At 49.0% G+C, this 69085-nt stretch overlaps 1 protein-coding gene and 1 long non-coding RNA gene across 2 annotated transcripts; one reads left to right on the top strand and one right to left on the bottom strand.

The window, feature by feature from the left end:
• Positions 1-8681: 8681 nt before the first annotated feature.
• ATCAY (ATCAY kinesin light chain interacting caytaxin) lies at positions 8682-29168 on the bottom strand. The gene is made up of 10 exons (XM_067558118.1): positions 28847-29168; positions 26692-26821; positions 19100-19164; positions 16986-17207; positions 14696-14881; positions 13228-13330; positions 12417-12548; positions 10232-10318; positions 9173-9271; positions 8682-8780 (listed from the first exon to the last, which is right to left on the bottom strand). Exons 2-10 carry the CDS (start codon positions 26766-26768, stop codon positions 8741-8743), a joined length of 1011 nt encoding a protein of 336 aa, XP_067414219.1. The 5' UTR covers positions 26769-26821; positions 28847-29168; the 3' UTR covers positions 8682-8740.
• A 4531-nt stretch (positions 29169-33699) lies between these two features.
• LOC137157208 (uncharacterized) lies at positions 33700-37226 on the top strand. Its single transcript, XR_010921034.1, has 3 exons — positions 33700-33806; positions 35225-35558; positions 37068-37226. It is a non-coding gene; the product is annotated as an uncharacterized lncRNA (long non-coding RNA).
• The last annotated feature ends 31859 nt before the right edge of the window (positions 37227-69085 follow it).

The following is a 69085-nucleotide window of genomic DNA, read 5'->3' as shown; positions in this document are numbered from 1 at the left end:
GTTCTCATGTCCACATCGCTTCAGAGCTGAGCCCGCCTGAATTCACATACTATTTCCTGTCTTCAGATTTGCTTGCACCATTCCCAGCCTGGGTTTATGCTGGTCACTCTGCAGTCCACCCTCACTCAGACAAGACTCTCAACATTTCAAACATTTAGCAGCTTGCTTCTGCAATAGAAGGTATAAATAGTGGATGATTGTCCGGTGTCATGAAATCTATATAAAGAAGAGGTGTGAAAAACTTTCCAGTCCATAAGGCGCCGTCATAAGAATAGATCTTTTTTGTGCCATGCTACGAGAAGGTACTTATAGAAGGATTCTGTGTACGCTGGCATCCAAGATATAGGAGCCTTCTTTCGGAGAATAGTATTTTATCAGAGAGAGCCTTATGAAGAGGGACAGGACAAATGAAACTCACTCACAGGTAAGTTTCATGTGCGTCAGCTGACCAGCTGGACCAGCGAGGCTATCCTGAAGGGCGAGAGGCAGGGATAGGGGAAATGTGTAGGCTGAAGGCTTGGTGGACACCCAACATCTACTGGAAGAAACATACACTGTATCTGAAAGGGAGGAAAACTCCCTTTTCCCAATTCCCGTGTTAGCTAATGTTGGGCCTTGGCCATCATGATACCTACGTGGAGGAAACGGATGTGCAATTGAAAGCAAAATCTCCTGGTGCCGGCCAGCAGCAAGTTAGGGAAGGGGCTTATAAATTTAAAAAAAAAAAATCTCTTTTCTTTTGGGCTGGTGGCTGTAATGGACGATGGGGTGATGTTTACTTGCTAAGAGGAAGTACCATATACATTTGCACTACTTGCATCTCTCCACAGACCATTGTCAAAACGGGTTGGAGCCTGTCCTAGAACGTGCTATTATAGGATTATCCTTTTTTTAAATAAAATGTTTCCAGAAGCTTTAAAGGACTTTGGATCTCTGAGACGGGGGAGGCAGTTTCCTTGATCCAACAGGATTTGGAATGAGAAGATGACAAGATCTTATACCAGGAGGGGCATTTACAGTGGGTGACTGCCAGGCTGCGTCATTCTTCAGTTCTATTCGTTCCTCGTTATTTCAATTCATGACATACTAGGAGGGGAGAGAAAGACAGGGTCATTTTTAGAAGGCAAATTGTAATAAATCTTATGCCTTGAGAGCCAAATAACTAAGCATCCAAAAGAGAATGGGTACCGATGAGTTTAATCCTCCACAAAATTCTGCAAGACAAACCCATGGACTGAGGGTCTAAAACTACGATGTTTTCCTTACTGAAAGTAGTGCTTATTCATGCATGTAGTCCCATTAAAACAAACAAAAGGAAGTATTTCTTCATACAACACACGGTCAACCAGTGGAACTCCTTGCCAGAGGATGTTCTGAAAGCCAAGATTACAACGGGGTTCAAAAAAGAACTCGATAAGTTCATGGAGGATAGGTCCATCAATGGCTATTAGCCAGGATAGGCAGGGGCTGATGTTTGCCAGAGGCTGGGAATGGCCACTGGGATAGATCACTTGATGATTACCCAGTCTGTTCATTCCCTCTGAAGCACCTGGTATTGGCACTGTGGGAAGACAGGACACTGGGCTAGATGGACCATTACTTGAGTAAGTGTGGCAAGGTTATTGTTAATGTGGCCCATAGGGACTCTGCGTATTCCCTGTGCTGTGATCTACACATTCCCTTCATGCGCTGTAAATTACAGCTACTGCACTTTTCAAACATTACACGTGTTTTCCACTAGACTTTTAGGGGTGGCCGTTTGTTTCAGTTGTCTTATCCCAGGTGCTAATGAGCATTTCTAACTGGTTACAACAGTTCCTGGTGACCAGCCCTTAAATGTAATCAATGCACGTAACTTCTTGGGGCTCCACAGACTTGCAGCTCACTGACTGGCCCAGCCCCACTCTCTGATATGGGGCAGGAGAGGATAAAAAGCTCCCTAGCTCATCCCTCTTCGCATCTCTTAACATATATTGTCCTGCAGCGAGAGAGAATTCAAAGCCCAGTTTCTCCACCCAGCAGCTCAGGGACTCGCTAACCCTAAGCCCAGCCCTCCCCTTCCTCATGGACCACGTGTTTCACTGCTATTAAACTCGATCAGCAAGATGCTTGTGTCTCCGGCAGGTGTTTCTGTTCTTGGGGCTAGTGGGAGCATTAAGGAAAAGCGATTCAGGCTTGTCTACACTCGAAACGCTCCAGTGACACCACTGTCACACGTCTGTGTAAACACTCATTACAGTGAGGAGAGGAGTTCTCCCACTGTCTTAGTGAATCCATCTGCCCAAGAGGCAGCAGTCGGGCTGACAAAAGAACTCTTCTGTCGCCCTAGTGTTGCTATGGCGGGGGCTAGGTCGGCTTAACTGTGTTGCTTAGAGGGGTGGATTTGTCACATTCCTGGGGCAACATAGCTGGGTCTACTTCACTTTTGAGTGTCGACGTGGGCCCAGTAATGCGTGGTGAATATCAGCTTCATCCCAGTAGGACAGCTAGAACCGGACTAGAGCCAAGATCATTGTATTCCAACTAATGTCAGAATTAAGGGCCACACAAATTTTGGAAGGGATGTTACGCCTTGTACGTCAGGGTTTAAGCCAATCTCTATTACAGAACAGGCTGAGCCTGGTGTGGAGGGCAGATTAGCCCATATCTGTCTAGTGCAGGTTCTTCCACCTTCTTTTGAAGCATTGGGCATTGGCCGCTGTCAGAGACAAGATACCAGGCTAGAAGGGCCTGGGATCGGATCCAACCCGACAATTCCTATGTTCCTATAAGTAGCACAGTTACAGCATGTGATGGCAGGAATGTAAAGAAATATCATTGCAGTGCAGAAAGAATGAAAAAAAAAAAGTAAATTCTGAATTAGAAATAGAGTTCATTCCAACCTGGTTTCCTGGTCCTCTCTCGGCTGCCCAGGCCTGCTTGGGAGACAAAGATCGCAGTGAATAAGCATATATGCACCTCACACCAGTCATCCTCAACTTATGGCCCTAGATTCTTTGGAGTGACACAAGCAGCTCCATGGGAGTCTCACGGGTTTGATCTTACTCTGGGGAGGGAATTGCAAACAGCCAGGGGGAGGGAGTAGAAAGGAGAGACCGTGTTAAACACAGTCAGAGCCAAACCAGTCAAATAACCATGGCATGACACTGCAGCCCCACATTTGCCATTGCTTTGCATTCATATAAGACAACGGAGGGTCATATTCTGCTTATAGCTGCACCCATGAGTTCAAAGGAGTTGCCCAGCTTTATCTGGCAGCAGAATTTGGCCCTTACCATTGCAGTGATGCAAAATCAGATGCAAACATCACAACGCAATATCAGGAGACCATACTGGGTGACACTGTGGTTCTCTGGCTCCAGTCCCTGATCCAGGGGTGATTCCAGCTCCATAAAGTTGAAGAGCACTGCCAGGAATCCATTCAGACAGATGCAAACCAATAACAGAGCAAGATCAAGCTAATCCATATATTCTCTTTGCAGTCACAGTACAGAAAATATTGCAATCTCTGGAACAGGAGCTGGGCTTAACCGAGCTGGAGCACGGGTGACACAATGAGGCCTGGTGGTAGGCTAGAGAGTTTGCTAACTTGGATGATTCCCAAATGCCTGAGAACCACCCAGCTGTGTTTTAATGTCATTCCCCAAAGGGCCATCTGATAGTTTCAGGGGGTGGCACTTCAGACAGAACTACCAATCAGCTGCACCATTCTGAAAATTCCTATTTCCAGGAGACTGTAGAAGCACCTATCTCTATTAAGATTTTGACCTACACACTTGCGTGGGTTTTTTTCCAGGTGTAAATGGGAGGGAGAAACTGGCAAAGGCAAAGTCCCAGGCTGACATAAGGAATTAAATCTTACCCAAAACGGGCTTTCTGGCTGCGATGCAAAAAAGCTTTGTAAAGTTCTCTTCCCTTTATTCATTGGCTCAGAGTAAGGTAGAATCAACTTCCTGCCTGATCTATCCCCACTCAGGGCTTGCAAGGGGATGGACCCCGCTTCTTTTCATCTAGCGCGGCAGGTTCAATATCAAGCCAATGCGATCTCTGGCGTTAACCAAAACGCCGCACCTCGCTCTCATTTCCCTCCTGGGAGATCATGGATTCCGAACGTCTCTTTTCCTTTCTCACTGAGTCTCCTCTGGGTTCCTGAGAACAGCGCTCTCTGCCTCTGGTTTCACATCCTTTGGTCTGAGAGTCCCGGGATGAGTCACATGATTGTCTAGGGCAGAGCTCCCTTGCTTCCAGTGACTCAGGTGGTATTTGGATTTTAACGTGCTGCATTTTCACCTGGTCCATGAGCACAGCTGACTGAGCAATCACATGCACTGGAGCATGGGAGGGATGGCAGCAATTAATCTTGTGACCTGCTACACAATATGGTCATTGGGTATGCTAACAGCAGACTGGTCTTCAGTAGGGTTAAAATCTACTTGAAGCATGCAGGAGCTAAGTTACACGGCAAAGTGTATTCACTTCCTTTTCCTTCTGAAGCTCTTGCTGATTTGCTAGCTAGATTTTTCCCATAGCTTTTATCAAGGTATTTGCAACCACTATTGGTAACTTTACAACTGTTTTCAACGGAACAGAGCGGAGGACACTTAACAATGTAGGAGCTGAAGGCCAGAGTCGTTTTGTAAGTGCATGCAGCTCGCTGACAACTGTGGGATATTTACCTTTCATTCTCTGCCATGTCTTGTTTCTCTTCTGCCCTGGAATGATAAAATGGATTTGAACTCTACTGAGTAGGAGCAGCCAACATGAAAGGGACATGCTGGAGTCTCCATCACATGCAGCTTTTAAATCAAGACTCTTTCCAAAAGAGGTGCTGTACCTCAATGCAACCTATTTGACTTGGTGCAGAAAAACAGAGGAGGGGTTCTTTGACCTGTGTTCTGCAGGAGGTCAAACTAGATTATCATAATGATTCCTTCTGGCTTTAAATCTATTCATCTTTTAAAATGCTCAGATTCAGACCTTTCCATTTCTGCCTGCATATTACAGCTTAATCTTGCGTTCGTGCTTTGTATAGCGTTCTGAAGATGTCAAGAGCTATACGCCCATATTGCTCATTACGGTCCTGATCTTGCAGCCTTTACTTGAGTGAGTTCTCTCTTCTCCTGTGACTGGCCATTTGAGACTATTGGTTGTTCGAATTTTCTGCTAGGGGATGTTCTTGAGCCTACAGATGATCTTATGTTTTTCATTTGATCAGCTTGAGAAATTTAAAGGACTACTGCACTGATTACGTCTAATAACTTGGGGCTAGAGTCTGTCAACCTTACTTCTGTGGAATAGCATCTTACTCCAGGGGTGGAACCGTGACCCTAATGAGAGTTTTGCCATTGACTTCAACGGAGCTAGGACTTCACCCCATGAACCAATGCAGAGAAATGCAGGCTGGCAGAATCTGACATTTAGGCCTGGTCTATATGCAGGTTTTGCTCTGGTATAACTATTTCGGTTAGAGGGGTGATTTTTTTTTTACCAAAATAGTTAAATTAAATAGTTAAATTTATCCTAGTGTGGATGCAGTTATCCTGGTTATAAATCTGCTTTGTATTGGTGTGGCTTATTCCACTTCGTATATCGGAATAAGCTGATATAATCACTTTTTATACTGGTCTAACTGCATCCACACTAGAGGGGGTTGTACTGATTTAACTGTACACTTAAAGCGGTACAAGTTTAGTGGATAAGCAAGCCTGGAGAGCTTTTACAAACATGTGTCAGTTTTTCAGTAGCTCCTTAAACATGAGAGGTCCATGGAAGAGGGTAGCCCGTCCCTTAAGAGCTGGAGGGCTGAGGCTAGCCAGTCCTGGTTATTGAAGAGGTACTTCTGGGCGGGATCAGGGGATCCCTTATCAAGAGCAGCAGGGTGTGGCTGTCAGGGGAAGGAAGCCAGGATTAGAGCTAGAGCCAGAAAAAGCCAGACTGATGGTTCTGGGTGCAGTAGAATGGGAGAGAGGAATAGCTCCATGTGTGGCAAAAAAACCAGGGCTGTGAGTGAACTTTTGGGTTATGGTGATGGACTTTGTTTTGGGGCCTCTCCGAGGATTGTTTGGGCCATTTTTTGTTATTAAGGACCCTGAGGATTGTTGGAACCTTTTCTGCTATTAAACCAGCCACCCGATGGCGGTGCTGTTATCCACAAGGGAGACTATGTGCAGTTCTTAATGGGCCTGCAAGGGGGGGCTAATAGGGGCAGGGTTCCTGCAAAGTGACCCCTGGCTATGAGAGAGGCACTTCACAGTCCATCTGCTCTCATTGACAATGGACAATAGCAGGTACCCATGGTTCCCTCTCAAGGGGCATTGAAAAAATGTGGCTGCTCATACAGATGGACCACAAGCAGAGGAGAAGCTGGGGCAACCGAATGCTAACAGCCATTCGCAACAGCAATTATTAGTCTTACAAGTACTTATAGGGTGCCCATCATTTGGGGTCTGGGCACATTGTTAGATAAGTGAGCCAGGTCTACGACTGGGGTCAGCAGATGGAAATGCACCAGCTCATGCTAGCTGTGACGGTGTTCTAGTGATTATAAAATGGGTATTTTACATTCCCTACATAACTCGGGGGTAGAGGTCATGGCTGAAAATAGCTTGCCAGCTGATGACAATTCATCTCTGCCAGTTGTAGCAGGAATCTTTTGGATTTTGGTCATGGAGCAGGGCAAAAATATGGTGATATCCTGCTGAGCTGACGAATTTCACTTTTCTCCCCCTATTCCGTGAATAGGTTAAGATTTCTCAAATGTATTCATTATTCAAAACTACTAGCCAGGCTTTTGTGAGACTTCAAAACCTCAGCTGTTTTGATTGTACTCATAGGTTTCATTGTATATTTCTGGTCCATGATCAGATGGATGCAACATTTCCGATCAGATTTCCAGGTAAATCTGTGCAATTTCAAATCTGAAAGGTACTTTTTGCTCTGGGCTGGACATTTTCTGTAAAATTTGCTTAAAATCATAGAGTCATAGAAAAGTAGGACTGGAAGGGACCTCGATAGAGCATCTAGTCCAATCCCCTGCACTGAGGCAGGACTAAGTATTATATTATTACTATTATTTTATTATAAGACCATCCCTGACAGGTATTTGTCTAATGTATCCTTAAAAGCTTCCAAAGACACAGACTCCATAACCTCACTAGGTAATTCGTTTCAGTGCTTAATTACCCTGACAGTTAGAAAGTTTTTCCTAAATCTCTCTTGTTGCAATTGAAGCCCATTATGTTTTGTCTTGTCCTCAGTGGTTAAGGAGAATAATTTATCACCCTCTTCTTTATGTATTTGAAGACTGTTATCATGTCCTCCCCCGCCCCCAGGCTTCTCTTCTCCAGACTAAACAAATCCATTTTTTTTCAATTTTTTTATTTTTGTTGCTCTCCTTTGGATTTTTTTCCCATTTTGTCCACATCTTTCCTGAAGTGAGGTGCTGAGAACTGAACACAGTGCTCCAGTAGAGACCTTAACTGTGCTAAAGTGGAAGAATTGCTTCTCGTGTCTTGCTTACAACACTCCTGCTGATACATCCCTGAATGACGTTTGCTTTTGTTGCAAGTGTTACATTGTTGACTCATATTTAGTCTGTGATCCATTTTAAACCCCTGATCCTTTTCTGCAGTTTGCCTTCCTAGGCAGTCATTTCCAATTCTGTATTTGTGCAATTTCGATTATCCCTTTCTAAATGTAGTACTTTGCATTTGTCCATATTGAATTTCATCCTACTTATTTCAGACCGTTTCTGCAATTTATCAAGATCATTTTGAATTCTAATCCCTTCCTCCAAAGTGCTTGTAACCCCTCCCAACTTGGTATCGTCCCAAACTTTGTAAGTGTGCTCTCTATGCCATAATCCAAATAATTCATGAAGATATTGAATCAAACTGAACCCAGGACAGATCCATGTGGGACCCCACTTGATATGCCCTTCCAACTCGACTGTGAACCATTAATAACTACTCTCTGAGCACAGTTTTCCAAGCAGTTGTGCACCCACCTTATAGTAGGTTTGTCTAGGTTATATTTCTCTAGTTTGTTTATGAGAAGGTCATGTGAGACAGTATTATAAGGCCCGAATCTCATTGATAGCAAGGCCCCTTTATATCTTTTTGGCCTTAAAGAGAGTGTAAATTACACTTCCTGTCACTTTGCAACACCATGGCATGGTAAAGCAGTCTTACAGGGGCTCTAGGGCTGGTCTGGACATGGAGTGGTTCCTGATTAACTCCATGTGTGCTATTTCAGAATAAGAGTATCCACACATGGAGTTAATCAGGGACAGTTAATCAGGACCAACGCCATGTGTAGACAAGCCCTGTGCCTAAATGAGAAGCAGGCCCAGTAACTCCCTTGCAGCTTTATTCTGGGGCACTGTTCCTGTGCAGTGTTGATGTGTTAGTTAGTGGGACAGGTTCTTCCTATGGATGGAAGTTGCGGGTTGAATTTACCACAGGGAGCATCTTCACAAGGGAAAAAGGTACACGGTTAAGTTAGGTAAAATCCTAGTGCAGACAAGGCAGTTGGCTGGTTTCCCACAAGTCAGCAAGTTGAATTAAAACCCATGGGGAAGTCTGGGGTTTAAACAGCTCCTCACTTTGCATCGTTTATCTGCTCTGAACCAATATCAGTAAAAATCAAAAACAGACCAAACAAGTTGCCTAGGTTACAAGTTATAACACCCATAGGAGAAAGCTTGGGACAATATGAGCCCCATTCTCCAAAAGGCTGGTTTTTACCTTTCTTTCCTTGCTTTGGTTCTCTCGTCTTCATACCTGCAACAAACGAGGTATTTCTTTAAATGTCGCTATCAGGACAATGCAGCCTTCCGCTCTGAAGGCAAAAGAGCCTGGGGCAAGCGATGGCTACAGAAGACAAAGAGTTAATGTGTTCTCTCTCTCGCATTTCCTGTCTGCAGGAATGGAGAAATTTGGGTCACAGAGAGCGGATGATTTGCCCAAGACCAAGTAAGGAGTCTGTGGCAGAACTCAGACTAGAACACAGCCAGGCCTCCTGAATACCAAGCCTCTGCCTTGAACACAGGACCATCCTTCCTCTCCAAAGGCACTGAACTGCCAAAAACTGCCCCGGTGAGGTGCTAAGGGACTGTGGCAAAAGTGCACCAGGGTTTCCACGTTTTCAAGTGAGAGGTCCCTGTGATACTTACTGTAGGATGCAGTCGGGAATCTGGACGTGCTCCATCGGAATAATCTGCTCCAGTTCTTCCAGACTGTGAACATACTGGATCTTATTGATAAACTTCACACTGACGGAGAAAGAGAGCATACACCTTTTAAGAGCTTTATTGTGACTTTCACCTTCATAGAACGGTGACTAGATGGGTTATACAGCCAGATCCTATTGAAGCCTATGGGTGTTTTGCTGTTGATTTCAATGCAGCTGGGATGTGACCCAAAATAACTATCAGTGCTGGAAAACGAAGGCTTCTCTTTCGCCAGAGGCTGTGAACTGTTCAGACAGCTAGAGTGGAGTTCCCCTGCTCACAAGGAGACCATTGTTACAGTAACTTTTGCTAGGAGATGGTGGCTGTGGGGTGAGCTCTGAGCACCTCCCCTGTTAGTTTTTACATCAATCTCTACAGCGACCCCACCTGGGAGGGGCTGGGGCTAAGGTATCTGGGACTTCTCAATGAACCAGAGCTCTTGCATCGTGTCTTGCACTAACTCCTCCGGGGAGAGAATTTGGCCTAGCGTCATCCATGCTAGGAGCACCCAGACACCAAGTCTGGAGTTGACCAAGTCAGTCATTCCTTTAGGTGTTATAAGAACTTGACAAAAACAAAGAACCTCAGTAACATCTGGACACCTTCCCCCTCCACCCGTCAGTAAATGTCCTGTCACGAAAATACAAATGGACAAATAACCCTGCTTGCAATTTAGAAGTGAAATAATGTTTTGAAAGTTAAGAAACAAAATCTCTAATCCCGAAGCAGCTTCCCTTTCTGGTTGCACCACTAGGTTCGCAGGAACGGCCAGGATCAGTCAGATCTGAGGTCCACTGAGCTCAGTATCCTCTCTCTGACCATAGCCAGTACCAGGCGCTCCAGAGGAAGGTGTGAGAACCCTGCACTAGACACATGGGATAATCTGCCCCTCGCATAGCCCTCACCCTGTTCTCTCACACTCAGAGATTGGCTTAACCTTGGAAGCACAAGGTTTAATAACCTTTCCAAAAACCACTTGCATGGGGAGGGTTCTTCGTTCACCTGATGAAGGGCCTGGATATAGCCAGCACTGTCCGGATGAACCACGAAGGGTGCACGATTATCAAAGCTTTCAGGTTTTTCCGTAGCCTGTGGAAAGGCCAGATGTGACAATGGGTTAGATACAAACTCGTGTATGCCCCTGTGGGGTGCCGTGGATTTCAGTGATTTACTCTGGTGTCGGGTCAGAATTGGGCCTGCAGGATCATGTAAATAAGAGATGGAAAAGACCTGCTAGGTCACAGCTCTGCCATCTTTAGCTGTTATAGGATGTTCCCTACTGTGTATCCATCAGCACCTTACCCCATCCTTGCCTTATACTCTCTAAATGACAGGGCTTCCACCACGTCCTTTGGAAGAGGAAAGAGAAAATCAATTCTGTTCCTAAAACAGCACAGTGCTAGTCACACAAAGGATCTTAGGTGGGCAGTGTTCAGTGTCACCTAATTTTTAGGTGCCTAGAAAATTACCAGGATTCACTGACTTCGGTGCCTGGGCTCCCTGTACAATGAATGGGGAGAGACGGGCGCCTCAGAGTGGGGTTCACAAAAGCCAGCGTGCTAGGTGGCTCCTTGTCTAAGCTAGCCAGAGGGAGGTGCCCCGCCTTGCCCTGCTCACGCAGATAGGTGCCTTCTTCTGTCTGGGATCCTCAGCTGTAAGCCCTTCTCTTGGCAAGCTGCGGAAGGGGGAGAGACCCCTGGTTCAAATGCCCCGTTCACTGGAGGAGGAGAAGGGATTTGTACAGGGATCTGCCACCTCTCAGGGGAGCCCCCTAACCACGGGGCTGCAGGATAGTCTGATGTGGGGGAATCCCTCAGTCTCTCCTGTTGAAGCTGTTCCGTTGTGAATACATTTAAAAAGTCATTGGAGCAGGGGGCTTGGATCTGCCGCCCCCTAGGGAGAGTGGGCTGGCCACCAGGCGACAGAGTCATTCTCAGGCGGCTTGTTCTCTCTGGCTCAATGATTCGTTCAGGATTTATACACGATGGAGACCCAAAATGAGGCACCCCAAATGATCGGCTCTCTGCCAGACCCCCAAACCTGAAATCAATGGACCTATGCCGGTCTACACCAGCAGAGGATCTGGCGTCTGCAACCTAGATTAAAATAGCGTCACTGAGAAATTCTCTTTTAACTTGCTGCTACCCCAGGATGTGCGTATTCTTATTATTTGGATAATGCTCTAAGAACCCCAGTCATAGAACAGGGCCCCTTTGCGCCGTTCAGACACAGAGTTTCCAATCTAAGTTTGAGACAAAAGACATCGGGGGGATACAAACAGAGAGAGATGGGGAGCACAAGGAAACGTTACTTGTTATAGTTCAACACAGCTTTAGTACAATACGCTTTGTTTCATTGACTCTTTAAGCTTCATGCATTAAATTGATGCTGGCTTGGATGCAGGGGGGCAGGACCGATTCTATAGTGGGGGTGCTGAGAGCCATTGAGCCTGACTGTAAACCCAGGATATGATGGAAGTTGCGTCGAGCCAGAGTGTGCTTCAGCCCCCCTAGTTCAAGCACCTATGCTCAGGTCTGTCTTTTTCTCTGTTACTCTAGTTAGACGTGCTTGTATTTAATATTCCCATGAAATATAATCCACAGAAGGGATGACACAGCATCAAAGTCTGTCAGAATGATCCTGTATTTTCTTGTTTAGGGACCCTAGTCTGTATATGCTGCATCTTTATCTTTATACGTAACAACTTGGGGCACGTGTTGAAGTATGAACACGGTCACCGGGAATGAACGACAAGTGAGTGTGAGGAGGAAGCAGTCCTAACAGCTCCTCCTGCTGGTACCATTCCACACTGCAGGCTGTCTTTCCCAGTCTATCACTGGTGCTGGTACCTCGTGGGAGATGTGGAATGATACCAGGTGAGAAACAATTCTGCCGATTTTGTCCCCTTTTTGCTAGAAGGGATGGATCTGTACTGAGAGGAGCTGTGGCGCTCAGCAGTTCATCTGCTGCTGCTGCTGCTGTTTGATCTGCACTGGAAGGGAGGTGGGGGTCCCAGTCCTAACATACCTTATATGGATCCAGAAGAGCCAAAATCAACTTTAAAGCTGTGGGGCTGAGTTTCATTTACATGAAGGCTCCTTTGCATTGTTTTGGCCATGCCTTAAGCTGGGGCTATATTGCAATGGACGATCATGGAAAGAACCTGTCTGCAGAAGAAGTTCCTCACCTTCTGTCTATCATCTGGTAGCATTTCTTCAGCCAGCCCAGGCCCGGCATCCTGCGACGTGGTGTAGCTCCATTCAGGTACACGATCATGTAGTCCTCAGCCACCAGCAGCTCCAGGCTACTGATCACGTACCTATCAGGTGGAAATCCAAAGCAGAAATGGAGTGAGACTGCAGGAATTGAAGTGCTAGTACAGACACTGAGGTTCCTTTATTTATTTGCATACACCCCCTTTCCCAGCTCTGCCAGACTGATCATTTCCTGGTCTAATGTGACTCAGGTCTCTGCATTTGGTGACAGGAAGGTTCAAAGGAACATTGTAACTGAAAATCTGACCAGTCTGTCTTTGTGGATCGTGGGATTTGGAGAAGATGTTTCAAATCCGTCACTAGGCACCTCTGCTGGAGCCATGGACGGTGTGTGCTGAGGTGTGGCCTAGAGGTCAGGAACTACGTGCCCAAGTTCCTTTGCACAGCAGTAGCCTGAGATGGACAATTCCTACCCTGGGCATGCATTTATTGCTGGGCACACATGAATGATGTATGTGAGGCTGCTTTGAGGTATCTGTTTTAGGTCAGAATTTGGACCATTGGGCATGTATGAAGACACAGTGGGCAACAGGCCATCCAGTAGCATTCAGCTAGATACACAGCTGCACCCTGGTATGGCTGGCATGGATTCCAGCGTGTCTGGCTTCCCAGTTGAGGTTCTCCATGCCAGGTTCCAATGAGTGGCACAGATACTGGTGTCCCAGGTCCCTGGGTAACCTTCCTTGTCTCCCCTCCACCATGCAACTTGGCGTAGTCACTTACAAGAAGAGATTCTCCATGATATAATGGTAGTCAGCTAGGTTACTGTCTGGGAGGTAGCAGGCAGCAAAGACAATGATGGCATTGAGACCTTCTCCGTAGTACCCTAGTAGGGAAAGAGATGGACAGCATGGCTACTTGAGTGCGACGGGGGAGGGGGGGGGGAAATATGATGATGAGGTCAAAATGGAAAACAACAAAGTGCTTCTGCGGCCAGGCCCGTGCTCCTGCTATGTTGTGGGACACCACCCCATCCACAGAGAGGTGTCCTGATTCTGTGCAGAACTCCCAGCAACCTCCAGGCAGGAGGAGCTATGCAGGATAACAGGCCAGGAAAGATGCAGTGCAACACATCCTTTATTCTGTTCATTTATAAACCTCCTGTTGCTGGAGCAGCGAAGGGCTTAGTTCTAAATAACTACATCTGGCAGCGTGCAACAAAGTGGGCGCAGATGAGGATTCTGGGAAATTCCCAAGGAAGCTGGGAGAGGTCACTGACTGAGAAAGCCCCATTTATGATTCAGTCCTGGAGACTTTTACCCAGGGTACGAACAACAATGGCTTCCCATTTGATCTGAATATGCTCTGCCAGAGCCCGTATTCAGAATGACCAGTCTATGGATTCAGGGGAAATATGGTCTGATGTCAAAGCCCAGGAATAGGAGCGCTCTTCCCCGCTTTACCACTGACTCACTGCTAGCCACGAATTTTCAAAAGCAACCACGACTTCTGGTGCTTTCGTATTTGCGTGCCCAATCTGAGACCTGGTTTTCAGCACTGCTGAGCTCCCACAGCTCCTGTTGACTTCAGTGTCGTGCACCTCTGAGAAGGGCCACCCCCTAGATCTATTGCTGCGGTTCATTACTGTTCGCTTGTTATTATGTAGCTAGGTTTTTTAGGGTGACACATAGGGTGGGGTGGAAAACGGCTTTCCCATCCCCAGAAGATTTTTGATATTTCATTCTGTCCTTCGATGAAAAGTCAACATTTTGAAAATTTTTGCAGATGAAAAATCTACAAGACACCCTGTTCAGGTGAATCAAGACATTTGGCTTTGACCTTTTTAAAATTTGTTTTATGTTGCACTACAAATTCACTTACATTTTGAAACAAAAAGTCATTTGGAACCAAACGGGGAACTTTTTGTTCTGAAAATGTCAAAATGGGATGTCTTGACAATTTCAAACTTTTTTTTTCCAACACAGAAAGGCGTTGAAACTGGCCCTTGCCTGCAAAGTTTTGGTTTTGATGAATTGGCATTTTTCAACAGGAAAAAAGTGTAGCAAAAAATATCCCAGCTGGCTCTAGTGATGTGAATGCTGCCATGCTGAGTGTGATAGCTAGCATGTACGATATGATTACCTGCTCTCTTTACTGATGATCAAGACAATCAGTTGCTATATCCCTGCCAGCCACCATCCCGAAAAGCAACATTTTGAAATTAAGGCACCATGGTCTCCCTCATCCTCACCTCCGTGTGTTACCACTTTCATGTAGGGCTTGATCATCTGCAGGTCAATGCGGTGTTCCTGCTCCCCGATGATGACCGTCCTCCAGAGTCGCCCATTGGTAGCGCTGCCGTCTTCTGCCACCCCATCCCCAAACAGGTCTGCGCTGTCCCCAGGCATGTTCTTGGCTGTGGCCACAGGTGTATCATCTGGAAGAGGGGAAGAGAAAGCTCTGGTGAGCTTCTCTTTGAGACTGGGCAGAGGTCTAAGGTGCTTATCTGAAACAAAGGGCTGGTCTACACTGAAAACTTACATCGGCATAGTTATGTCTCTCAGGGTGTGTCTCTCAGGGGTCTCCCCCACCCCGACAACACATCAAGACCTAGACCCTGGTGTAGACCGTGGTTCTACTGAGTTTTTCTATCTACCTAGCTTCCGCCTCTCAGGGAGGTGTCTATACTGCAGCATTACACTAGTGCAGGTGCAGCTGTGTTGCTGGAGTGGGTTATGTGTAGACACACCCTACATTCTAGCTTAAGAATGCATGCACTAAAAATATGCGTTTGAGTTTCAACGTGCTCTCTGTGCAGAGACGGTAAAACAACACAGTAAAAAAGGCAGTTAGAGACAAAAAGAGATTGTAGGAAGGCGCTGTGGCCTTCCCCAGAGTCTGGACCTGAGGAAGGGCCGCAGCGACCGGGCTGGACCGAAACAGGCCCAGCTGGCAAGTCTGCCCGGCAACAGAGAGGCCGGGCTGTGATAGGGCTGGCAGGCCAGTCTGCCCGGCAACCAAAAGGCTGGGCCGTGATAGGACCAACCAGCAACAGAGGGCGGAGACCCTACAGGAAGGGGCAGTATAAAAGACAGGCCCCAGAGCTCAGTAAGAGGGAGACTGCTGTTGGAGGCAGATGTGCTGCCCCACTGGTGGAGGCCTAGGCTGGATCTGACCCGACCAGATCCGACCCGAGGGGTGCTTGCCTCCCAGAGCAGGGACTCTGACCATTCCCCAATCCTGCCTCAGGGCCTGGAGACTGGGTAGGGCCCTCAAGTAGCTGGACCAGGCCAAAGTGAGAAGGTAAGGAATAAATGGTCACTTTTCACAATGGAGAGAAGTAAATAGTGCGGACCTGTACTGGGACCAGTGTTGTTCATCTTGAAAAAGGAGTAAACAGTGAGGTGGCAAAGTTTGCAGACTATACAAAATTACCCAAGATAATTAAGTGGAGAAAGTGAATAGGGATGTGTTATTTATCCCGACACATAACATAAGAACGAGGGGTCACCCAATTAAATTCATAGGTATCAGATTTAAAACAAACATAAGGATGTACTTCTTCACACAATGCACAGTCAACCTGTGGAACTCATTGCCAGGGGATGTTGTGAAGGCCAAAAGTATAATTGGGTTCAAAAAAGAATTAGATAAGTTTATGGAGGACAGGTCCATCAATGGCTATTAGCTAAAGATGGTCAGGGATGCAACCCCATGCTTTGGGTGTCCCTAAGCCTCTGACTGCCAGAGGCTGTGATTGGATGACGGGGGATGGATCACTCAATAATTGCCCTGTTCTGTTCATTGCCTCTGAACCATCTGGCATCGGCCACTGTTGGAAGGCAGGATCCTGGACTAGATGGACCCTTGGTCTGACCCAGGATGGCTGCTCTTATGTTCCTGTTCTTACCTTTGGAGGCTGACTCGTGGGAGGCAGAATGGAACGGCCTGTGTTGGAATCTGGCCCGCAGTCAGTGCCCTGGCTCGTGTGCAAAGTGGCACTGACTCTTTACTGAGCACAAATCGTCAGGACTTCAGTGTCACGCCTCCTGGGAGAGACGGAGCCCCCCACTGTGGAACAACATGCTGGAGCATTAACTTCGGACTGACTCAGAGGGAAGGGCACTTCTGAATCACCGCCACCAACCCCTTCCTGGAGTGGGGTGACCAGATGTCCTGATTTTATAGGGACAGTCCCGATATTTGGTGCTTTGTCTTATATAGGTGCCTATTACCCCCCCAGCCCTTGTCCTGATCTTTCACACTTGCTCTCTGGTCACCCTGTCCTGGAGTTGTGAGGGCAGAGCTTCAGCTGGCCTCAATTCTTGGAGCTCCATTGGCTGCAATGGAGCTCTGACAATTGACAACCGCTGAGGCTCAGCCGCACTGTCTGCCGTTCATGTCCTGAGGACAAACTGTATAAGGCGGAGCTGTGTGTCAGAGCTGGAGAACAGCAAATCAGAGTCAAAAGAAAGAGGGTTGACGTTACCCCAAGACAAACACCAAGCCCTAGAGAAATCCACCCGAAATTTGCCTTTTACCTTCCCATTCCAGTTCATTCCCGTTGCCCAGGAACTCCAGGGAGTCCGTCTCATCCGGGGTTTCAATGTCATCTACGTTAATGTCCAGGTCGTCGGGTGTGTCCAGGAAGTCGTCGGACAGGATGGAACCCTCACTCTGGTCCAGTGAAATGTTGATTTCCGGTGCTATGAGCGTCTTGCGCTTACGATGAGCCCCGTTAAAGTTTAATGTGTTAGGGTGAGCTGCAAGGAAAAAGGAAAGTAAGTGACAGCTCGTCCTGATCATCCACCTTTACAGCAAGACTTTGCCCTTCCAGATCCTTGCATCCTAACACCCCGGGGCTGCAGGTCTTGCTGTCCCCATTTTAGAGGGGGGTTAAACTGAGGCCCAGGAATGTTAAGCATGTGTCCAAGCCAAGAGAGTGAGTCACTGGCAAGAGCCAGGAGCACAGCCCAGGTGTCTTGACTCCCAGCTCTCTGTTCTAACGAGGCCACGCTCCCTGCAGACTATGAAACACAGCTCCACTTCTTAAGCATTCACAAAGTCGATCCTCTTCATTCAGGAAGTGCTAAGTTCCACCTTCCTTGCTGCGCTGGGCAAGTTACTGAGACTGAACGTTCTCTGAGACCAGAGTCTCCATTCAGTTAATAACACTAAGCATTAATATAGTGCCTTCCATTTTAAAGAATAGATATTAACTAATTAGGGTGACCAGATGTCCCGATTTTATAGGGACAGTCCTGATATTTGCAACCTTTTTCTTATATAGGTGCCTATTAGCCCCACCCCCGGCCCCATTTTTCACACTTGCTATTTGGTCACCCTATGACTAGTGGATGCTCACGAGCTCCTGCGAGACAGGTCAGAATCATTATCCCCATCTTACAGATGGGGAAACTGAGGCACAGAGGCCCTGTCTACACCAAGAAGGAAACAGTGGTTGAAAATACTCATAAAATATAAATGACACTAGACCAATTTGGGGCCTAATGATGCTAGAACCTGTTTTTGAGCCTAATTAAGAACCAGATAATTGTTTTCATGGTTTGATCTCTGGAGCCCTTGCTATGGCTGATTGTTGATGGTGGTTTGCTGACCCCTTCCTCCCAGGAGGCAGGATGGGACAGTGAATTAAATATATGGCTGCGACTAAGGAATTCTGAGTTCTAATTCTGGGTCTGCCACTGCTTTGCCCCAGTCACTTGTTCTCTCAAGTCCTGTCTATGATGGTTAACATGCTTCTCTTAGGAGAAGTCTACCCTAATAGCCAACCATAGCAAAAGCTGCAGAGATCAAAGCACAGAGATGAACAGAACAACTTTTCCTTATAGGATGAAATAACCTCATAAAATAAAGCCAGGGAACAAAGATGTTTAGGAACGAATGCAATCATCTTTTTGTTCTGTTTGTGCAGCGCCTAGCACAATGTATAGTGCTCAGTCCTGGCCCATGACTGGGGCTCCCAGTTGCCACAGCATTACAAATAATAGCGAATAATAAGGATTTATCCTTAGAGTTCCCATCCTCTCCCCATTCAACAAATGCTAAATAATAGCCTTACTACATTCATGGCGCGTGTGTAATAGTTGTACCTGCTCTATTCCGTGTGAGTCCATGTGCATGGCAAAGCTCGCTCAAACAAATGCAACTCTGGACTCTGGTCTGAACCAAGTGAATTACAGTAGCACTTGCTCGGCTTATCGATGAGCAGCTGGCTTTTCAAAAACTTCCCTACCGCTTTGACGCAACACGCTGAGGCTGCGGGCAGCTCTGGAGAGTGCAATGCAAGGCACAACTGTGTACCAGGCTGGCCACCAGCCGGAGGGAGGCCATGGGACATCCCGCTCCTCCCTCACCAGGAAGTTGAGGGGGGTGGGATGTAATTTGGATGGGTGGAGCACCCAGAATTCCAATAGGAGTCAATGGGAATGTTCAGCACCTGGAAAAATGCCTCTTTTCCCCACTTGTGAATCTGCAACGAACTCAAATTTTTATTGGTTCCATCCTGCCCTGCAAGATTTTTTGCCCAGACTTCAAGGGAATTTGCTCCCACTCTCTCTAACCACAGCCTGCTGCCCATTGTGCTCAGCAAAATACCCTCTTCAAAAGCCGGCTAGGCAAGGCTGATACTTACAGGACATGTGCTCATCTTCTGTGGGGCTGCCCAGGGAGTCCATTCCTGTCTCTTCGGGGAGGGGTCTGCAAACCAGCCAAAACAGGTGTGGAGGCCAAGAGAGATCAATTAGCAGGAGATGCCACAATTAAAGTCTGTTCCACTCCTCTCCCGGGCTTCCTACTGACTATCTTTACGCATGTTAGGCCCCTCGTATTTATCAAGCTCATCAATCAAATTCAAGGTACAAAATCATTTAAAAATCCCTCAGGAAGAAGCCACCTACCCCGATACCAAATGGGACAGAACCAATGACCCTCACATCCATGCCCTCTCCCACCCAACTCCTTAGCCAAAGAAACCAATTCCCCATGGATGCAAAGGAGTGGAGGGGAAAAGGCATCGTAGATGCAAAAGGCTTGGGAGTGGGCCCCAAAATGGACGAGAAAAAAACCAGCCAAAGAAGTTAGGATCTGCCACGTATCCAAAAGAAGTAGCCAGTGAAGGACCCCAGCAAGAGCGTCTCAAAGCAAAGATTGAGAAAGGCCTTGCCCAAGACTGGGCCTATGTCTCTCTAGGGAGAGAGAACAATGGATCTGCCTTGGCCAACCCTCACTGCTGGGCAGGGATATAGGACCAGAAGAGGCCTGCAGGTGTTTAGGGTCTCAGGCTATGAGGAGCTTTAGATGCTAATACTTGATATTGAGATACACAGCTATTGTTCAGCTGGCCTTGCATCCCTGACCTTGTACCCAGGGGCAGACGGTGCTGCACACAATGGAGTGAGAGAACTCTACCAGGTCTTTCGTTGTTGATGCACTGGAGAAAATTGGGGGGAAACGTACCAGTTATAAATCCAGTCTCTAATATGCCTTTGAGCCATGTCCATTTCAACCAGACACAATAGTCGAGCCCGGTCCATCCCGTCTGGAATCGATAGGCGGTTGGCCTGGGAAAAACCTCATCAACTGCCCTGTATTTTTCTATAGCATTTTGCATCCCAAGATGCTGTATGAACTATCTGTATGTGCACACACATGGATCGCGGTACACACATACTGATCACAGCTCCACTGAAATGCAGCCACTTCTGGGGTGCAAGGCAGCAGCCAGACACAGAGCTGCCACACAGCAAGGAGAGTGGATGTTTTAGCCAAGGGCACTAGAGCAAACTCTCTTTTATCAAAAAAAGTGCCAAGAGAATTCCTCATTAAACTGCAAGAAACCCATGTTAGCTTCCTTTAAAGGCCGAAGGGACGAGTCAAACCTGCAGGGATTTGAATCTGTGGCCCTGGGGAATCTATAGATTCCAAGTTTGATGCTTCAGCTACTAAATTATTGCCCCCCAGAAGCGTGTGAGCAAAGCAATTAGCCATGCCACTGAGATACACAGAAAATCCTCATGCATCATCTGTGTCCATCCATGTCATATCTGTTAATGGAGGAGGCTCCTTCAGAACTAAGGTCAGAGGAACGCTTAGCTTCTGCAGAAGGAGTCTCTGGACTATTTGATGGCTGCTGCATTCACTGGCCTTCAAAAGCTCCCCTTTGCCAAACTGAAGGATGGGATAGTGACAGACAGGTGAGTCTAGCCTAGCTATTGAAGGTGGCAGACCTCTTCACTCCCCTGATTGGTGGACTCTTGTAGGGAGGCATTTTTTTAAATCCGTTCTCACTAGTGCATGGTTCCTTACACCCTTGTGTCCCTGCCTATCAGGATGAAGCTCTCTGACTGAATCGAATAATAATAATACTAATTAATTGATAAAGTATTCACATAAGAGCCCCAGTCATGGGCCAGGGTCCCACTGTGCTAGGCGCTGTATAAACACAGCTATAGGCGGCGAGTTATATGGGCCCCTGGTACGTGGGCTCCACCAACATTGAGGATGGTGGGCCCAGCTCCACCAATATTTCTGTGGTGTTGGGGGGCTGACCGTGGAGGTGCAGAGCGTAGTGACTCCCAGCACCCAGGGCGGCTCGGCCATTCTGCCTCCCTCCCCCTGGGCCCTGACACAGTCAGCTGCTGGCCAGGAGCCGCTCCGGCCCCGGCCCCCACAAGCTGCATGTGCCACATGGCGGTGGCCGCCCCCTCCCCGTCCCTTCTCCTCACCCCTCTCCCATGTGGGCCCTGCGTCCTGGCCGGAGCTGCTCCCGGCCCCAAGCAGAGCTGCGTGGGTGGCTATTACCCCCTTCTGCCCCTGCCCCTTCCCTGCCCCTCTCCTATGTGGGGCCAGGGCACCACTAAAAATTATACAACCCTGACCCATGAACACAGCACAAAAAGATGGTCCCTGCCCCAACCGGCTTCCAGTCTAAGGGTAAGACAAGAGACAGCAGATGGAGACAGACCGCTCGGGGAGCACAAGGAAACGGTGAGATGGTATTGGCCAGCGTGATAGGCTGTGGTCTCAGCACAGCAGCAGCCTGGCTGCCGCTAAGTTTGACGCATTGCAATATGCATTGGGTTTAGAACATAAGAACGGCCATATCGGGCCAGACCAGGGGTTGGCACGCGTGACCATTCCGAGCAGCACACCACGCCGCTGCCGGCCCCAAAGCAGGGCCACGCGGCAGCCGCTCCCCCCCCCGGCCAGGGCACCGCTGGGCCAACATGGGAGAGGGGCGGCCACCGGGGATGTCGGTGGGGACCTTGTGCAGCCCCATGAGAGCTGGAAAGGGAAATGGATTAGCGACCAGGCCATGCCTAACCCTCGGAGCTCAGCCACCCTGTGGGCTGCACTCACCTCTCCGAGCAGGTGGATTTGACTACTGCGGTCACTGAGCCATAGCCCCAGCCCTGGCCATCCTTGAAGTAGCCCCCCCCCCAATCTGCATGTGTCCTGCCAAGGAGGGAGCGGCACGGTTGACATATGCTAAGCAACACTTCTCGCCGTGTCAACCTGTGGTCTGCCCAGCCGTGCTGCGCAGGCTCCCGCTGGCACCTGCTGCATGGTAGTCTGAAGCGCAGGCGGCGTTCCTTCTGCCTAGGGCCTAATCACCCGGACTAGAACTTGCGTTCCACGAGCCAGTGCTTGCGAGGGGCTACAGGAGGAAGCTTTGCAAGTTCAGGGACTGAGCCCCACAGAACAGGCCAGTCTCAGAGCAACCCAGGATTTCTGTTACCTGCTATGGTCAAGCAAGGGGGACAGACTGCACTCACCCTACAAAAACACAGGCTCCCTTTTGCACTGACAGGACACCCCAAACCCCACTCAAATTACACTGGCTAAATAGTTAGACTAAGGGATAAGCCCTTGGGAACCAGGTGGTTGTCTATTAAGGGGTGTCTGAGTTCTGATCAAAGGCACTGGCTCTAAAGACCGGCACAGTGCCCATCAGACAGCAGCACCTGAAACTACAAGAGCTAAGAATGATCCTAGATCAGTGCAAAAGAGAGAGAGAGACACACACACACACACACCCTTTTCTTTTCTATTTTTCTTTCTTTTTTGGCCTAGCTGGCTGTTCGACTGTGATCTGACCTCTGGCGCCTGACACAGTCGGGTGATGCAGTGCCAAAAAAAAAAAAGCCATCTGGCTTGGGTGTACCAAAATACACGCTGCCGTGGGGCTCGGAGGCTTATGACGCTGATGGGGGATTTCAGATCCTTTTCATTTTGCAATTGAAACTGTCTAAAAATAGGAAGGATGGGGTCTTCCTTACCTTTCCGAAGGATGCTTAGACTGCGACTCCTAGTTCTGAGGGTGTCTTCCCTTGGATTTTCCTTCCCACACAGTTAGCTTAAGAGACTTTTCCTTCCAGAGTTCCCTGAATAAAGCAGCTTTTCTAAGGGTCATGGGCCACCGTTTTGCTCTGTACTGATCATATGATGGCCAGTTTCACCCTATAAGGCACCTGCTCTCGGGCAGCAAACAGGCTGGGCCTCTTGGTGCTGTGATTAGATGGATGCTAGGGACACAGTGAGCATGCTCCTGCCAGCTCCAGCATCACTGCACGACTGGAGTCACACAAACAGCTGAGACGTACCGTAGCCAGGAGACTAAACCTTCAGGGCGCTCTGGGGAGGCGGGAAGGACTTTCTTCTGGCTGGTGCCATTTAAGTCATTCTCAGACTGGGTTACAGAGCTCAGCTCAGATGTGCAGCAATTCATGTGTGTCCCCCACGCCTTTGCTACCAGGGATCCGGAAATTCACCCCACAATCCGGCTGGCTGGGGGAACATTCGCTTCCTGCCCTTTGCAAAGCGCTGAGTTCACGTCACCCAGCTGGGATCTTTGTAATGCACCTTCGTAGCCAGATGGGTTAATTGCAGCTAAGCAAATACAATTGCTCAGCACAGCACCTGGCAGCGAGATACGGGCTCAAAGGGAAGCTGGAAGTGACGGTCTCTGTGTTGTTCGATTTTTAGTTTTGAGGATAAAAATATCGTTAAATAATTCTCCAACGCCAGCTAAATTCTGCCAGTCCAGCAGGAAGCTCATGTGTCCAGTAACTGGTTTGGTTAGGGGTTATTGACATCAAACATTAACATCTTTCCCTGTTTAATTTCTATGCCGTAGATGGGAGTGTTGTTTTCAACCCTTTTTCATTTGCGGATCCTTAAAAAGTTTTGAGAGGAGGTGCGGACCCCTTTGGAAATCTTAGACATAGTTTGTGGACCCGCAGGGTCAGTGGATCTCAGGTTGAACACCACTGTTTTATGGTGATGACAACCTTTCCCGGACCCTTTAGGCAGTCTGCGGACCCTCAGGGGTCTCTGGACCATAGGTTGCAAACCACTGCTCTAGTGGCTAGGCCAGGGGGCCTGGCATTCAAGACGCCAGGGTTCAGTTCCTAACACAGTCACCGATTTGCTGTGTGGCTTTGCGTACGTCACCTCAGCTCTTTGTGCTTCAGTTGGCGAGTCTGCAAAATGGGAATAAAGGGTACTGACCCTGCCTTGAGATCTGAGTGAAACCTAATAGACGTGCTAAGTATTATTGTTATTAGACAGCGTGTTTGCTGAAACTGAAAAAATGGAGCTTTGTGGCTCCTGCATAGACACAGCAGTGTGGCTAGTGGCTAGTGCGCTGGACTCGGACTCAGGAGACCCAGGCACATTGGCCACTGTGTTTATACAGCACCTAGCACAATGAGGGCCTGAGTGCAGTTGGAGCCTACTTCCTCTAGATCAGTGGTACCCAATCTTTTTGGCTCGGGGGCCACAGATATCATTTTTACAACCCTGAAGGGCCACCAGTCTCCACCAGCTCTGCTCCCCTCGCCCCCCGGCAACCAGATGGAAGGAGTTTGGTGAGGAGGCTGCCTCCCTCCTCGCTGATCTCCCGTCCCCCTGGCTGCAGCAGGGACCCCAGCGCCTAGGGATCCAGGCGCAGCGCTTTGCTTTGCTTCCCGCTACAGCCCGTCCCCTTGGCTTCAGCAAAGAGCTTGCACTGGTCTTTTAGCTCCTCAGCAACGCGCTCCGCCTGGGTCCCTAGGCAGCGGGCAGGGGAGCGACGGGCCACTTTGAAAGCCCCCCGGGCCACTGGGTGGGACCCACTGCTCCAGATGCTTCGGTAATAGAAAAAAATTGCCAGATCTGGGGGAGTCACGACTGCTCTCCCGTCTTCAGCAGCTCTCCTGCTCAGGGCTAGCTTGCTTTCTGATGAACTCTTTGCCATTTTGGGGCCCCTGACCTCCCTGAAATAAGCGAGGGCTGGTCCCATCCTCCAGTAACACAAATGCCTGGCTGAGTCTCATTCCTGTGCAGGGGGGGAGGACAACAAGTGAACAAAAAAGAGCCTGGGGCCCTGGGCTGCAGACAGAGGTGCTTAGATCAGCCCTGCAGCTGAGCCTTGCCTAAACAGAGCTAAGCTAATCATCCAACGACAAGGAAGCCTCTGACTACAGTGGTTGGGCTGGCCAGGGTGCTGCACTTAACAGCTGGACTTGCACAGTGGGGCCCACTGTCCTAGGAACACAGGGTCACTGTGGCACCGGCGGGGGGAATTCCGCTGCAGCTGGGGAGAGAGGATTGCTACTTGAAAGGTGTCTTCACAGCATCCGGGCACCGCCGCTCCTTCCCATTCACCAGCGCCAGCTGTGTCCAGTCTGAGAGCATCGCTGCGTCCTGAGTGACGCACGCTGGTGTGTCCAGGTGCCGGGCCCGGGCTGGAGCCTGGAGCTGGGCGAGAGGGGATCTATGCGAGGGGCAAAAATTCGGAGTGGGAGTGAGCGGATGCAGCTTGGGCCTTCTCTCCACTGCTGCCTGACAGCGCCAGTGGGAGAGCAGTGCTTGCGGATGCTCCCGCTGGGCTGGATGTAGAGCTAACTGTCTGGAAGTAAGAAAGGGGAGACTTAATCGGTATGTCTGGAAAAACGGTTTGGCTGTGAGGTCTGTCAGGCTGGGCAGAAGCTGAGTGGACTTAGGAACCTGAAAACTAGACTTGCTTTTAAACTCTTGGGGGAAAAAAACCCTGGCCTGGCTGGTCTTTTCCAATAATGATTTCCATGAACTCCGTTGTCTTTAGTGGAGCTGTCCCGCTTACACCCAGGTTGAATGTGGCCGTTTTGCAGGAACCTGGATCCTTCATGCATGTGCTTAGGAACGCTCAGCCGTAGCTAGGTTTCCAGGGAGGGAAATTTTCCTCCAGATTTGCCAAGTGGGATGTGCAAAGCCAATGACAGGATTCGCTCATCGCCATGCAGAGGTTTGGTGCGATTAGATCTCACGGCCTGCTTGAGAGCGTCCCTGGGCCTTTGTTCTAACCACTGGACTGCCCAACAGCCAGAATCTCCTCTAGTGTTTAAATGACTAATAGATGGAATAAAGCAGTTCAGCGAATCTATTCACTGTACATGAGGGTTCGTGCATTCAGAGGATTTTCATCTGTATCCAGTATGACTAATAAAATGGCCTACCAGGTGGTTACACATATATATACACAATACATAGGGGTGCAGCCCTGGCTAGGGAGTTTGGATTGGCTTCTCAGTGTGAGAGCATCATATTGTCCAAGGAGGAATAAAAGTGGCGGCAGAGGACTGGGGATGGCTGAAGATCAGCAGGTTTAGGTGGTGCAAGTTCAGATAAGCCCCCTGAGGTTTCCCTGAGACAGAGAAAACAGGCTCAGTGCGTCCTGTGCCGGCAGAAAAACCACCGTGCTGAAAAGTTGCAAGGAAAAGCAAAGTTTTTATTTCATTGGTTTGCAGCAGAGGCCTCAGTTAGGACCTGATTCTGCAGCTCATAATAGCGTCATGTAGCAGCTACTCACACAAGTAGTCCCATTGACTTCCATTACTTCACTGGGGCTGCTCACTTGAGTAAGCACTACTCAAAGAAAGGCGTGCACAATTGCTTTCTTCGATGAGCCGCTCCCTGCATCCCAGATGGGAGAAGGAGGCAAAGCGAGCTATCCCATGACCCCGGTGCTCCTCACCCTGGTATCTGAGTGCCCAAGGAGGCACGACTGTGATGCAAGATTATTGCCACCCCCACATTTTTAAAAGGGCTGTGAGACACCTTTGCAAACTCAGTGCTTTCTGAATGCAGCCTTTTGCCTCGGCTGTGCCTCAGCTTTGGAAGGAATTGCTTGTCAGAACCAGGCCTCCTACTGCTCCCTAGTAAAATTCTCCATGACCTTTAGCCAAGACTTTTACCAGAACAGACCTGGGGAAGTCCTCGTCCTGCCACTCCTCCTTCACGTCCACATTCTCCATCCGCAGCGTGGCTTCCGTGGTGCCCATTGCGCTCGGGGAGAGCCTCTGGCAGCACTGTTTCCCCGGCCAAGGGGCTCCGTCTGGAACACGAGACACAGCAGGGTTGACAATGAGCACCTTTGGAAAGCTGAATGTAAGCTACGACCCTCAGGATCCGCATCCTGCTCGCATCCCCCTTAAACTTCAGCGCATGGGAGTTCGGAGTTTTGATACGGTCTGCTCCAACGTCAGACGCTGTTTGGAAAATTTAGCGCCCAGTGTGGGTCGGGGGAAGTGCTCAGATCTGACGTGACTGTACATTCTTTCTACATAAAACCCAGTGGCTTATAAAAGCACAAGCCAGTAAGCCCCTGGACATGGTGTTTTGGGGATATTGACACCCCTGGATAAAAACAAATCAGCTGGGACTGGTGTGTAGGCTCTGTCTAAAAGGTGACCACAGCAAACTGCTTATCTGTCATCCTTTGAGATTCTAGTGCTCAGCCCAACCATTGCAGTGATCTATGGGGGCCCAGCAGACTCAATTCTGTGGTGTACGGGCTCACCTTTCAGCTTTTATCCTGCCATGCTAATAATATTGACGTTAACCCACACAGTTGCCAATGGAAATTAAATACAGGTTTGAAGAACAACAATACAAGATCAGTTTCAGGTCATGTGGCCGCGGCTTCTGTGGCCATTTTGCTGTCTCCTATGGATGTTCATTTCTTGTGTTTCACAGAGAAATTTCAGGGCTATGGTCTGTGCTGTGACCCACCCGCATTCAGAGAGGAAGAGAGAGGCACGGGGTCTGTAAGGAAGACACTGGCTCTTCTTCACCCAGGAGCTGCCTGTTGTCACCTGGTGGCATTCGTCGCTTGCCCTGGGTTCCATTTTTATAAAAACATATGTCAGACCTCTAGGGGGGCACACATCTGCAGGGGGGCTCTGCGCTCGCTTCCATGGGGGTTATACTGCTGGAACGCCACGGACTTCAGTGCAGTCACTCTTGATCCATGCTAGTGCAGGCAGGAATCAGGGCCCACGGAGCTAGCTCTCATTTACAGTCAAGCCTCGAAGTGACTGCAGGTGACTCTCTCTGAGCAGCCCCTTTACGCTGCCAGTCAGTGAGAACCAGGCCCGCCATAGCTCGGGCCTGATCCCGTATTCCTTGCACGCCTCAAGTTCCGAATGAAGTTGGTAGGAATTTAGGGTGTGCAAGGACTCAGGGTGAGGACCGTATGGTGTCAGATCCTTTAGCACGGCCCCACCTATTCCTCTGTTGGCCGCATTCTACTCCCATGGAGCTCCATAGCAGCTGCATTTAACAGGAGCAGGATGAGGCCCTATTTTTGCAAGGGCACCGTCGGAGCTGAATGGCGGCTATTACATGCCTGCACGTCAGAGCAGTCAGCACGAAACGTGCAGGAACGTGCAGACTGAATCCAACCGGTGCCACAGACACGAGCTGGCTGTGTATTTAGGGGGTGGCTAGAGAGGACCGTATTTTTAATACAGGCTCCGTGACATCAGCGCAGATCCTGAGTGACTCCACTAAAGTCAGCGTTGCCCTTTCGGCCCACTCCCTGCTGTCTGTGCGAGCCAGTGCTGTGATGATTCCGAAGGAGGCACCTCCTTTATACAGAGAGCGTCCATGATGATGCATTAGAGGGAGAAGAGGTTCTGTCTGCCTGCTGCTTTACGGAGGGGAAGCCCCATGGAAGCACTAAGCAAATCCTGAATTAATATTTACTGTGGACATTGCTGGGGCGGGGGGGCAGCCCAGGTGGAGGCTGGCAGAGAGCTGGGTGGTGAAGGGCTACTGCGTTATCCTCTTCCCCTCCCTCTGTCTGTGCGGCGCTGCCTGCATTACATATTTTTCTTTATCCTGGTGCATTGCTGGATGCGCTGCCTGGGAACCGAGCATATTTGTGCTACTGGATGATTTCCTAGCCTGTAGGAACGAGCGATGCCCCAGAGCCGATACAGATCCAGGGAATGCAATCCCCCTTACATAATCCCTTCAAAGCATCATGGAGAAAAAATAATCACGAGCTAGAGCCTGTGCCTCCATCATAAACCCTTTCCCCAGCAGGACGGAAGTATGGATGGCATCTTGTACTTACCGTCTGCGGGTCTTTTCTTGCTACTGAAGAACAAAGGAGCTCTCTCCTGTATTCCAGCTGGGCATTCCTCCTTCTGTAGCCGGGGCTCCTTAGGATGTCCAGGACTGGAATAAAATTGCAGGTGTGCAAGGCTGTCGCAGCTGGGGAACGGGGAGATGCATCAGGGCTGGCCTTGGTGGAGGAGCTGGCCTTTCGTTTGGGAAATGGATGGCAGTTATTTGTATTCTCCTAACACGGCTGCTGCCACCAACGCCGCTTGCTCTGCCTGGGGGCTGCCTCTGAGGTATTTGATTATTTTCAGCTCACAGCTGGCTAAGCCTTCGCTCCCTTAAGGCAGCTAATTGCACTGCTTTTGTGTGCTGGGAAGGGAGAGGATGGGGGTGGGAGGAGAGCTAACAATATATAGCACCCCCTTTTCAGTGCTGCGTCTCCTCTGATTGGCTAGAGGACAGCAAATATCTCCACAGCCTCTTTCTTGACATCCTGAGCATCATCAGCCTCCGGCAGGATCCGGCCCAGGAAAAGAGCGGGGAGAGGGAAAGCTTTTTAATAGAGCATCATAGGCTATGTAAAGGCAGAGGTGGCATGGTCCAAGATAGGTTCTCTGTACTCAGTCGAACAGCGTGCCCTCTTCCCCATGGCATATCTCTGCACCTGGAACAGAGGGGCTCTCCTTGCGGCTGGCAGCTGGAGTGGGGGTGGCCAGGAGGGCTGCTGGGGAAGTGCAGACCTGAAGAGGGCATTGGGGGGAGCAGAAAAGAATCACTGTATGGAAGAGGGAGGATGGAAGGCAGGTCTATGCAGATGCAGCCCAGAGCAGATGGCAAGTGGAAATGGCACCAGCTGAAGATTTTAGCTGGGGGCTTTCACAGGGGTCTAGGGTGTCCAAATCCCACTGTCAATGGGAAGCAGGCACCTGACTCCCTTAGGCACCTATGAAAATCTCTGCTTCTGTTTCAGCCTGGTTTTGGGAACTTTCCTTGGGCTTCCAGGAAAATGCTGTTATGAATGTAAGATATTGCTGCTGTGGTACGTGTCGGCTAATTATTATTATTACTGATTATTTGTATCATCGTAGAGTCTGGAGACCCAGTTATGGACCAGGGCCTCTTGCGCTAGGGGTGGTACAGGCACAGAACAAGAAGACAGTCCCTGCCCCCAGCTCATGGACTGGCTGCCAGCTACCTGCATCCAGCGCATCGATTAAAGCTTTATAGTCTGAGATCATCCATCCTCACAATCCCTCACAGAGCCAGATCCTCCACAGGTGTAAATCTACTGAGGTCAAAGGAGCTATGCTATGTTTTACACCAGCTGAGGATCTAGCCCCCAAATTGTTTGGCCCCTGGAATGCTCCTCGTTTCTGGAACTGCTTTCCAAACATTAGCTCTTCAGCAAATTGATTTCCTGCTGGCAAGCCTCGGTGAATAGATGCTGTCATTGTACTGAAGGATTTTCAGCACCGCTCCGTGTTGGACTACCTCTGCTCCCCTTGAAATCAAAGGCAAAATTCCCACTGGGAGCAGAGCAGGCCCAGTGCTGAATGTGGCTGAATATCCCATCTGGATATGTTTGGCACCAGCAGTGTGCTAGGAGCTGTACAAGGTGCAAAGATAAAGACTGCCCTTCTTTCGTTACTGAATCCTCCAGCTAGAGGATATAATATGATTATGAAACTACTGAGCAAATCTGGTTCCCCATCCCCATCCCTGGCACATGCATGCAAGGTCCAAGCAGAATTATCTGGCTTCCACTAGGAGGGGTTGATGGGGTGGCATGCCAAAGGCAGGTTGGGCAGGACTCCCTGCCTCTTAGCCACACCCATGGCCCTCCGTCCCTTCGCATTGGTTTGGAGCCAACTCCATCATGCACAATGAGGGAGTCCATGGTGGTTCTGCTGGACTGAGGGCTTCCAGCTGCCCTTCTGCTGATGGTTGCATTTCACCTGCAAATCAGGCCAGACAGGAGAGGTGCCAGGATGATTTGGAGTCTCTGAGGCAGGAGTCTTGCAAGAGATCATTGCTGGAAGGCTTTGCGAGAGGAGTGTGTCTTGAAGAGAGAAGCGATGGGGGAGAGGGAGGGAGTGGTGGTCATTTGAGAAGTAGGAATCTATCCAATGTGTCTTTGCTCTTTACATGCCATTAAGCATAAAACTGAACTGCAGCGGAGCCAGCACCCTGCTACAATAACGAAACTACACGGGCACCGCTGGGTTCCAAATACAAACGCTAACTATATACAAACATACAATGTCACATGTACACCGTGGCACTGTTAAGTTCTGGTGGCTTCTGCAGGAGAAGACAAAAAGGCATACGGCCCCCTTCCTCTGCACCATGCTTTCCCAAGCGCAAGGAACAGTGCAGAAGACCAAACTGGGACAATGAGACAAAGGGTCACTTTAGAATTTGACAGCTCGGATATTGTTTATCGGATTTGGCCTGGGGAATAGCCAGCAGAGAGGAACACTTTGGTGTTTTCTTCTATTTTGTTTTTGCGCAATAAATATTTTCCTTTTTTTGCAGTTTTGTGGCAATCAAAGCCTGATGCAAAGCTTATGAATGCCACCTGCTGGCTCTTGTTCACTTAACTGTTGGCTCTGGCTTCTTGCTCAGCCTTCTTATCAGTCTGGTCATTGGCTTTAATCACTCCGACCTTGTTTGCAGTGGCAAAATATTTTAAATTCCTTGTTGAGATCATGGATTCGTTCTCTTTCCATATTGGTGTGCATTAAAAAAAATTGAGCATTGTAGGAAGGTGCAGTGGCCTTCCTCTGAGCCTGGGCCCAAGGGAGGGCCGCAAGCACCCAATCAGGTCCTAGACCGGCCGGCAGCCCAATCTGCCCGGCAACCAGACAGCTGGGCTCCGATAGGCCCGGCCAGTTGGCCAACCCGGCAGCAGGGGGGCGGGGCCTCAAGGAGGATGGCAGCCATAAAAAGCAGGCCCCGTAGCTCAGAAGGGAGGAGGCAGCTGATGGAGGTAGATGTGCTGTTTTGCTGGCTGCAGTGAAGGGCAGAACCACGCCAGGCCTCCGCCTCAGGCAACCCTCCCCCGGGCTTGAGGCCCCAGGAGCAACACTGACAGCCCGCCTCTAAGGCCTGGGTTGGGCATCCAGGCCCCCTGGACTGGCCAAGGCCTGCAGGCCCGAAGTGCTGGGCTCAGCCTTGGGGCTGCAGCGACTGGGATGAGCCCCCTGAACCGGAGCGCTGGGAGTTCTGCCTGGAAGCTGGTCCGGACCTGGAGGAGCTGCCGGATGCCCAACCCCTGGAGGCAGGACCAGACCTGGAGGAGTTGCCAGAGGCTGAACCCTACCCCCAGCCCTGTGATCTGGCGGAGCTGCCCCTCGCCGAGGAGCTTCCCACACTACCCCCCGTGGATGCAGAGGGACTGACTGGTCTACCCCGTGCGGTGTACCCCAGCGACCCGGGGGAACTGGCGGACACAGGTACCGGGGAACCCGGGGAGGAAGGAGCCCAGGGATAGCCAGAGGTGTGGCTGTACTAGGAGTAAGCCCTGTGGGCGTGTTGCGGTGGGAGCCCCGCTGGCTGAGTGGCAACACCCGTGCCACTGCTAGGGCCCTGGGCTGGGATGCAGTGGAGTTGGGTGGGCCTGCGTCCCCCTCCCCTCACCTCCCCCCGATCTGTGCCAACCCCAGAGTGCATAGCATCTACTGCTCCCCTGACTCGAAGTCACTGCTCCTGGCTCGCCCGCCCTGCCTGAGGGCCGGGGCGAAAGACTCCTGGCTCGCCCGCCCTGCCTGAGGGCCGGGGCGAAAGACTCCTGGCTCGCCCGCCCTGCCTGAGGGCCGGGGCGAAAGACTCCTGGCTCGCCCGCCCTGCCTGAGGGCCGGGGCGAAAGACTCCTGGCTCGCCCGCCCTGCCTGAGGGCCGGGGCGAAAGACTCCTGGCTCGCCCGCCCTGCCTGAGGGCCGGGGCGAAAGACTCCTGGCTCGCCCGCCCTGCCTGAGGGCCGGGGCGAAAGACTCCTGGCTCGCCCGCCCTGCCTGAGGGCCGGGGCGAAAGACTCCTGGCTCGCCCGCCCTGCCTGAGGGCCGGGGCGAAAGACTGCTAACACTCACATTCCCTGTTGATACAGGAAGGTGCAGTGGCCTTCCTCTGAGCCTGGGCCCGAGGAAGGGCCACCTGGACTAGACCGGACGGAAGCCTGTCCTACAAGCATCTTTTTCTTTGAAGCATTTCAGTTTCATCTGGTCTTTGTTGCAGGCCCTGATCCTGCAAATACTTATGCACGTGCTTACCTTTACTCACATGACTAGCCCCATTGACCTGGGTAAGACTAATCCTGTGAGTAAAGTTCCATATGTGCACCTGTGTTTGCAGGATCTGGGCATTAGTACAGCTGAGAATCAGATACCCAGTTTTTGTTAATTTCAGTATCTCTGTCTCAAGTACTTATCTGGCCTCCTTCACCATAGTACCTGAGCATCTCATCATCTTTAATGTATTTATCTCACATCACTCCTGTGAGGTAGGGCAGCGGGATTATCCTCATTGGATAGAGGCACTGATTTTATATTGGTATAATAATGTCAGTTAGGACTGTGAATTTTTTTTCCTGATGCACCAGTACAACCTCTAGCGTGGATGCAGTTGTACTGGTATAAAAGTGCCTATACTAGTATAGCCTGTTCCCCTTCTTGTAAAGAAATAAGTTATACTGGTGTCACAGTATAAAAAAATTGCAAGCAGCTGACTCCAATTAACCACTCCTCTCAGAGGCTACTGGGAGTGGGAGGAGTCTGGGGTCTATATAAGCCAGACCCTGATCTCTCTAGATAGAGGGGAGGCAGTGGTACTAACAACCCGGAAAATGGGAGGGCAGCAGCTCCAGGAATGAGCAGGAGGCGAGGCAATCACCGGGGAGGAAGCTACTGAGTTTGGGGAAAGTTGGACACAGGTTGGGAGCTGCATCCCTAGGAAATTTTGGATTTGCCTGAGAAGTAAGAGAACTTATGGGGAAATGGGACAAGGCTTTGGGTGCAGCTGCTGATTGATGGTTAGAAGGTGGCCTCAGGGTACTATGTCCAACCTTGGTAGCTGTGAAACATAACAAGACCTTAATATTTCCTGCTTCCTTGCAAGGAGTGTCCTTTCAGCCCTTCATACGCTGTGCTGGTCAGTCCGTGCATCTGAGATGTTTAAGTGCAGGTCCCATCAGCTCAGTAACTTCTGCATTTGCCTTCTTCAAAGGGAAAAGCTAGAGCTGCTTGGAAATGCCGATGCAGAGAACCCAAAATGTTTTGTGGAAGCATCTTGGGTTCAACAAGCTTTTGGCAAATCAAAGGCAGGTTTCTGTCGGACCCTGGTCTTCCAGCAGGGTTGTCAACCTTGCATTTTAGTTTTCACTGACATGAAGATCTGAGGTTGATTTTTTTTTTACTGACACAATACACTTTTTACTGACATCACTAAAAATACCATGAACAATACAATAATGTCACAAATGTGTGTACTCGCTTGCGATGTTCTGTACACAGGAATTTGGAATGACGCAATTGTTTTAGCTGCAGTTAATTGATCAGTCGGGTTCTTTGGGCGTGTGCAATAACAGAAAACAGGAAATCGATAGTCATGGTCAGTGCAGTTTTACGATACAAGAAGTGATTCTGAACGACGACAATCAATGTTAAAATACAGTATGTTTTATTTCTACCCAATTTCACGGACATTTTCATTTATTTACGGGTTTATGGACAGTGTTAAAATTGTGCAATTCTTTTACTGACTGTCTGTAAATTTACGGACGGTTGGCAACCCTGTTTCCAGGGCAGTCCCGTCATGCTGGGGACCTCAGGGTTTCTAGGGTGCATTGCTCCAGAGCAGCTAGCTGTGCTGACTGCCCCTGTGACCTCACTCTTTCAGGGTCTGTGGCTGTCGAACAGTCAGCCAAGCCTGTCAGGACCTCCAGGCTTCCTGCCGCCGGGCTTGGAGCCTGAAAAACCTGGGCAAGATTCACTCAGCGTAGTTTGTTTTGGAAACATCATCTCACTGGTTCTGAAACCATTTGGGGGAGGATTTCCAGTTTGCAGGAAACTTTGAAATAGCGAAATTTTCCCACAAATTGGAAATGCTGCATTTCAGCCAGCTCCCCACACCCCTATTTTGGCTACCAATCAGAAAGCCTGGTTCAGGTGCTAGCCTGGGACTTCCAAGACCATTCCTTGGGGTTCCGTTGCCTGCCCTGCCACAGACTTTGTGTATGACCCTGGGTGAGTCACTTAGCTTATCTGTGCCTTAGTAAAATGAGGCTATTAGCGTTTCCCTGCTTCAAAGGGATGTTGTGAAGCGCGTTGTGAGCTACTGCTAAAAAGCACTGTGTGAGATAACGATACTTGCAGGAATTATTATTACTATTTAGGTGCCTAAATAACATCTTTCTGGGGACACAAAGCTTGCTGATCCCAGAGCAACTTGCCTCCAGCGCTCATACCATCAGGCAAGATCGCAGGCAAACCAGGCAGAGGAAGAGAGACAGTCAGTGATGCTGGAAGTGTGGTCAGACGGACAGGTCTCCAAAAGAGAGTGCAAGTTTTACAACTCTGTCATGACCGCAAAAGAGGGAAGATGGCAGTCGAGAACCTCTGCATTGGGCTCAGTGGAAGAAGAAATACCTTTAAGAAAAATCTGACCCCTAGTCTCTGTGCCTCAGTTTCCCATCTGTCAACTGCCCATCTCACAGGGAGTTTGTGAAGGTAAGGGCCTTAATGATTGAGGTGCTCAGATATCCTGGTAAAGGGGTCCAGAGACTATTTGCACAGGCAACTAAAACTGTGATCTCCCTAAAGGGTGCTCTCCATGTCTGCTTTAGGGCTAGTTTATTTAGACTCCTTGAATTGCTTTTGGGAGGGGTCAGAATTTCTGTTCTGTAGGAGCAGCTGAATAGTCTGAGGAGCAATACTGAATACTCTATCAGTCTTCTAGATGACTCTTTTAAAGGTGTTGCCTCTATGTCTGCCAAGTACAGAGATGGAAAATTTAGTCCCAATGGTGGAGATAAAATAAATAGGTTTTATTGAATTTTGCATATTTTAAGCCAATTCCATTTGTTTGGGACTCAGTGATGGAATGATTCTGGAACGCTGATGAACCCATGGAGTCCCTCCAAGTTTTGCACTCTGCCAACAGAGGTCAGTGTGTCCTAATTCAAAACTGCTTTGGAAAAGGATCTTTTAAAAAAAAAAAAAAAAAAAAAAAAAAAAAAATTCTCCTCTTGGCTAAAATTGCTTATCCATGAATCTGCCTGAAGGGGTCACGCTGCACCAGGAGATCACAGCTGCCAACATTTCAAACAGCAGCCCTCAGATGATGTATGTCTACACTACAGTAAAACACCTGGGGCTGGCTCATGTCAGTTGACTCGGGCTCTCAGGGCTTGAGCTGCGGGGCTATAAAATTGCAGGGTATACATTTGGGGCCTGGACTCTGAGTCCCAGCAAGAGGGGAGGGTCCCAAAGCATCAGCTCCAGCCCGAGCCCAAACATATAGACTGCAATTTTATAGCCCCACGAACCTGAGTCAGCTGAAATGGGCCAGCCACAGGTGTTTGATTGTAGTGTAGACAGACCATTGGATGGTGAGTCCTGGTGAATTTCAGGGTATTTTAAATGGCTCTTCTAACCATCAGGGCTGCCAAACAAATGGAGCTTGGAGGAGCACGCTGAAGTGGGTGGCAGGACAGCTGTGAATGTAAGCAGTGCATGTCTGTCCTCCACGAAAAACACTGGGCATTTTTCAACCAGCTCAACAGGGGCCTTTGGTCTGGTCAGCCCAGGACCGGCATGAGCAGTGTGGAAGGGGAGAAGACATCGACTGTGTGAATACAGTGTTACCAATCCTAAGCATTCAAAAAAAATCCCGAGTCAGGCTCCCTTCTAGTGTCTGAGCCTTGAAGGTGCACTCTGCTCATGTGTTCAAGCACTTCTCTATGATCACAAGGGATAGAACTGAATTCTGCATATTCACATGACTCCAGGAGCTGGGGCTTTATGAAAAACACCACCTCTCATGGTAAACATCACAGCAATTGGCAACATTGCATGTTGAACCCTACCAGCCCCATGCATTCCAAAGGGGGAGATGTTGTGTTTTTAACCTGGAAGGCAAAAACCATAACAGGAACCTAATGTATTCCTCTCCCCTCCACCCTCCAGGATTTTATCACAAGTCTTATGAGTTAATAACACTGCCATTACCCCTTCTAGCCTGACTGATAGCATGATGAAAGCTGCTGCAGAAGAAATGGGTCTTACCATCACCTCCTGGTTGCCTGTCCCCACATTTGTGTAGCAGCAGCTAGAGAAGGGGAGATGAAGAATTACCCTGAGTAGAACTAGCTGGGAACTTTTCAGTAAAAGGTTTTTGTCAGAAACTGCAGATGTATTGAAACTTAAACTGTGTGTGTGGGGGGGAGGAGGAGTGGGGGGGGTGTGGGGGAGAAAACTGGCTTTGATAAGTTAATTATGAACATTGGTTGTTTTCAAATCAAACATCAAAATATCCCATCTTTTGACATTTTAAAACCCAAAATTTCCAGTTTTATGGTTTGAAATGACTTTTTTGTCTGGTAATTTAAGAAATTCTAGTTAAAAAAAATACATCAAAAGAAATTGAAAGTTTAAAAAATATCAAGATCAAAATGAAACACTTTGAAATGATCAAACACACGTTTCAATTGATCTGAACTGAAATCTTTTTTGGATTTTCGGTTTGTGAAAATTTTCAAGATTTAATTTTGTTTGGTCTTGATTTGGGATGAAGACAAATCTCAAATTTTCATGGGCTGGGAAAACCACTTCCCTCCTAGCTCCCACATGAGGGGCTGGAGCAGATCCCCTGAAGACATCAGCCTCTTCAGAAGAAACGGGCCCAAACTGAATGCTGCTGCAAGAAGATGAATTTGTTGTGGCTCTGAATTCCTTTCCCCAAGGTACTTCTATTTAAACTGGGACTGTTGTGTGGTGTTTAATCTGGGACTATTTAGCCCATGTTTTGTGGTCTCCCCCGCCAACACACCATTCTTTAGCAAGCCGGTGTGGGGATAGCGGATTCTGTACGGAGATGGAGTCTGACATAATGAGCAGGCTGAAACACCGAAGTAACAGAGCGAGTATGTTTCACCCAAGCGTGGATAGCAGGGGCCGGGCTGGGAACATGAGTTTGTTCACAGATCACCAGCAATGGGCTGCCCTAGACAGACACTAATTCGAGGGGGACAAACCGTGTGGCTCACTGTTAATAACGCAATGTGCTAAACACAAACAGTTGTTGGCGCTGACTAATCAGGGGCTGGTAAGAGATGGATGCTGGCAAAGTAACGTCCGTGATGTGTTATGATGTTAGATGCCAATAAACAAACTGGGGTGGTGCTGCTGGGCGTGTATTTAATTTATGCCTGCCTCCACCCCTCCCTATCTGCCCTTGGCAGTTCTTGAAACCGCAGAATAAACATGTGGAAAGCCCGATACCCTTCCCGAGGCAGCCGCGTCTTCCAGTTCGTCTTGGGAGGTTTCTTTCCTGCGGCGTTGGGTGAGGCTTTTAAGAGGACAGCGTTGCTGTTTCTGGCCCGGGCGGGGCAGTAGCTGAAGGCCGTTACCAGCTGCAGCCGGGTGTGGGCACCGCTGTGAAATGCGTTGGTGGGCCGCAAAGCCGTCCCTCGTGCTCAGGGGTCTTTATCACAGAAAGCGGCACGGTTCCCTGTTCCTGGACTTTCCCAGCAGCTGTGGCACACAGGGATCATCCTTTGTTAATAAAGGCGGGGACTTCCCAAGGCCCCGGAGTCAGACTGCGGCGGGCGCTGACTGTGGCTGTGGGAACACAGCCAGTCACTGCCTCTTCTCTTCACCTTTACACTCTGTTCCCATAGAGCTGGTTCTACTCGCCCGTCTTCCAGTCAGCCTCTGCCAGCTCCTGAGTAGGCGTCCGGGAGCCCAGTTCACTTCCTTCTCCTCCCCGTCTCTTCCTCTGCCTCTTCATTCCTATCCTCCTCAGACCCCGTGGGATGGCCGCCCTCCCAGGGACTGAACCGGGGAACTCCAATGCTAAATGCATGAGCTGCGTGAGCTAAAGCTCCCTTGCTGGGGCCTGTACCGCTCTTCCCCTCAGTGCATCAGCCCCGAGGGGCACCTGTAACACGTACTCCCCAGTGGGTTACCCCAATGTCTGAGCCAGCTGTGTGGGGAGCTCAGAACAAAGAAGGGGTGGGGTGTGTGTGTGTGTGTGGTTCTTTCCAGAGCATTTCCTGTCGCCTCAGGTTTCCTGATTAGAAACAACACGCAATCAGGCTGGCTCTGCACAGGGCCGAGGTAGCTACAAGTCTCATCCATGGCGGTTGCCACCCGGGGAGGCCCCAGGGAAAGAGCTGGAAGGAGCTGTGGTGTAGGCAGAGGCTCCTTCGGAGGAATGCATGGCCGAGGCCCAGCATAGCGTAATTTTCTGATGGGCCCCCTCACCTCCCATGGCTATTAAAACCCTCTCCACAGAGGCTTAGGAAGCTAAATGTAGTGGAACCACGTGGAATGCGTGTGGGATGAAGGAGCGAGATTTGAGGCGGCGGGGACACCGCAGCCCTGACTCTCCCTCTCTCTCTCCCTCGTGAAAAGCATATGGTTTCTCAATACCCTCAGTGTGCCCCCCACAGCCTGGCCCTCGTGATCCCAGGCCATTCTCAGAAGCCTCCCACTCAACGACTTCTTGGGAAGGCTCAAGTGGGAAGTTGGAGAGAGTCACACCAGATATTTATACTGTAGCATAAACAGAAGCCCAAGGGAGTGGCTGGTGTTTTTCTCCTGAAATCCTGATGGTTCTTTTAAAGGGAGATGAACCCAGACAATGGGGCCCTCCCCTTGCGAGGGGGCTCCTTCCCACTGTAAAATGAAGAATCCCAAAGCTTGCTCAATGCTCTGACTGGAGACGGGCCTGTGGGAGTGAGGTGTGGCAATGGGGGAACTTCAGCAGCTGGGCCTTAGAATCAATGCGCCGCTGCAGGGGAGTCTGAATTAGCTCCCCCACTCCTTCCCGCTGGAGGAAGGCATCAGTGGTATCTTGTGGGAATTGGATGGATTAGCCTGCAGACCCTCTGCTCCTTCCTCTCAGAGAATCTGCCTCAACCCCTGGGCTCTGCATGGGATCCGTGCCGTGATTCCAGCCGCCTCGCAGGCCGCAGCCTGACATGAGGAGTGGGGTTTGATTGCAGCCAAGTGGGCTGTGGGTGTTCCCCGATCCCCAGCACCCAGCGAAAGCTTTCCCTGAACGGCGCACTTTGCAGGGGCGCCGTGACTCATGAGCTGTGCCCTCCCCCTCTCCCCAGCCGTCTCTGCAGCTAACGTGACCCAGGGGGGAAGAGGCAGCCTTCAGCACGCGGTGACAAGTTTGCAGTGTGACCGCGCGGTCTCGTCCGAGGCCAAGTCGAGAGAGAATTATTCTAGAGCAGTTCGTTGGCCTGCGCTATGGAGGAGGTCAGACTAGGTCATAAGAACGGACCTTTCTTTGGAATCTTTGAGGTGAATCTCTAGTGTAGACGGTGATCCTGAAATCCTCCTGGTCCAGGGGTGGAGCTGGCCCCCCCCCAGAGGATTTCCCAAAGACCTTGCACTGTGCTGGTTGCCACAGGGACCATTTTAAACCAGGAGGCTGAAGGTTTTTGAGGGGGGCGTCGCTCCAGTTTGATGCCCCGGGGATGGGCAAAGAGTTGCATCTCCACAATCACTGCAGGTGGAGATATCCCAGTGTGAGATCCCCCCAGTAGACAGGAGCTGGGTGTGAGCCTCTGGAGGGAGGGTCTGGCCCAGGAAAACCTTTCAGCCTGGGAAAAGCAGGGCAGCTGTAGCTCTGTGTGCAGCAGGGTTGATCACTAAAGGAAACTGGTTCCAAATGGTTCACAGGCCACTCCTGCTCCCATTGAAGCCTATGGCATAGCTCCCTTGCCATGTGCCAAAGCCAGCTCAGCAGAAAACACCAGCGTGTCTCTGTCTCTGAGTCTATTTCCTCTCCCTGCTCTGACTCATACCAGGCATCCTCCGGGAGCCCCCGGCCTCCAGGATAGAGGTGCTGATTAATCCAGTGTAAACACTCATCACACAGCGTCTGCCTTCTACAGACATAAGTGTGTTCATTTGTGCCCATCTAGCATACCCAGAGCTGGGGGGGAGGGGGAACAACATGCCAGCCAGGGTGGAATAAGTGAGCTGCCAGGCTGAAGGGCCGAATACGTCACAAATTCCTTTCTGTTCTCAAGAAACTCCACCACTAGGGCCCGATTGTCCACTGTGTTGCACCCATAGACTCCGAGTCCCAGTTCCCCATTGCCCCATACCTTGTGTTGTCAATTGCACCAGTGCAAAGGGAGTTTAAAGTGCTACCAGGTCCGCATGGCCATGATTTCTGCCCATTTTTCACTTGCCGTGCACTGGTGTAAATGATGACACAAGGATGCCAGGGCAATGGGGAGCAGGTGCACCCATTGAAGGGGCTGCATGTCCCTCCCTCTCTCCCATCTGAGCCATTATGTGAGCAAGCCCTGGGGAGTAGGAGGTTGGGCGGAGCAGGGTTTTCCCCTAATAAGCTTTGGATCCTTCTGATCAGCACATGGCAAAAGAGCAAAGGCATCTGAGAGAGATTACAACCCTGACCTGGGGACTGTGGTTTATACCAAATTAAATAGCTCATGTCTCTGGGGCTTTGAATGGCCCAACCTGTCTCACATGGCTGTTTATTTTTCATAAACAACTGGGATAGCCTGAGCCGCTCCCTCAGCTTGGGTGATTAGCAGCGGCTTCCACCCGTCCCCTGATTTCTGCCTGTTTGTTTTACCTGAGTAAGAAAATATGCAGCACGGGGCATGGGGTTGCATTGGCCATCTCTTTCCAAAGCGCAGACATCATCAGTTTCTCTCCTGGCCTTGGCTGAGCAGGGATTGGAGGTTTGGGGCAGAGGTGGCCATATGCTGCACAGCATCCTGGGACCTGACCTGGTCTGTACCTTTCTGTCTGGCTACTGGTTTGTGCTTCAGTAATGGGAGATTCCTAGTGTTTTGCCCTCCCTCGATCTAGTGCGGTTTCCTGTGTCTTTGACTCTGGTTTAGTCTCGCTGTGTCTGCCTGAGGTTTAGTTACCATGACAGATGCTCACAGGTCTCCCTAGCTGAGGGTGCAAGGCAGGTTTGACCTGGCCCTGGGAGAAAGGTGACAGACGGCAGAGGTCTCCATAGCAACTTGCCACCACCTCAGCGACAGGCAGTCACAGCAAACAGGCACAAGAGAACCAGATCCCAAACAGCGCGTGTGCGTCACCCCATCCGGGGCAGGTCATGCCCGCCTCTGATGCCCACCCGAGAGGCCTGTCTGTTCTGACGTGGGGGCCAGGCGTGTGTCGCTTGTTCTGCCAAGCCGTTCTCGCTGAGTTGAATCGAATCATGTGTCCCCCTCCCTCTTTAATCCAGGCCTGTGCAGGGAACCAGCCCAGCTGTTCGTTAGCCTGAGTTGAGCTGAACCAAGATCTCAAACCTTCCATCCCGTTAGCTTGTCGTGCCATGCCTTGTTTACACTCTGCTCTGCTCCTAAGGGCAAAAGGAGGTGCCATTGGCTGTGAAAGGATGAAAGGTTAGGATGATCGCTCCTTCCCTTCCCGCATCCCCCACCCCTCCTCTTCCTCCATCTTGCATCCCATCCCACTTCCTCTCCCCTTCTTCAACCTTTCATTCCTTTTCAGCTTCTCTACCTTTTCGTTGCAACATTGCAACTGAAGAAAAATGTGGAATAAATCAGCCTATTCCAACCTCTTAGATCCAGCAGCAACCTCCCGTTGCATAGTCTTTACTCATGGTCACTGCTACCATTTGCCCATTTATGATCTAATTGTTCCTCTTTCCAACAAGAATCCATATATTCGATCTCCCGCTTTGCCCAGATGCGCTTCTGAATGGAGACGGTAAGCCTTGCTTCTTGGATTTTTCACTAGAAGTCTCCCAGTTGCTCCAAGAGAGTTGTCCAATTGGGGCTAACAATGATATCATCTACATGTGACGCTGTGTATTCTCCACTACTCCGAACGATGCTTGTGAGCTGAAATGTAGCTGGTGCCCGTCAAGGCCCAAAGGCATGACTAGGAAGTGACAGTCCCACTGGCACTTTAAATGCCGTGTCTTCTTTAGCGGGCTGTGCTAATGGTACTTGCCAACATCCTTTACACAAGTCAAATCCAAGGAGACAATCGATTCTGGGCGGTGGATAGGAATCTGAACAGGAAATGACATTGATCTGATCAATGTCTACATAAAAACCAGCTGGTCCCATCTGTTTTGGGCACCACAGCTACTGGACTACGCCATTCACTGGTTAGAAGCTCAGTTAATTCCTATTTGTAGCATTGAACGCCCTTCTCAATGTGGCACAATCCCTTCAGGGATCTCTAAAGATGCTGTTCAATGGCAGGGTTCCCTTTTGCCTGGATGTATCCTCCGACTTGTCTGTCTTCGGCTTGTAATGACCCTGGGAACTTCCCCAGCAACCGCTGCCTCTCCAGCTGTTAGTCTTCCTGCCACCGGTTTAAACTGGGGGAGAGTTTTCTTCCCTCCAGGGGTGGCATAACTGCACCATTCCCCCCTGCAGTGGTCCTTCGCATCAGCCAGGCACCCTCTAAGGAGTTTCTTATTCCACTCCTACCAAAGATTCATATAGAATATTTGCTAAGACTGAGGTCTATCCTGTCCCTGGAGACGTCTTCCATAAAGGCTCCATTTTACTATCATTTTACTGATCTTGGGAGGCCACACCACCACCTTCTGCCTGGGCAGAACTCCTGCTTCCCACAAACCCAGCATGCTACCCTGTTTGATCAGACTCCAGGTTCCCCACAGTAGGGTCTCTCAGGCCATCCTTCCTCTCTAGGATCCAGGGGGCTGCAGGAGATGGCTATTCACTGAGCTGACACAGGGCCTTCTCTCCCACCGGCCATACCAAAACTCAGATGGAAAGAATTCCACTGAAGCCCAGCAAACTTCATTGTGAGCACACAGCACAAAGAATTCCCAGTCTTCCTGGGCCAGATCCTCAAAGGTATTTAGGCACCTAACTCTCTGATTCCAAAGGGAGTTAGGCACCTAATTCCTTTGAGGATCTGGGCCTCCATGCTTCTCCTCACATTTCCAGAGTATAATTCACGCTCCATTACAATGCTCTGTGAAGCCACCCATCTGCGGGTGCTAAGGTCTTTGTTTTAGTCCCTTTTATTCCTGACTAAATAGGCGATTGAATGAGCCGCACAGGAAAATTGGTACTTTGGTCTGTGATTATTTCCTCTGGACATCAACCCAGGAAAACGGCTTTTCCAGGGCTTCTGCAGCATATAACTTCTAATGGGAAAGCCTCAAGGTGTCTTGTAATGCATAACTCTGAGCTCGTGCATCAGGGCTTTCCTGAATCGGGGCCATAGTGTTTTATATTATGATTGTTATTGTGATTTATCGTCAGTAACCATGGCACAGCAAGTCGTTAGTAGGTCAGAGGAGCAGTGAGTAATATCTGCCACCAGCCGATGTCCTTATCCATGGGAAATATTCTTCACTCAGGGATTCCCAGCCACTGATAACAGAAACCTTTTAAAAAGGTGCCTCAGCAAAACAGTGCAGTGACCTTGACATTCGTGATGGGTTAATAAGGGCTTCAATCACCCTCAGCGTTTGCATCTGCTGATTAATTCCAGCCAGGTGTCCGCAGGCCAGGTCTTTGAAACCACAACTGCCTTCAAGTATCTGGGAACACTTACTCAGACTTCACTTTGCAATTCCAAGTATGGATAAATATTTGCACCTCTGGCTGTAAGACACCTTTGAGAGGGAAGACGGTTACTCCAGGCGTTCTTTACAAGATTGAGGTCCTGGGGAGCGATGTGGTTTACAGGAGGAATCAGGGGATGGGGAGTGGGGGTAGGAAGCCTGGGTTCTTTTCCGAGCTGTGCTGCAGACTCCCAGGGTGGTCTTGGGAAAGTCACATGCAGGCACATCATGGTCACTGATTTTGGGGGCCTCTGTGTTTTGGAGTCTGGTTTGCTTGAGCTCCCAGCTCCCATTGACTTTGGCTTTAAATTCTCTGGACCTCGGTTTCCCCCAACTGTAAAATAGGGTAACAATAATAACCTGCCTCACGAAGAAGGGAGCTGAGGGTGAATCTGCTGGGCAGGCAAAGTGACCGTCCTCAAGACCCTCTGTGGAAGGCCCTATGTCGCTAAGTGATAACAACATCCCCTGGCTTTTATACTTTGGCTTCCATCAGTACATCTCAACCTGCCTCCCAGTCTTTAATGTACTGATTCTCACAATGCTCTGTGGGGTAGGGCAGCGCTATTCTCCCCTGCACACAGATGGGGAAACTGGGGCACAGACAAGCTAAGTTTGTGGCCGAGGAAGGGACTGAGCCTGTGAATCCCAAGTCCTAGTATTATGATTTATTACTGTTTCCGTTGTCATTTATGTTTCAATGGCTGCATTTCCCTGCTGTCTTCCTTTGACTAAAACTCTGCCTTTCAGGGATTTACACATGATTTCCATCCCCAGCCTTGAGCACACGTGCGTTAGTAGCTTACTCTTCTAAACTAGAGGTTGGGGAGAAATAAATTGAAAAGAATCCAAGGAGAAAATATTCATTCCGCCCAAGACTTACTGTGGCGTATGATCAGATACGGTCTTTGAGTGATTCCCCTCTAAACAGCCCCTGTGATTTCAGCTAGATCTAGTGTTCTTCACTTCCTGTCCTAAAGCATCCTGGGGCGTGGCTGTATGGCTCCGCCCATTCCATCCCCCGTTCGATAGCCGATGTTGTGTGACTTGCCGGAGATCATGTAGCAAATCAGGGCCAGAGGTCAGAATGGAAGGTGGGTCACTGCTGGACAGATTTTGAAAAGTAATCATCTCCCATTTAGGCACCTAAATGAAGTGGCCATATTCCCTAAAGAGCTCAACACCAAGCAGCTTCCGTTGTTCTCAGTTGGGCATAGACAGAGGAAAGCCCTTAGGCATGTGCTTAACTTTAAGCACTTGCTTACATCCCACTGATTTAAATGGTTCTTAAACCCAGGCTTACGTGCTGTCCTGAATAGGGTTGGTTTCCTGAATCAGACCCTGGGAGAAAAAAACTGGGTTCTAGTCCTGGCTCTTCTGATGGCCTGCTGGGTGGCCTTGGGCATGTCACTTCTCCACTCTATGCCTCCGTTTCCCTATCTGTAAAATGGGGATAATGATGCTGGTCTCTCTGGCAAAGCGCCTTGTGACCTACCGATGAAAAGTGCTGTGTAAAAGCAAGGGATTGTTGTAATTATCATTGCATTGTTCTCAGTGGGAGCCATTGGCTCGTGAGCTCTTTAGCAAATCGCCTAACTGCCCCCCATCCCCCAAGCAACGCTGCTTCCTTTTCTATTGTGTCGTGCCCAGCTGCTCACACTACTCATCACCGGCTCTGCGGACCCAATTCTGACTCACCTAGTTGCCTGGCGACACAGGAAGCCTGACATTGCTACAGCATGAGCAATTTAAAACTCACACCAGAGAAACCCTTTCCCAATGACTCAATTCACAGAGACATTTATAGGCGACGGGCCTTTTTATTATTCTTTTGGCCAACTCCAAAGGATCTCTGGAGAACTGTTCCATCCAGCAGCTGACAATGTTACGTTCTGCCCCGCTGTCCTGAGTGCGAGAAAGGAGTCTGTGGTATATTAAAGCCATTGTAATAACTTCACACAAGCATTTCCAGATTCAAATGATCATAATAACGCCCATAAAACACACTCAAAGTGAGGTATTTGTGAATTACTCTACATGGAAAAAAACCCCACAAACCTGGGAAGCATTAATAGCCCAGGAAGAGCCATAAATTCAGAAGAATCGGATTGCAGATATGTTTTATGGATTATTTTGCCTGTGTAATAAAAGGAACATTTATTGCTTTGGGATGTAAATGAGGGTCAATCATTTTTTTTTTTGAGAAATAGCTCGCTTGAAAACAGAAGAAAATAATTACGCCTCCTTAAAGGGAGACACCAACTATTGGGTTGACGCCTGAATGCACAGGGTGAAAAGATGCACCTCCCAGCAAGGCATAAACTGCCAAATGCATTCTCCATGGTCCTGAGCGTTGCGTCATCATTTACCCCCAACGGGGTTGAAACGCTTCTCAGGCGGAATGATAAAGTTTCCAGTCTCTGGGAGGGGCCAACCCCTGTCACTTAAGAGGAGAGCAAAAAACATCCTATGATTGTACCTAACCAATTGTGCATGCTGTGTATACGGCAAAACATTGCAGATCGCACACAGTCCTGGCATGAACGGTTGCTCTGCCAGCGCAAGGGAGGTGGAGAGATACCGGCAGTCCCCAGCGGCTGAAGTGATGGAAAAGAGGGCCTTTCCCAATAGCAGCAGGGTTGTGCGAACAGAGGTGGATGTGGAAAGAGGAGAGGGAGAAGGGGCTTGATTCTCTGTCACCCTGCACCATGAGCAGTTGTTCACAGCAGTGCAAAGGGAGCATCACACGCTATCAGATCAGCAGGGTAGGATTTCATGCCTGCTTTGCACAGCTGCAAATGGTTGCATGAGGCTCAGGAAGAGTCAGGACCCAGGGCCCTGTAAGGTAGGTTGGAGCAAATCCCTGGTAGGTTTTGAAAACAAGGAAGGAAGTTGTGAAGAGGAAGTTGAAAGGAAGGGGGCGCTAGTGAGGGAATTGGAGTCTGAAAGTGCAGGGGTCATTGTTATTTGAGAATGTGATCCGGCCCTCTCCCTAGAGCTGTTCCTTTCATATCCATCCATCCATCCATGCTTTGCTTTCCTTTGAGTTGACGCTGGGGTTTTGTGGCCAGAGGCTTCTTATCCATCACTCTGGTGATAAAAACACATGGCCCCTAATCTCTCAGTAGCAATCACCTTGTCCAGAGTCATTTCTGGAAGCTGTTCACATGCTGTAATCAGGCATCTGTCTGTGATAGTTGTCTTCCCTCATTTCCCCACCGGGGTGGTGCTTTTACGGCACTGGCTGGAACACAGAGGTGGGTCACACAATGAACGATGGTCCAGTGCTACAATGGGGTTAAATTACAGGCGAAGAAAACAATTGCATGCCCCCATGCTGGGGAGCTGGCGGGGGGAGGGGAGACAGAGGCACAGATTCTGGGTAAATCCAGAGTAACTCCCTCACTATCAGTGAAGCTACTTTGTATTAACGACAGGGTGAGTGAGGGTAAAATTTGTCCGTGAGCGAATAGACAGGAAGCCATCCTAAGTTTCCACAGGCTGTTAATGTAAGTCAGAGGTTGCCATTCACCCCTTAAAAGCAGCTGAACTCCAAGGAACTAAGGGAAAAGACACATAAGCCTTTGGGTCAGAGGATATTTATTACTCATATTGATAGTGCATATCTTGCCAACTTCATTGTGGCACCCGCACTACCAATCCCAGCTTTCTCTCTCTCACCCCAGTACATGAACACCTTACCATCGTTAATGGGCTTTATCCTTACAACACCCTATGAGGCAAGGGAAATAACATCCCCATTTAACAGGCAGACCTGAGGCCCAGGGTACAGAAGTTACTTATTCAAGGTCATATTCTGATTAACAAATAAGAATGATATACAACTAATAGAGCACACATTAAATGGATTGCAAACTGGCTAACTGATGGGTCTCAAAGTGTAACTGTAAATGGGGAATCATGACTGCGTGGGTATGTTTTCAGTGCGATCCCGGAGGGATTGATTTTTGGCCCTGCCCTATTTAACATTTTTAGCAATGACCTGAAAGAAAATACAAAATCATCACTGATAAAGTTTGCAGCTGGCACAAAAACCCGGGGGAGTGGTGAATAATGACGAGGACAGCAGGTCACTGATTCAGAGCAATCTGGATCGCTTGCTAAACTGGATGCAAGCAAACAATATGCATTTTAATATGGCTAAATGTAAATGCATACGTCTAGGAACAAATAATGCAGGTTGTACTTACAGGATGGGGGACTCTACCATGGAAGCAGTGACTCTGAAAAAGACTTGGGGATCGTGGTGGATAATCGGCTGAACATGAGCTCCCAGTGCAACACTGTAGCTGAAAGAGTCAACGTGATACTGCATAAACAGGGGCATCTTGAGTAGGAGGAGAGAGATTATTTTACATCTATGTGGTCACTGGTGTGACCGCTGCTGGAATATTGTGTCCAGTTCTGGTGCCCACAATTCAAGAAGGATGTTAATAAATGGTTCAGAAAAAAGCCACGAGAATGATTAAAGGATTAGAAAACCCGCCTTATAGTGATAGACTCAAAGAGCTCTCTTTAGCTTAACAAAAAGAAGGTGAAGGAGTGACCTGATTACATTCTATATGTATCTACATGGGGAACAATTATTTAATAATGGGCTCTTTACTCTAGCAGAGAACAGTATAACATGATCCAGTGTCTGGAAGTTAAAGCTAGACAAATTGAGACTGGAAATAAGGCATGCATTTTTAGTGGTGAGATTAATTAACGATTGGCACAATTTACCCAGGGTCGTGGTGGATTTTCCATCACTGACAATTTTTAAATCAAGATCGGATGTTCTTCTAACAGATCTGCTCTGGGAATTATTTTGGGGGAATTCCCTGGCCTGTGTTATACAGGAGGTCAGACTAAATGATCACAGTGCTACCTTCTGGCCTTGGACTCTGTACTGAGAAGCTGTAGCTAAAGTGGGAACAGAACACAGCTCTCTTGAGTCCCAGCTGATGCTCTAGCCATGAGCCCATCCTTCTTGCACCTGCATGCGCATTTTGAATTTCTTTCTCCTGCTTGGGTCATAGCCCGATGAACGCATCTATCTCCCGGCGAATGGCGCAGAGCATCCTGTCATGGTCTCATCTTCCTCTCCAACTTTCCAGAGCTTCTGGCGAGGAGCAGCTGTGGGGATTGGAGGTCTCGGTAAACACGTCAGTTTCAAGCCCCAGCCCCTGAATTTAGACACAATCTTTCCTCTTATTCATTCTCTTGGTAAATATCACGCTCTGGCAGACAGGCCCTAAGCAAGCTCTCCAGCTCATAAATCAACACCCCTGCCAGCATCCTTCAGAAGGCCCTAGTCACCTTTCTTCCTTACTTCAAACCTGGAAATAAAATCCCCTCAAACAAGTTTTTAATTGGGTAACCAAAGCCTGTAATGTCCGCCCAGGGACTCCCGCCATGAGCTCTCCCTAGAATCCGGAGGAATTGGCTCCCTTTTTTCCCCTCCCAAGGGCTATGAATAACATAGAGCAACCGATCGTAATCCTCCAGTCTGGAAGTAGTTAGAGATCCCCGGGTCGACTGCTAGTTCTGACTTGCCGGTGGGGTTGTGATCGCCATTCTGTCCCATGGAACTGCTGCTGCATTGTGAGAGATGCTTACAAGGCAACATGTTTTGGCAGGTCTTTCCCAGCGCAGAAGCCAATCGAGGCTGGCAAGTTTGTGACAGCTATGAAATCCGATCGTGCCAACCCCAAGAGTTTGGCAATCACGAGTCATAGACAAAAATCATGAGATTGGCCTAAAAATCATCAGACTAAAAAAAAAAAATTATCTTTTGGGGGCTGGCGCCTGGGTTTTGAATTCTCCCACCCACCACCAGGCATGTGACAGTGACAGGGTGAAAATTCAGCTTTAGTGCGTGCAAAACGTGCACACAAATATTCAGGCACTGGGTCCTCTAAGGACCTGCTCTCCGACTGCCTGACCCCCCTGTCCAGAACCCTCCCTGCTCACTGATTCCACACTGACAGGCTCCCAGAGAGCCCTGCTTCACCCCAGCTGGCACCTGTAGCACCCCTCTACGCTGGCAGGCTTCCACAGCACCCAGCAAGCTCCATACTCCACCCCTCCACTCCTGCATTCCTCACCCCCTGGTGAGCTCTCACAGCTGCACCCTGTCTCCAGTCTGCAGGGAAAGGGGGGTGCTGTTGGATTTGTACCTCCACTCTGCATTTTGGGAATGTATGATGGATGTGTGTGGGGGGGGTGTTGGGAAAGGGGGTGTTTCCTATTCCTGCTTGCAGACTAGGGGGTTCTGTAACACAGCTTGTGATCCGAGTCAGTCTGGAAAGAGTCATCTTAAAGCAAGCTGGGTTGAGGTCACTGCCATAAGGAGCAGCCTGTTTTCTCTCTCTCTGCTTTTTTGGGTTCTTGTGTGTTATCTTTCTGAATTCTAAGAAATGAAGTTGTGTTACGTTGCAATCTTCCAGCAAGAGTGTTTATGTTTTTATCTCATTTCTCTGGGTGTGTGCTGTGAACATAACACCCTGCAGGCCCCAGTGCAATCCTTGCATCAGTCAAAATGGCCGCTGTCATACCCCCCCCTGCTGGCTGGCCTCCTCGTTGCAATATTTACACCTGGCAGTATCCAAGAGCCTCAAGCACTTCTCTAATCACACTAGTCTTGTGTCTGTCAAATATAAAACGGACATTCAAACACAACTGGCCCCTTTTTATTGGCCATCTCAGCAGTGAGGCCAAGGAAGGACTAGGCCAGGAGGAATAAACTCCCTTCTCTTGTTTAGAGCTGGTCGCCCCACTCAGGATTAAAGGCATTTTAGCAAGGGGCAGTATGCGTGTGTGGCTGGTAGGGGCGGAAAGCTCTCTGAGCTGCTGCCCATACTGTGTCTATTCGGGCTTCCTTTGCTGGGAATGATGATATGGCACCAATCAACAGCACTAAATTCACTTTAAATTACTGTTACTAATACTTCAACAAAAGGACCTCACACCTGGGTGCTGTCAGCCCCTGAGTGAGATTCCCCAGGCACCCGATGTGGTGTTTGAAAGATGACATCAAAGCACTTAGGATGGCCAAGCAGACATATCACATTTGACCTCTTCCATTTCATGGCCAGACCTTAGTTTACATTCCCAGTCAGTGAGCGTGAGTGCACCTGGCCATTTGGCTTTCTGATCCATCTGCAGGTAAAGAGACATCAGCTGTTCTTATTTGCAGCCCCATCATTTCCAGCGATCGGCATCTGTAAAAGGAAAAAAAAAGGCATTTACAGGCACTACTTCTCTGTGCCCCTCAATAAAAAAACCCACCTTGTTTGCTCCTCGCTCACTGGTGGAAAATACCTGAGGATTAAAAACCTTTCACACATTGTTGGAGATTTCTGTTTCAAGCCCATGCAGCACTGAGGTAAATGTGCAAGGTGGAGGGAGGGAGAGAGAAGTAAGGTTGCATGGATTTATCTGCAAATAATCAGTTTTCATGGTTGCATAGTAATGCTTAATGGATTTCCCTGCTGGAAGGCAGAAAATCTTAAATGAAATGCCAGCATATCTAATTAGTTGCAAAGGGTTCCTGGCTCAAGTTCACAGTTTAAAGGGAAGCTTAAAGCTGAATGGATGGGCACTGGATTGGAGTTTATTTTTCCATAGGCAGGCATTTGTTTCACAGGGCACCATATGTAAGCAAGATTAGGTTACAGGGCCTGCTTCTCCTGATGTGTTATTGCTTGGGGCGCGGATCTGGGTAAACGTCAAGCCATCTTATTATTAGAAGGTAATTTTCTAATTAGCCATAAATGGAATTGGATACATTGCCGGCTCCTGGGATGTTTATGATGGGGTGTCACTCCTGACACTTGCTGTTTATCATTCCTAAGCTATCCAAGCCCCTGTCATGCTCTGTGGTGGTTAAATCACGACTGCTTGAGTGGAAAGTTCATTTCTCAGGCCCGTGCATTTAAACAGCTTACGAGGCGGTTGGATTCTAATCCAAAACAGTAGGACCGTGTGAAATAGCTTCCTGGAAGAATTCCCTTCTGTGCTGCATTCAGAACTGAAGGCAATTGCTTGGGGTGGGCCACAGTTCAGGAGCAACTGAAGAAGAAGGAGGTCAGGTCAGATCATTAGGCACATGTGATGCTGTCATTCAAAGAGGTGCATTTCAGACACAGCATTTTGCTACAGCAGATCTGACCATCAGTCTACCAACTCCGGTATGTAGCCTCTCACAGTGGCCAATGCTGACGTGGCAGAAGTAAGAGACACAATGGCCATAGTTCACCTGCTCTAATGTGCAGTGACCTATGGAAAGGAATCCCCCATCATCCTCCTTGTAGGACATGGCACATTTGGCCAGGTGCATTGTGGGAGTCATGTCTCCATCCTCTGGAGCATCAAAGTCAAATCTCATTGAGCAGGATAAGATGATCAGTGCAGACTTGATTCTGGAAAGTTAAATTTGGACGCCTGAAATTGGTGGGTACTGTGTAATAACAACAAAGATGTTGCTTCGCTGATGCTAGTGTTGGGATAGCCCTGGTCTGATCAACTGCAAGGTGAACCCAGATCCTCTGGCAACATGAGCTACTGCGGGCTGAATTAAAGGATCAGGTCTGGTAGCTTGGAGGTGGTAGTGGACTCATAATCTTCCAGCCACTAGAGGGAGGCAGAACTACACATTGGTTTAGAGTGCGTTTTGCTGGTCCGTGGCTTCCACTGGTGAAGGCTAGCGGCTGTAGGTTGTAGCACAGTACTGGGAAAAGTTAAGTGGTCATTGAAGGTGAATGAATGCAGTGACTTTGTCATGTCTTTCTGATGAGATGTAATGCCAAAAGTCCTCACCGACTGGTCATTAAAGATCCCACAACATAAGGACAGGTGATCATAATGCTCCCATGTGGCCTTAAAGTCTATTTCTTAATCCCTCCTGCAGGGTGGAAGAATGGCCCAGTGGTTAGACTGCTAGTGGAAGATTTGGGTTCAAGACCTGGCTCTGCTACAGGCTTCTAGTGTGACTTTGGCCAAGTTGCTTAGTTTTTCTGTGCCTCAATCCCCCATCTATAAAATGGGGATGATCCCTGACTCAAAGGGGTTTTGTGAGATACTGTCAGGTGCTTAGGTACTGCAATAATAGGGGTCATATAAATACCTAAGACAGGAAGCCTTCTGATAATTTGGCTACTCTGAAATCCTCACCACGCGGGGCTGCGGGGTCTAGAGTTCAGATTAACTTCTTGGGCAAATGTTGTTATTGCAACACTGACTGTTTAGAATGCATGATGCTCCGTTTCAGATCACTGCCTCCTGCGAGCACACAGTTCAGAAAGCTCTTGAATTCCCTGGAAATATCCTAGTGCGAATCAGCCATGAGAATGGAAATAATTTTTCCCTTGTTTAGATGGCGAGTGGGGAGATGAGTCCCTGAAGTCTGGGAAGAGCCACTTAAGAAGAGAAGTGCAAGATAAACAAGATGAGCTTTCAGATTAAAAAAATAACTTGTCTAGACCAAAAAAAACCAACAACTTTAGGGCAAGTTTGGCACCAAACTACACAGGCGTGTAAACAGGTCTGTGACATGCTCAGGGTGAGTCAGGCATGTTAACCCTGAGATGAAAGTTGTTTCATTCTTAAACACATTCCCCTTCATAAATCTGAAAACTTAAAAGATTCCTGGCCAAGATTTCCAGTAAGAACTAGTGATTGGGATTGGATTTTTAGAGAACAGGCACTTGTAGGGAATCAGGCCCCTTTCAGATGTCTCAAGATGGGGACCCAAAATCACTAGTCACTGCTAGTCAACTCTGTGGTTGACTCTGGTTATCTGGCTCCCAGCTGCTGCCACCCATAAGAACGGCCATACTGGGTCAGACCAATGGTCCATCTAGCCCAGTATCCTGTCTTCTCACAGTGCCAATGCCAGGTGCTTCAGAGGGAATGAACAGAACAGGAAATCATCAAATTTATCGATTCCATTGCCCATTCCCAGCCTCTGGCAAACAGCAATCCCTGCCTGTCCTGGCTAATAGCCATTGATGGACCTATCCTCCATGAACTTATCTAGTTCTTTTTTGAACCCAGTTATAGTCTTGGCCTTCATAACATCCTCTGGCAAAGAGTTTCACAGGTTGAATGCAAGTTATGTGAAGAAATGCTTCCTTTTGTTCGTTTTCAACCTGCTACCCATTAATTTCATTTGGTGACCCCTAGTTTTTGTGTTATGAGAAGGAGTAAATAACACTTCCTTTCTTACTTTCCCCACACCAGTCATGATTTTATAGACCTCTATCTTGTCCCACCTTAGTTGTCTCTTTTCCAAGCTGAAAAGTCCCAGTCTTATTAATCTCTCCTCATATGGAAACTTTCCCATACCCCTAATAATTTTAGTTGCCCTTTTCTGTACCTTTTCCAATTCCAATATATCTCTTTTAAGATGGGGTGACCAGATCTGCATGCAGTATTCAAGTGGGCATACCATGGACTTTATAAAGAAGCAACACAATATTTTCTGTTTTAATACATGCCTCCCTAAATCCTAGTCTGGATTCAGCAGTCATGGAAGGAACTGATGCCTACTCTAAATTGTCAAAACTGTGAGCTGAATCGAACATAAAGCAGGAAAAAAAGCCAGCCAGCCAGCCAACCAATCAACCAAAATCCAGAATGGATTTGAAGATAAAGGGCAGAGAAATCTGCGGGAAACTAAAGATAAGTTTATTTTTTGTTAGATAAACATTAACAAATGTCTGTTTCCTTTGAGCGATCTCTCAAAAGGAGTCTGGGGTAAATTATGCCTTAGGAAGCTATCCTCCTATTGTAAAAGGAGCAGGTAATGTTTGAATTTTCTTGCTTTACTGATGTATCTGTTTAGAATTTTTGAGTAAGTGCCCAGATCAAGTTCCCAAAGAAGAAACTTTAAACGAGAGCTCATGTTAGCTAAGCGGAACAAAGAACAAAGAAACAAACTAACAAGAGAAGGCTATTTTGATTTATTGGAATGATCATGAATGGGCTGTAATGACTGCTCTGGGCCTGTGGATGTTATGGGGTATGGGAGTGATATGATTAAAAGAAATGAAACCCTGAGGTATTTTGTAGTCTGAGGGCTGTACTGGACTGAGTGTAATGGGGAATGAAAATTCCTTTCGCCTCCTGAAGTTCTTGCCAACGTTTTAGTGAGTGTTTTATGGGAGGAACTGAACAATTAATTCAGTGAAAAGGCCAGTTCTTTGAAAGAGTTGCTTTATTTTTTAGGACTGCTTGGAAGCAAAGACCAGGGTGTATTTTAACAAACTGTAGAGCCATATCCTCAGCAAAGGGAACTTGGTGTAGTTCTTTTGCCCTCAGTGGAGTTTACGGGTCAATTGATGCCAGCTGAGAATCTGGTCCCAAAACTATAAATAATTAAAAAAAGGTAAAATGGTATCTTCTACCTCTGGGCTGTCTGGACAATTCACAAAGTAACAGTGATGCTGAGCCAGCGAGGGCTAAGTTACCAGCGGGCTGATTGAACTGAAGGCAATCTTTAAGGAGCTATTAGAAAAGTATTGAAAAGGTAAACAGGGCCATTCCTTGTAGATAGTTATCAAAGCCATGTCAAGTAGACAGAAGTTAATATGTAGACCTGTATTGTCAGAGAATCACAATTAGTATCTAATTGTATTTGTCTGTATTTACCAATACCTTGTTAGAAGTTTAACAGTGTGATCTAATTAGTTTGTAGATTCTAAACTTCTGTTCCTGCCTCCAGTGTTTCATTACTATATTCTATTGAGTCAGAGATCAAACAGGGGATATTAACATGGAGATGGAATTTGTGGTGTACTAATATTATTTTCTTCATTTCCCTTTGAAAGGTGTGACTCCACATTGTACAACTAGCTGGGAACTGCTTGAAGGGCTTCATGTGTTGTCTGAGGAAGGACTCGTTGAGTGCAGAACAAGCTGTCGGCTCACTTTCATCCAAACCCATGCGATGGAATGACCTGTCAGCACCCAGCTTGATTTAGCTATAAAGGAAATCAGGCCTGATCCTCTTTTATCTCAGATCCGCTTAAACTTTGACAAGGAAAGTCTAAACCTTAAGGACTGAGGTCTTCAGATCCACCCTGAAGATTCTCTTGTAAAGAGCTTGTTCAAATTCTTCCATGAACTGCCTATTGGGCTATAACCTATTGAACTGATTCTAGAAGGACTTTTATGAATTAGCATCTCACCATCTCTGCTATGAAACTGACTTAAGAACTTTGTTCGTATCTGTATGTATAATGATCTAATCACAGTAACTTTTTCTTTTCTTTTTAATAAACCTTAGATTAGTTAGTAAGAATTGGCTGTAAGCGTGTATTTGGGTAAGGTCTGAAGTATTCATTGACCTGGTGGGTAATGTGTCTGATCTCTTGGGACTGGTAGAACTTTTATGGTGAATAAGATTTTAAGTAATCCTCACTATATTAGACTTGGCTGTCTGGGTGGGAGCCAAAGGCTGGATTGCTTAAAGGAAACTGAATTTTGGCTTCTTGATAACCAGTAAGGTATTACAGAAGTTGTTTTGTTGCTTGCTTGGTGAATTTGAGTATAGAATAAACCACCAGTTTTGAGGATTGTCTGCCCTCTTCCTGGCAGTTTGTCCTGATTGAGCTTTCTCGGTATAGGCCCTCCAGGCACCGGGGTCACAGTAACCAAATCTTTTTAGAGACCAAAAAGGATGGGGGAAACTTCCTAAAGAATGTCCCATGCAAATTTCACGCTGCGAGCAATGAAAGAATGGTTTTATTTATGAATGATCATTTTTATTACAAATTTTCAGAGAAAATAGAAAAGCCCATGGATCTTGTTAGGACTTCCCTCCCCTGACTCTCTGTTATCAGGCACGTTCACAGACAGAAAGTAGCAGTCCAGAGACCAAACAGCAGGCAATGCGATGAGTTTATTGGGGCTAATGAAGAAAGCATAAACCCGTAGCCCTTCACACAAGTCAGGCTTCCTTTCCCATAACCGGATCTCTATACGTCGACAGAGGTCCCCTCCTCTTCTTAGTAGGCTCAAATATATCTGTAGTGTCCTCCCTTCTGGTACCACCCCTTCCAATGTATGGCCATGTTCCATTTTGGAGAGTCTTGAGTCTGGGGGCTTGGGTACCACCTCTTTTATACCCCAATGGAGGGATAGGGAGCGAGATTACATTTTTGCCATGGTCACTTTATGACCCTTTAGTGTTTCTTTCTCACACCTCCCTTTATCCCTCCTCCCAACCAGTTGCTCGCCCATGCTCTGGCGTCTGTCGTGAAGAGGAGTCAGAGCTTTCCTTCATTTGCGTGTTCATACATCAAACCCCCACTACACCTCAAAACATTTTCACTTTATCTCTTCTCTGATAAAGAGAACCCATCTGGTTGTGGGTAGGCAAAAGTAACACACTCTGTCTTTGTTCTTTGTTTACATGTATCTCTTGAAGACCTTAGTTTTCAGGCAGGCAAGCTGGCCCAAAGGCAGGCCCAGTATACCATCTCAGGCAGATACACAGGCCTAAATACTTCTATAAACCTACATTTTATACTGCTAATCCTAACTGATCTGACTCTGATAAATGTTATGCAAGTTTTACAGCAGTGTAACTCCAGTGGGCCCAATTCTCCTTTGTCCTGCACCTTGCACAATTATTTACAACAGGGCAAAATGGATTCTGATTCTGATTTTGCACAGGAGGAAATGACTACACAAGGTGCAGGACAATGGTGTCAATTAGATTCAAATCAGGCCCCTAGCTGTACTGAGAATTCATTTTAAACCCCTCCCACACATACAAACAAAGCGTAGCTAGAACTGGTTGTGATTGACTGCAGCTGACAATTTGAAAATACATTTTCACCTTAGAAGTGTTTTTTATTCTTTCAGATCTGGCTGGCTGTATTATTCAAATATCACATACACGTAGATGATCTTCTGGCACTGATATAGGTTTTCTGCCAGTAGCTATCCAGAGCGGACCAAGTGGCTATAAATTATGGATACTTATTTAAGGAAAGACGCTGCTTTTTCCACTGCAAGTTTCTTTGAATTCGTTCTGTCTCAGCGGGAGGTGACCTGCATTTTCCAGCTTTAGCAATTTTTTAATTTTATTTTGCAGCAATTATTACGTGGCTGTATAAGTCCTTGTAAAATTCAATGAGCGGGGTCTATCCAGGAATAGCCCAAGCAGAAATATTTCTGAACTAAATGGAAACTCTTAACTCCTTTTACTTAACATTAACCTATGGATCAGAGTTGGAATTAGGCAGCAAGGGTCAGACATTTAAGAGATCTCAGAACCAACCCAGCCGCTCCCATTTAAGCACCTAAATGAAAGGGTGAGGCTCTGAAAAGCACTCAGCTCCCAGCAATTTCCAGTCAGATCAATGGGAGCTGAGCTTTTTTGGAAGATCTGGTCCTAAGCGTCTAGGGACCTGATTCCCATTCGCACTGGGGTCTGCCTACACAGCAAAAGCTATGCACAGGCTCCCCTTCCCAAGCGAGCTAGCACAGGTAACAATAGCAGTGAAGACAGTGCAGTGCGGGGCTTCACGACACATAGTCCAGCACGGACCCTGGGTACGTACTTGGCTCGCTAGCCCCCGCTGTGCTGTCCTCACTGCTATTGTTACCCAGCCAGATGGATTCAAGCTAACTCAGGTGAGCTAGCCTGTGCACAGCTTTTGCTGTGTAGACAGACCCTGTGGCTCTTTTACACTGCTCTGGCAATGTAAAGGGACCTGAAATGGATGTGTGTAATTTACTGCCAGCGTGGTGGAAAGGGACCTCAGTGTAAACAAGAGCCAGGCCTTTGAGCCTGAATCCCAGCCTGACGTTTTTTTCTTTGGGTGTTGGGAGGGGATCAGTCCTGGGAAAACTTTACCCAACAGGTGTCTTTTACACTTTGATCTGAACACTGCCACACTGGGGCTCTTCCAGCAAGCAATTCCACGGGCATGGATGTTCCTATCTCCAGTCCCCTGACCTTGGATCTACCCAGTTGCATTGACTCCCTGTGGACTGCTGTTAGAATTAGGGTTGGTAAAGGAATGGTTTCCCTGCCCATCCCTAGGCAGAGTTGAAATCCAGACCCTGCAAGGGAAGGATTACTTTGCAAAGGAAAAGGGTGTTTAGAAGCAAGTGAAAAGCCTGTAATCCTCACCTCAGCAAAGCTAGGGGTGTTTTGAGTCACACACCACTACAGGTAACTGGAGAAGCGGGAACCAAGTACTAATAAAGTTTGGAACCCAAACTCTGTTCTCAGTTACTCCCCCACCCCTCTGAAATCACAGGCTTGGATTTTCAAAGGCACTTCAGTGGGTTTGGCGCCCAGCTCCTAGTGAATTCCACTGGGAGCCATGCACCTAAACCCCATTGGCCTCCTTGCAAATCCCAGCCATGAGTAACAGACAGCAGAGCCTGGCCCCAGATTAGCTAGGAGAGGAATTCCCGTGCAATCGCCATATGGCAATGTCTGAAGCCAGGTCAGCTTTCACCCCCACTTCTGCCCTTCCTTCAGTCCAGAACTGGGGCATTTCTGCAATAATAAGGATACTTTGACCTGAGGGGGAAGGGACCCTATTTTCAACATCACAAACTGGGAAGCTTTTCTGGTGGCATTTTTTAGGACTGTGAATGAATCCTAGAAAAGTACACTTTAAAAAACTCCAGCTGTGTTGGAGTCGCTACGGCTGGCGCTGGCCTCAATGGCAATGTGGCGGTATTTCTCCGTGGGGAGGGTTTTTCCCAGGAAGGGTGGGCTTGTCTGCATGGAGAAATTACTCTGGACTAAGGCAGGGTGTGAATCTGGAGAAATATAGATATCTTGGAATAACTGCCTCGATGGACACACTTTATCCAGAGTAAGCGCCTCTTTCCAGTGAATTCACTTCCAAATTGCATGAAGCTAAATCAGAGAGGCGGAATAAGAGTGTCCACATGGGGGCGCTGTTCCACAATAGCTGTTCTGGTCAGTTTCCCCATGTAGACAAGCCCTTCCTGCTCTGCCTGAGTTTATCATGAAACACAGAGCAAGTGGCATTAACATTCACTCTGAGCAAAAGACCCGCATTGATCATTGCTGTGCTCATACTCCTTGCTTCACCCCAAACCCACAGCGGACAGTCGCTCCGTGGGGCTCTTTGCTCCTCACAAACACAGAGCACATTCGACGGGGTGCAGCAATCACCCTCAAGCGCACGTTTTGTAATTATTTATTTAAAAAAAGCCAAACCCAAGCATTGTGGTTGGTGACATGAAACACCAGGGCCTTCTGGCTGTTGGAGAAGAAGATCCTGGGATGCAGGCACATCATATGAAACACTGGGACCGTGCGGGTGAAACAGGGCCATCGGTGATGGAGGGCCTCCAGGCGGTACCCACTGCGTGTCAGGAGTGCTTGGATTGCAGGCATTCGATCTGGGCTGCTCCATGCAGGTTGGGAGCCAGTCTAGACTCCAAACACACAGAGCAGGTCTAGACCCCTGCTCAGGGGAGGAAGGGAGGGAATGCACTGTTGTCCCATATTTCCAGGCCCTGCCTCTGACTCCTACCCAGGCCTTAACTTCAGAGAAAACCCTCCCACCTCTGCCCCTTCCTCTCTGAAAGGCAACTGATGCTGCCCAGCGGAGCTCCCAGCACATCTCACCAGAGCACGTCTCAGTTGTGCCTTCTACTCCAACCAAAGGAGCCAGCAAGGAGCCAGGGACTTGAGCCAGGAAATTGTGGATACGCAGGTAGCTCCAGTTCTCAGGTGAAGGAACCCGCTCGTTTTGTCCCGTGCGGTTCTCCCATCTACCTCCCTTACTCTCTCCTCCACTGCATCCTCCTTCGTTTCCTGGGGCTAGATCCTGGAGCCACTGTGAGTCCTGAGCATGGGGCAGTACGTAGCTCTGCTGCTCCAAGAGAAGAACAGCTGCGCCCCAGAGAGTCACGATTCAGCTCCTGCTTCCCCCTTGCTCCTATACCTACACCACCAGTCCTATACCTGGTGCAGCTAACTACCCCCTCTGAGCAATGCCAGCTATTCTGGCTGGTGCACGAGGGAGCAGCCACAGCCGCTGCCCACGTGCTCAGGGGATTGAGCAATGGCCCAAGGCAGCTGTTCCCTCCCATGGGCACAGGCCAGCAATGCAGGTAGCCCATGGTGTGGAGCAGGGGGAATCTGGCGCCCCATTAGTTTCTTGTAGAGGGGTGTAAGGTGGATCACAACCAAGCGCCTGTTGGCTGAGTGACTTGTATCCTCTGAGCAGTCATGCCAGGCGGTGCTAGCCACGTTGCCTTTCTCTGCCAGGTTGGGATGATGATTTGTAGCTTCTGTAAAATCTAGACCTAGCGTGGCTCTTCCCGTCGGACTGGACCGGGTTCAGATGCGATGGTGCTGGGCGCGGTACAAGAGCGCAGAGGGGACCCAGCAGAAGGAAACACGGGCTTCCCCACCCGATGCTGCAGTTTGTTCGCCTTTCGCCGCGTGTTGTGTCTGCAAGGAGCGTGGAGAGCCACAAGCTAGATAGCAACGAGAGGAGACGGCGGAGTCATTGTCCTGGCAGCGTGGCAAGGAAGAGACAGCTCATTCCTTCAGAATGTGCAGACAGACAAAGGAACGTAAATATCCCCAAGTGCCTTACGGCTGCTCCGTGTAAACAGGGGGCCTGTCTAAATGGGGAAGTTTGTTGGCACAGGGGATGAGTCACCAGTAGGATGTCCCGGAGTCTGTAGGCCAAAATCCCAGGGCTTGGGAACGGGCCATGCAGCTGCCACGCTGGGCCTGCATTTGCTGGATCTGCTTTGGATGAATTAACTAAACGGGTATTTTGGGCTGTCGGCGCTTTGGGGGCCAGGGCATCTGAAACCACCCTGGTTCTTCGTTAACCCCTTCACTGCTGATTCTTCCCCTACACCTTTATTCCAATTTGTTGACACTTTACCGCTGCATTGCCCTGGTGTCGATTGACTGCACACGAGGCAAGGCCATGGAGAATCAGGCTCCTTATCCAGTTCCTTATAGAGGAAGCCTTTTGGGGGCAGGGACCATCTTTTTTCCCTGTGTTTGTACAGCACCTAGCGCTGGGGAGGGGGGGTTCCTCTTGGAACATCATAAGCAAGGCTCCGATGCAGTGAAGAAGTTTGGAGAGGCCAGGATAATACTGGTGCTAAGCTGGCTGGCCTCAGCTTTGCTTGGCCTGGCTGCTGCCTCGCTGACCTTGCTGAATGTAAACGTATTCAGTGATGCGTACAGCTGTTGGGGATGGGCTGCTCACCCCACACAAGCCCTGAGGGCGTTAATAAGGGTGTAAGATGCCGATGAGGGGGAGCCAAGCATTGATACGGCCTGACTGTGGACGAAGCCCCTCTGGGGGAAGAGCTGGGCTAGGAATATAAAGCCAGGAAGTGAGGCCAGGAGGAGGCTGCAGGGAAGGGTAGTCACCTCTAGAGCGGTGGTTCCCCACCTTTTTTGGCTCGTGGGCCACAGATATCATCGTTATAACCCTGAAGGGCCACCAGTCTCCGCCAGCAGAGCTCCCCACGTCACCCCACTGCAGCCAGGCAGGAGGAGTTCAGCGAGGAGGCTGCCTCTCTCCTCACTGATCTCCCATGCCGCTGGCTGCATCAGGCAAACAGCACGCATCCTGTAGCCCCGTACGCTCTGACTGGGTCCCTGGGCAGTGGCTCGCTTCTGTAGCCAGGGAGACGGGAGCTCAGTGCTCCCCTCCCTCTGGATCCAGCAGGGACCCAGTGCCTAGGGACCCAGGCGGAGCGCTTTGCCATGCTCCCTGCTACAGCCACGGGTAGGGTCTTTTAGCCACGTGGCAACGTGCTCCACCTGGGTCCTTAGGCAGTGGCTCCCTTCTGCAGCCAGTGGAATGGGAGAAGTGGGCCACTTTGGAAGCCCCCCGCAGGGCACTTTTGGCCCCCGGGCCACAGGTTGGGAACCCCTGCTCGAGAGGGAAAGGGAGTTAGTCTGGGACAAGAAGCTGAGGGGGTGAAGTAACCATGGGGAGCAGAGGACAGAACAGGCGCTAGGGAGGTGGGGTAGGAAGGAGCCCAGGGAAACAGCAGGAAGGACTGAGCAGGCCTGGGTGGCTAATGCTAGGATCCCTGGGCTGGAACCCAGAGCTGCGGGCAGGCCCGGCTGGGGAGTGGCACAGGGCCTGGAGCAGACAGCTTGACCGGCAGGACTCTGGCACCCCAGAGTGGGGCCTGGATAGTGACCTGGCCAGAGGGCCGAGTCGTGAAGAGAGAGCGGGATCACAGCACAAGCTACCACTGACACGCGGCTGAGTCACAGGAGAAGGAAAATCCCCCCGTCATTTATACCAGGATCCTCATTGATCTGCTGTTAGCTAATATCCCAAGAAAGCTTTGATCAGAGGCCAAAAGTTCCACAATGATTGTAGCTGTTCCTCTAGAGGGGAAATACCCATCCTGGGTAGGTATGAGCTTTGAGAGGTGCCCAGAGTAACTTCCAAACAAGATGAGCTCAGCGTGACTCACGCAGCCGGGCAATTCCCCCTTGTGGCTCAGCCGGGGGAACTGCTACCTGCAAGCATTAGATCGGAGAGCTGCATACGAGTCTTGTCTCTGCCACAGACTGCCTGTGTGACGTTGGCCGAGTCTCTTGGGGTGAGATTTTAAAAAAAATATACCGAAGCACCTAAATACCTTTAAAAACCTGGCCCGTAACTTCTCTGGGCCCCATTTTCCCACCTGCAAAATGTGAATAACAATACTTCCCTATCTTACAGGGGTGTGGCGGGAGGAAGGTTCAAGATGCTGTCTTGCTACAGAGGTGCCTGGATATGCAGACGCAAAAGTTTCCAGCTGGTGTGTTGTCTGGTGGGGGCATCCGGTGGATATTGCATTTATCTACCAGAAAACCCCAGCAGAAGTAGGCTAGAAAGACAGGAAGCTGTTCAGAGGTACACTGAATCTAGTTCCGTCCATCATATTGTTGAAACCCATAATGACCACCACATCCATGCAGCCGGTGGAGAGATGACTCTGTTTACTAGAAATACCAACTGTGATGCCTGGCGACAGAATGTAGGATGTTAATGGACACATCCCTGGTCTCTCATTCCGGAGGGAGGATGATAGTTCATGAGCACAGGCTGGGTGTGATGCTTTGGTGTTCAATCCAGGCCAGTGAGGGGTTGTGTCACTACTTGCCCTGCAATGCTGAGTGCCTGAAATACTCTGTTGTTGTAGCTCCCAGCCCTGACACCAGCAGAAGAGCAAGCAGGTCTTCCTGGTTTCCATGACCCAGTTACTGTTTGCACAGTGAGCCCACCACCTTCCAGTCCTGAATTTCCCCCAAATCATCTCCCTGCAGCGTCCAGCCCTCTCTCTGAATGCTTCCAGAAGGTATTAAGTTTGCTGCACCTTCAAAGAGACAATATTCTGCAGCTCATTAATTTAACCGGGGTTTGATAAACCCTCATTTCAATCCCAGCACTGAACTGGTTTATAGAACGGGTGGTCGATTATTTTTTGTCAAGGTCCACATTTCCTGGTCAAGGTCTAGTCAAGGTTCAGGCTCCAGAGAAAAAATAAACAATAAGGATTATCATAAGTAAATAAAAAAATGTCGGGGTCGGTTCAAAAGCATCCGGTGGTCCGGATTTGGCCCGCAGGTCTGCCGATTGTTCTGTGTTTACTATAAACCAGGCGTAGTCAAAGTTATCAAACAAAAAGTCAACGGCTTAAGTGATACCAAGTGAAGATAGAAAGAGTTACAAGGAAACAAAAGTAAAAACCTGTCTCGAAGATTAAAAGTGGCTTTAACACAATAGAGTCTCTTGTGCAAAGAATTCTCACCCAATCTTTTCTCCAGTGTGGCTGACCCGACCCTCTGCTCAGGCCCCAACACAGGGAACTGGGTTTCTCTGACTCCTCAGGGGAAGGATAACTCAGGGATTTGCTACCTCTCTCTTTATAGTCCTGTACACTTTGGCAATGTAGCCTCCTGAAATATACCCCCAGATAAAGTTCCTCTTCCTTGCTGGCTGTGGGCACTCTGCTGTCTGGTGTAGACTTCTGTGTTCTTCCCCTGGGGTGATTTTCACAATGCAAATGATCTCTTCCTGAAGCCTCCCTTACAAATGACTAGCCCATTGAATGGGGCCATACCTGGTCTGAGGTGTTGGGTCTCTTTCCTTTTGTCTGGAGAAAACCTGTTTATCAGATCCCGCTGGCATGCCTGGTTCAAACACCTTTGAGTCACATATTTCCAGCATGGATCCATGAAGTCCTTTGTGGGTTACTGCACACACGCCACGCAATGATCAGTCAATTTTTGAGTGATGTATGAAATGGCACCTTTTGGGTAAATACCATGACAACAGTCACAGTGTGCCATCTGGCACTGGGCAGCTCTTGGGGTCACAGTGGGTCCCTAGAAGCATGTCAGGAGGGGATGCAATAATGGTTTTATTAAATATGATAGGATCCCCAAGAATTTCCATCAAAGTCAAGACTGGAGACAGCCCAAGACACAGATGTGCATTGAAACCAAAGCCACAGCAGGCCCCATAAAAGGTGTAAAGCTGACCGGGAAAAACAAACTCTGAATGGTGCAGGAATCCTGGCTGCCATGTGGAAGGCTAAAGGTTTCTCTGGTGAACCCAGGACAGCCGTCAGTAAGGAATCAAAGGCAATTTGGATTAATGAAGTAGGAAAACATCCTAAGCGCATCACTTCTGGCTTGGTTGGAAGCCAAGTGGGGATAAACCGCTGAGATCACAAATGGTTATTTCAGATGTCAAGCGCCAAGAAATACACGCACGGGTGTTTGCATGTGCGCCCACCATGGGAACTGTAAGTCACGGGGCATACCCATGGCAGAGAATGAGAAGAAGGGATCTGGTATGCGGTATGCAATCCCACCGAAACGCATTCAGCATTCTTCACGTTCCGTGCTAAACATCCGCTCAGAAGAGGCCAGGCATGAACCAGGAGGAATCTGGGCCCCGCAACGACAGAACAACCAGGAGGGCTTGTCCTTTCAGCTGTTTAAGTGTCTAGTGGGGTGGATTTTTTTTTGTTGGAGTGGGCACAGATAGAGGGATGGGAACGCTGTATAATTGAATAATCCGTGATGACCTTTCATCGGTCATTGAGGATTAGTAGCTCTCAGAAAGGAGAATTCAGCGAGGGGAAGAGGGTAGCTCCAAAATGCTGATGGTAGGATAACAGCTGGCACTGGAAATTCTGCTGTGTTCAGGCTCAGTGAAAAAATCCCTGGTACCTTTCAATCCAATGGATGTCTGGCTGCTTCCAAACTTCCATTCCAAACCATGGTGCCATCCACGTGATTGATAGGAAACCCTTTACCCCTGCTCTTCTGATTTCGAAAGGTCGTGTGCTCCAGAAGAGGCATTTTCTTCCTCTTTCTTGTCTTGACTGTTGTTTCCGCAAGCCTCTTGTCCTGCAGATGCACTTGCCAGTGACTTTAATGTGGGCTGGCAGCTCCGCCTGCCTGGAGCGTGGCTCCCCTCCAACAGTGGTAATGTCTAAAGCCTGCATTTTACGACTGTTGGGACAGAACTGGTCTTCGGAGGGTCATGGCGATGAAATTCTTCCCCCTCCAGGATGTCTCGTCCGGATCCAAAGTAAATAGAATTTGAACAGTCCCTTAATACATGGTGGGGCTGACAGCCCAGCCCAGCTGTGGGGGCTTCCTTGCTTGGCTCCAGATTGAACAGCAAGAAGTAGCGCTTCAGTGCGGGAAAGAGGCATCAAAACACCGAGGGAGTTGTTGATTTCAGCGGGGAGCTCTGCTAAGAAACAGCGGGCAAGACTTTATCGTAGGACCTACAGTGCAAAGAATGCCCCAACTAGCGTGTCACTCCCTGGTCCTGAAAGTAACCACTCCACCATGCCATGTATGTACCTGAAACCAGGGCATGTAGCTGCTCTACTCCCATTGGCAGTAAAGGACCATACTGCCCACCCAGCACGGTCAGTTCTTACTCAGGTACCGAGGGGTTTTAGAGCAGCGTACGTCCAGGTACAAGCCCAGCTGGAGGGAGTGTCTTGTAGAGCGACCCACTGCTCTTCATTGGCACCCACCCTGCATGGCAGGAAGGTCCGTGTGAGGCAGTTGGGTTTGTAATGTCTCTTGCCCAGGGATGTTAGCTGGGTGCAAAGACAACACTCCTGTTCACAACCAAGCGTTTCCCCACCCAGGAAGAGAATCGGGCCTATGGAGCTGCAAAAGATAGCTGAGCTGAGCTGAGACTGACTCAGCTCCTACCACAAACACAGGGCCTAGGAGAGGAAATTCTCTATAAAACTGCTGGAGCTAACAGCCCCTTTGCCAGCTCATTTGGCTCCCATTTTCACCAGCAGCGAACCAACCTTTGATCAGAGATCAAAAGTATTTATTGCTCTGGCAAAGGGATCGCTGAGTCTGGTCCTGTCGGGGAACCCGGCAGACACAGGAGGGGCGTAACATGCCCCTTAATTCTTTAACAGAAGCCCAAATGAAACTGACCGAGAGGGCTGGATTGTCTCCTACACATAAATTACCTATGTAGGGGGCTGGGAACTTCATGAGATTCCCCTTCATGCTCTTTCCCTGACATCATTCCATGCTGGCAGAAGTTCCCCTCCCCCCCAAACAGTGGGGTGAGCCCCCAAATCAGCAGATCCTTCTAAATCCATACAGGGCCCAAGAATAATTTTTTCGGGCCCAGTACAAACTTGTAACACGGGTCCCCTCCCACACACATAATGGGGGTTGCAGCCTGGGCCGGGCCCCCCCCAGGGCCTCCGGGCCCCGATAAAATGTAACCTTCCCTCCCCCCCACGTGGGGGCCCTGAATCCATATGGATCTCAGGGGATCCCCCAAGGCCAGAGACATCATCTGCACTCCCTGGGGCCTCTCCTCCCCCGTTTTGAATCAGCCACAAGGTGATGGTTATAAGCTGCCACGACTGAGCAGCACATCAGTGTTTCCATTGCACCTTTCCGCTGCAAGATGCCCTGGGCTTCCATCCAGGTTAACGATTCCTCCCCGTACAGATGCAGCCGCCTGGCTTCTGGGGCGCTTGCAGTTGACGTGCGAGGCGAGCCGGGTATCTGGCAAGGAATTCTGGATCTATTGCCCACCTGAACGAGCTTCTCCACCCAGGCAAACAGCCTCCGTGGGGTTCCTCGTATGACCCGCTCAGACACGGTCACTCAATTTAAAGCGCTCACCAGCCAAACAAGCCTCTTCAGAAGAATAGAACAACGTCCACCGGGACATTTTTTTTTCTCCCCTTGAGCCGCCTGTCATTTGTTTGGGGCCCAGCTGCTGTTTATTTTTATGCTGGGCAAAAGCAGCTGCCGTGTCTTCCCTCTGACAGAGCCCATCAAGCAGCGATGGAGGCTTTGGGGAATGCCAAACAGTGTCTAAAATATCAAAAGAAGGGATGCACATAATGGGGAAGAATTTCTTCACTGGAAATCCTCTGGCAT

The sequence above is a fragment of the Emydura macquarii genome, unplaced genomic scaffold, assembly GCF_026122565.2.
Source record: "Emydura macquarii macquarii isolate MOO-44397 ecotype Brisbane River unplaced genomic scaffold, CSIRO-AGI_Emac_v2 contig_306, whole genome shotgun sequence".
Classification (NCBI taxonomy): Eukaryota; Metazoa; Chordata; order Testudines; family Chelidae; genus Emydura; species Emydura macquarii.
The sequence above is the reverse complement of the archived record's forward strand: the minus strand, read 5'-3'. Positions and strand labels throughout refer to the sequence as shown.

Coding starts and splice junctions, on each gene's coding strand:
- ATCAY (XM_067558118.1), bottom strand. CDS start 26,768: ATGGGCACCACGGAAGCCACGCTGCGGATGGAGAATGTGGACGTGAAG. Junction 17,208..19,099: donor AGAAGATGAGCACATGTCCT/GTAAGTATCAGC, acceptor TTTTCCTTGCAG/CTCACCCTAACACATTAAAC. Junction 9,272..10,231: donor ATATCCAGGCCCTTCATCAG/GTGAACGAAGAA, acceptor TTTCTCCGTCAG/TGTGAAGTTTATCAATAAGA.